This window comes from Nicotiana tabacum, chromosome 20 (genome assembly GCF_000715075.1).
Source record: "Nicotiana tabacum cultivar K326 chromosome 20, ASM71507v2, whole genome shotgun sequence".
Classification (NCBI taxonomy): Eukaryota; Viridiplantae; Streptophyta; class Magnoliopsida; order Solanales; family Solanaceae; genus Nicotiana; species Nicotiana tabacum.
The window spans coordinates 22079934-22152022 of NC_134099.1; the positions used below are offsets into that span (position 1 = coordinate 22079934).

The 72089-nt window shown below is 35.9% G+C and overlaps 3 protein-coding genes and 1 long non-coding RNA gene across 6 annotated transcripts; 2 read left to right on the top strand and 2 right to left on the bottom strand.

Moving 5' to 3' along the window:
• Positions 1-6001: 6001 nt before the first annotated feature.
• LOC107800407 (uncharacterized) lies at positions 6002-7423 on the top strand. The gene is made up of 2 exons (XR_001651419.2): positions 6002-6478; positions 7256-7423. It is a non-coding gene; the product is annotated as an uncharacterized LOC107800407 (long non-coding RNA).
• A 10527-nt stretch (positions 7424-17950) lies between these two features.
• LOC107806312 (expansin-A1-like) lies at positions 17951-20566 on the bottom strand. Its single transcript, XM_016630449.2, has 4 exons — positions 20427-20566; positions 20185-20318; positions 19759-20071; positions 17951-18814 (listed from the first exon to the last, which is right to left on the bottom strand). Exons 2-4 carry the CDS (start codon positions 20312-20314, stop codon positions 18508-18510), a joined length of 750 nt encoding a protein of 249 aa, XP_016485935.1. The 5' UTR covers positions 20315-20318; positions 20427-20566; the 3' UTR covers positions 17951-18507.
• Positions 20567-30858: 10292 nt separating this feature from the next.
• On the top strand, positions 30859-31371 carry LOC142174285 (uncharacterized). Its single transcript, XM_075240072.1, has one exon. The coding sequence runs from the start codon at positions 30859-30861 to the stop codon at positions 31369-31371; it is 513 nt and encodes a 170-aa protein (XP_075096173.1).
• Positions 31372-63597: 32226 nt separating this feature from the next.
• Positions 63598-71296, bottom strand: LOC107807535 (uncharacterized). 3 transcript variants are annotated; one of them, XM_075240497.1, is made up of 6 exons: positions 71110-71296; positions 70043-70096; positions 69274-69924; positions 66526-66983; positions 64841-64881; positions 63598-64752 (listed from the first exon to the last, which is right to left on the bottom strand). In XM_075240497.1, exons 4-6 carry the CDS (start codon positions 66542-66544, stop codon positions 63898-63900), a joined length of 915 nt encoding a protein of 304 aa, XP_075096598.1. In that variant the 5' UTR covers positions 66545-66983; positions 69274-69924; positions 70043-70096; positions 71110-71296; the 3' UTR covers positions 63598-63897. The 3 variants fall into 3 exon arrangements, with proteins under 3 accessions (XP_075096598.1, XP_016487462.1, XP_075096597.1); XM_016631976.2 differs by lacking the exon at positions 66526-66983; XM_075240496.1 differs by lacking the exons at positions 66526-66983; positions 71110-71296 and adding an exon at positions 70834-70961.
• Between the last annotated feature and the right edge of the window lie 793 nt (positions 71297-72089).

The window sequence follows — 72089 nt, forward strand, 5'->3', positions numbered from 1 at the left end:
ATCTGGAAATGGCCTGGCATATGGCAGTGCAACTGGGGCTGGAGCAGCGGACGTAACGCCAATATTGCCGATATCAGGAGTATTTTCAGCATCGGTGTTATTTGCCATAGTTTCTTAGATTGTAGTAATTGAGAGCAAAAATTTCAATAACATTGTTTCAATATTCTTTGTAAGCAGATACACGAATTAGCTTGAGTCGTGCTGGGCACTGTCCTAAGAAACTATTTCAGCAGTGTGAAATATTTTTCCAGGATTAAACAAGCTTACCTCTATTTTATTTAGAGGATACAGGTGTTACGACCCTAAACCCGAACCCGGTCGTGATGACGCCTCTCGTGAAGACAAGGTCAGTCGACACTTCCCATTTCAGTTTAAGCATTCGAACAATACAAATTTAAGTCTAAAATATGATAAATAATCCGACATTTAAGTAGTCAACAGTATGAATATGCGGAAGAACAACCCAACACAGCCGATACCGGGGTGTCACTAGTCATGAGCATCTAAAAATCCGGAATACTCAGAAAAAATCTACAGAGTTTAATACAAAACTAAAACAAGGAGAAATAAGATAGGGAAAAAGCTCTGGGACGTTGCGAATGCCGGCAACTACCTAGAGAATCTTCGGATCCGCCTGAGCTGGAAAGATCAACACTCGGGAGCGGGACCAGATATGCCTGAATCTGCACACAGGGTGCAAGGAGTAAAGTGAGTACTCCAACTCAGTGATTAATAATTATAAATAAATACTGAAAGCATGAAATCACGTAAGGCACATTATAGGCTATAATGAAGCAGTAAAACAGGTAAGAACAGTGGTCCAGTAAAAATATGTAAAATCGTATAAGTTCAGTTTAAACTTCAAGAAATGCCTATTCAATAATTAAACAGGTAAATGACAGACAAATAAGACAGATAAGCACATAAAGGATTGCCCCTCGGACACAATGTCAACAATACTAGCCTCTTGGGCTATATCTCACATCACAATGGGTACCCGCGCTCATTAGGGGTGTGCAGACTCCTGGAGGGGCCCCTTTCGGTCCGAGCACAATATCAAGCCATCTCGTGGCATCATCACTAGGCCCTCGGTCTCATATCAACAAGCCACCTCGTGGCATACATATCTCAGTCCCTCGGCCTCATAATTATAATCAGTGTTTCCTTACAACTAGGCCCTCAACCTTACTCAGTCAGAATCTCACATCCACTCAGGCAACAGTAAAATATAGTGCTCAGCCCAAAATATCATTTAAAATGTCATTTAAGTGTTAAAGCAGAGTAAACATGGCTGAGTTATGAAAAACATTAGGATATAACATGACTGAGTTCAAGTATAAAGTCAAAACAGTGAGGAAATATCAATAAAAATTTCATAAGGGTTCAAATAGTTGGCATTCAGCCCAAAACAAGATGATAGCAAATAAATTTCAGTCAAATACGCGGTAAAATAGTCATTCGGGATGGACTAAGTCACAATCCCCAACAGTGCACAACCCCACACTCGTCATCTAGCGTGTGTGTCACCTCAATATAGCACAGTGATGTGCAATCTGGGATTTTATTCCCTCAGAACATCATTTACAATTATTACTCACCTCAAACCGGTCAAATATCTAGCCCGCGATGCATTTGCCCCTCGAATCAGCTCCACTCGCGTCGAATCTATCCAAAATCAGAATTACAGTGTCAAAATATGCTAAGGGAATGAAACCCAAGCGAAAATAATCAATTTACAACATAAATCCCGAAATTACCAAATCCCGACCCCCGGGCCCACATCTCGGAATTCGATAATTTTTACATTAATAGATTCCTTATCTCCCCACGAGTTCATACATATTAAAAGTACCAAAATCCGACCACAAATGGTCCTTCAAATCCTCAATCAAAGGTCTAAGATTCCAAGCCCTAGTTTTCCCCAAACTTTGATCCTTAAATTTCATTAGTTACAAGCCTAATCCGTGAAATAATACAATAGAACCGAGTTTTAGGTCCAAAATCCTTACCCCAGTGAAGTTCCCTTGAAATCCTTTTTCAAAATCGTCCAAAAAGCTCCAAAGCCGACTTAGAAGTGGTGAAATAGCTCAAGAATCGCGAAGGACACATTTTATACCTTCTGGCCCAAGCATTTTCGCATCTGAGGCCATATGCCCGCTTCTGTGGTACCGCATTTGTGGCCAAATAACTGCTTCTGTGGTTTTCACTTATTCTACCCCGTTCCGCATCTGCGATGCACCAGCCGCACCTGCGCCATCGCAGGTGCGGTCCACTAACAGCTTCTGCGGTTTCCTGCCTCCCTAGCTCTATTCCGCTTCTGCGGCTCTCTTCCACGCATCTGCGAGAACGCATCTGCGGTCCCCAATCCGCAGGTGCGAAAATTTCAGAAGTAGCAAAAATTTGCAGCTCACCAAATTTCAAACTTCTCTATCAACCATCCGAAATCACCCCGAGGCCCTCGGGACCTCAACCAAAAGCACCAACATATTCCAAAACCTTATTCAAACTTGTAACAATATTCAAAACTCCTCAAACAACATCGAATCAACCAAAACACATCGGATTCAAGCCTAAGTTTCCAAAATCTTCTGAATTACGCTTTTGATCAAAAACCCAACCAAACTACGTCCGAATGACCTAAAATTTTGCACACATATCTCAAATGACACAACGAACTACTGCAACTCTTGGAATTCTATTCCGACCCTTATATCAAAGTCTCACATATCAACCGGAATATGCCAAAAGTCCAATTTCGCCAATTCAAGCCTAAATCTACTCTGGACCTCCAAAACACCTTCCGATCACGCTCCTAAGTCCCAAATCACCTCACGAAGCTATCCGAACCATCGGAACTCACATCCGAGCTCTCTAACACATAAGTTAACATCCGGTTGACTTTTCCAACTTAAGCCTCCTCAAAAGAGACTAAGTGTCTCAAACCTTCTCAAACCTTTCCAAACCCGAGCCAACCAACCCGATCACCCATAGAACCGATAGACAAAGCAATAAGAAGCAGAAATGGGGGAAACGGAGTGATAACTCATGAGACGACTGGTCGGGTCGTCACAACAGGAATCGGCAAAATTAAATATTACAAACCCAACTAGCAAGTAGGAAAAGTAAATAAGAAAGAAAACAACTAATGTTTAATATTGGACAATAAAAGAAGGGAGGTGTGAAAGGAAAGGAGAGGAATGATGTTTTTGTTGATGGTCATTTCCTTGTCAAGTGAGAGCCTATTTATAGTTATAATTGCATGAAACTTGGCAAAAACGTGACTGAACATTTGCCACTTTTTAGATTTCTTTTGCCACTAATCATAACCTTCTAGAAGGACTAAAACACTTGTCCAAAGGGCATTAAAATATTGCCACATACCCATGGGACCAAATAAGCCCTTTATATGAGGTCATGTAAAATAAGAATATACTTAGAGCAAGTATTGGACAACATAGGCATGCTTGTCGCAAAGTAATAACAACGGACAAATCTACTCAATTTTGCATAGTTCAAAGGTATATTTAGACCTTTTTTGTTGTTTTTAGTTTTTGGAATACACATAAATTGTCCCATAAACTTATTTGAAAAGGTTAATTACAAACGTTAATTTTGCAGGTGACCTCTTACCCTTCTTGTCCCTCACCGCAATCATTTTGCCAATCTCATAACCACCAAATCACACCTTCTCGGCTTCTCCTTTATCCACCATATTCAGACACGCACGGAATTACTAGATTCTCCTGAATTTAGAATAATAGTAGCTAAGTTAAGAATCTAGAAGTTTTTTGTTCAAAGAAATGGTCTATCACGTTAGAGGTTTCACCATCGAGATTGATTTGGTGTATAGAGTATATTATATGCAGTGGACATGTTATTGTCCGACTAGAGATGAACTTAAACTCCTAGTTTTCGCTGAATCTAATAACTAAAGTTATGAAAATTTAGAGACCAAAAGTTGTGATAACTTTTGACAAACTTAAAAGGATTAAACTGGTCAAGGTTATATTAAAAGGACTATTTTAAACCTACCATAACATAAGGGATCATTTTTGTCATATCCTCATCAAATTATCATTTTATGTCTATTGCAAAGTTTGACAATCAAATTGTTCATTCTTTACTCTTTCGCAAAGAGCTCAATTCGAAGTTACAACAGTTTGAAGTTGGGACCAGCTTTGGGATGAAGCTGGCCCAAATAATAAGCAGTCACATGGACCCAACAAGCCCGAGGCACCATGTAGGGCCAACATAGTCCACCAGACGGGCAAACACGAATTGACTAAAAGGATCGTTACATAAATAGTCGGTTAGATTTATTATAATTTTCTTTATCGGTATCTATGTGATTATATACATAGAATATATAAATTATATATACATTATATATTCGCATATTATTTTTAATTTAAACAATTCAATAAATAGCTATTTAGATTAATCATTCTTAAATTTAAATGGGTGACATCATGAGAATTGTGTGTAAAAATAGCACGGTATAGCCAGTTTTCGAACTGGTCATTCAAAAATAGCCAGCGTTTACCAAGTCAATGAAAAATAACCATTATTTTGTTGCAACAGAGACCGGTCCAGCATAATATACTGGAGTTCGATATACCTGTGTATGAACTCCAGCATATTATGTTGGACCGGTATACTTTACTTGCTCCAGTATAATATACTGGAGACTGGAGCACCGATGCTCCAAACTCCAGTATATTATGTTGGACCGGTATACTTGCTGGAACTCCAGTATATTATGCTAGAGTTCTAGTGTATTTATGCTGGAACTCCATCATATTATGCTGGAGTTCCAGCATACTTATCCTAGAACTCCAGTATAATATGTTGGATTTCAAGTATACTTATGCTGGAACTCCAACATAATATACTGGCGTATTTTTCGAGTTTTAAACAGTGTTTTCGATCAGATTTATCTTTACATGAAAAGCTGGTAAATTTCAATTACTTTTGAAACTGGACTATTTTTGAACGACCAGTTGTAAATTTAGCTATTTTTTAATTTCTTCCGAATTGTGTATATTGCATTTAGCCCATGGATTACCTCCTATGGGCTTCAGTAGTCCAGAAGGCTAGTCCTTATCCGGCCGGAGAAGAAGAGGGGTAGTGCACAGTTAGTCAGTAATAAGATATGTATTTAATTTTAAACTACTATTTAAAATATCTTTAATCTTTAGCCACTGCTTTAATAAACTTTTACCCGTCCGGACAAGAATACCCTTCTACTCATAAAGTTCAGGACCAAGCGTCCTTAACTTATGAGCTTGTTACTGTAAGTTCAGGACTAGCTGTCCTTAATTTATGAGTTTGTAAGTCTAAGTTTAGGACTACATATCCTTAACTTTTGAACTTGTAACTTTAAGTTCAGGACTACATATCCTTAATTTCGATGCTTGTAACTATAATTTAAAGACTACCCGTCCTTAATTTTATAAGTGCTTGTAGTATCCTTTTTTATCATTTCTTAATTAGAGATGGGTTCTGGTTCGACAAGTAATAAAAAGTATTATTGCTTGTTGACTACAAACTCGCTAGACCCTTTCTTGTCCAATCGTAACAATCCATCTCTACCGAATTCAGAACGTAACTGTAAATGCCTAATTTTTGCCTTGTATATATATATATATCTATATATATATATATATATATATATATATATATATATATATATATGTGTGTGTGTGTGTGTGTGTGTGTATTTGTTCTTATTTGTGTATGTATAGGTTTTAAGAGTTGAGTAATTGTTTGGTAAATGGGGTAGGGATTGGGCTAGTGTATTTAATTAAATTTGTGCCAAAATTGGCCCAAAATTTGAGCCCAAAGAGCCCAAATCCGGTCCAAAATGGGGCTGCCAAGAAGAGCTTAAAACGACGTAGTTTGGTCTTGAAACTACGTCGTTTTGGTTAAGTAACAAGATTCAATCTCATCCACCCATCTTGATTTAATCCAACGGTCCTAGTTCGATCTTCATCTTAGGTATTTAAAGCCCAAAATCCCCAAAAATTTGTCTCATTTCCCCCTTATTTCCTCTCTCTTCTTTCCCTCTCCTTCTTCTCTCTTCTCTCTCTCTTCACTCTCTCTACGCCGCCCCATCTCCGCCCACCGCCGCCAGCCGGAAATCGCTGCCGCCGGCGGACCACCTCCAAATTCACACCATGTAATCTCCACAACTTCCTCTTTCCATATCTCCAAACCAAATCCTTCAAAAATCCCTGAAACTCCTTGAATCTTAGATCTTGGAAACTTTCCCGTCACTTTTTTGCCCAAATCCTTGAAGCTCCAACCACTACCACCCTACAATACTTACATCAGTGGATATAGCTCCTCAAGACCTAGCTATTGATGCCAATTTCACCCTGAAAATCCGGCGACCAAAATCCTGCCAAATTCCGGCGACCTCCCCGAACATCCTCTTTTGGCATACCACCATTTTTTCGGCCACTTGAATTGTAAAATGGTAAAAATCCTATTCTTTTTCATGGCTGATTTTTTATTTTTATTTTTAATTTTCAGATTTTATTTTGGTCTATTATTAATTATTTTAGCATTAGTTTTTGAAGTTTGAAATGTTCAATTTTCTGTTTTTGCACTTGTTGAAGTAGTAAAATAGTTTTGTATTAATAAAAGTGAGGTAGTGCAGAATACTTAAGAGTATATGGTACTTGTTTGGTTGTTTATTTACTACTTCAAGACTCTTTGAGTATAATACTCAAAAGCCAAATTGTTTGGTAAGAAAATATAGACTTTTGGACAGTGTTTGAATAAAAGTCTGTCTTTGAATAGTGGAGAACAGATTTTGTTTGAAATATTTGACAAGATTTGAACCAGAAAGTCTGGCCTTTTGAATTTAAGAGCAGATTTTGTAGAAAATCTGTCAAAAAGATTGATTTTTTATTTTTTGAAATAGCTGGTTGTTTTGATATATAAGAGGGACTCAATCACACTTCCAGGGGGAGAGAATAATTGCTTTGAACACACAAAAACATAAAAAAAAATAAAAAAAAATCAGCAGTTGAACACATGAAAAGTGAGCTGAAATGGTGAGCTTTGGGAGTGAATCTTAGAGTGCAAACTTTTAGAAAAGTATAATTCCTCTTTAGAGTTCGTTTCTGGGTTTCCTCTCTAAGTTTTCGGGTTATTTTAACACGGATTTGCTGCTGGTTTTGCTGCTGTTTTGCTGCTGTTTTTATGCTGCTTTAGTTGCTGAACTACTGTTTATTCTTTTGTTATCCAGGTAATCCTTTAAGACTCGTAACTTACGTATTTTCAGCAATGGGAACAACTTGAACATACTGCACTATTTAAATGTGTTTGATATGATGAATAATTTGACAACAAAAGAGCTTATATGTTATTGTTATGTATCAAGCATGTGATAATGTGAATATAGTCCTTCGTAATACTTGAATATTGAGTTGTAAGTTTTTTGAATGTGATATCTAAGTATGCCATGATGACTTTAGATGTATAACACATAACATGAGTTCGTTTTAGTTGCTAAAATTTCACTGCCAATATATGCTTCTAGGAATGTTATGATAATTTTTTTTAATCTGGCCATTTTTCCAGATTTGCAAAAGTGGCTATTTTTGTAAAGTATGCGTTTATACAATTGTGACTATGTAGTTAATGATCATAAATGCAAACTAAGTAAAGAACCAAGATTGTATCAACTTTGGGCTTTTTTTGAACCAAAAAATAAAAACTGGTTCATTTACCTTTAAACAACAAAATTACCCCTTTTTCTTCTATATAACATTGGACCAATTAAAATCCATTTCTTGGCCCATTTTAATAATAAATTCCAGCAACCCAAGAGCTCTTTACAAGCTGGCCCATTTTTTTTTAACAAGAAGTTGGCTCATTTCTTTTAAAATAGATTAAGTTGGTCCAACTTTTATTTGCTTAATTTTTCCCAACTATAATTCTAGAAAATAGTAATAATATCAGATTTTTCTACTATTTTTAATTAACTCATTTCCTTTTTAAACGCTAGGCAATTAGTAGGTGCGCTTTAACTCACGGAATCACTTGTGTAGCGTGAGGTTTGAATATTCAATAAATTAATTTAATAATCTCATACCATGCCCATTAATTTTAGTTAATTCTTAATTTAGTATATTTTTTTTTGTTAAGATCGCGAATTCGCTTGCGTAGCGCGATAGTTGATTTTTTATTTTATTTTCAAAACATATCTCTTCGAATGTAGTAATTTTTTCAGACGTAAATAACATGCTAACAATCGTTTGTCATGACTGCGGATTCGCTTGCGTAGCGCCGTTATGACTAAATAATAAATTTCGTCGATCATGCACTCGCTTGCGTAGTGTGGTTATGACATCTTCTTATTAAAAAATATTATTTAATTTTTCTAATAATCAAGAGATAAAAGCGGATAGGTAAAAATATGAAAAATAATATAAATCACAGTTTATCCAAATGTAGTCAATAAAGCGACCGTGCTAGAACCACGGGACTCGGAGAATGCCTTACACCTTCTCCTCGGTCAACAGAATTCCTTATCCGGACTTTGTTTTCGCAGGCCAATAATAAAAGAGTCAAACCTTCTTTTGACTAGGGATTCAAATAAAAGGTGACTTGGAACACCAACAAATCAATTCCAAGTGGCGACTCTGAATAACAAAAATAATTCCTATTTCAAAATTGTCACTTTAATTGGAAAAACTCTTTAACCCACAAATTCGTAGCATAACACGTTACATTTTGTACATATCTTTTGGAGGGGTAAAAAAGGGGTGTGACAGTAACGACGGAAGCTCTTCCTATTTTGAGCTGCATGAATATGAACTACTCTTTTGGGAAGGAAAAGAGATAGTAGAAAGGGTAACACCGTCTTTTCATATTAATTTTAATAAATTAGTGTTTACTTTTGCTCAGCACTAAAAAACTGGATAAAAAGTAAATAACACTTTAAAAAGTGGTTACCTCACGCAATTTTTACAGAAGAAGACATAAGACGAGCCCATTCTTACAAATAGTCGGTCAGATTTAATGTTATTTTTTCTAGCCAATATAGATAGATTATACATAGTTATACATATATTATATACGCCGGCTAATTTTAATTTAAAAAACTAGGTAGGCGGCTATTTGGATTAATTCTTCTAAAGTGGTGTTTTTTGGGCCTCTTTTGTGGCTTATGAGTCCGGACATAGGCTTCTTGTTGCAAAAGTTTGGTTCTGCTATGGCACAGCTGATACAAATGCGTCTTACAACTATTAAGTTCAAATTCACTTTATAATAGACTTGAATATAGTATCTCATAAATATTTACACTGGCTTTATACTCCCGTTTCATAAGTTAATGAGTTCATTTAAATACTCATGTTGTCATTATACATGAGACTTGTTTCTTTTACCAATTTTTATACTTGATGACTTGAGACTCTTTGTCTTTTCCTCTTTCTGTTGTCGACAATAGGATTACAATCTCAATATCCTATATATAAGTTTAAGGAATTAAACCTTTCGTTTTTGAAAAAAAGAAAATTTTACCAGATCATTTCTTCTCTCTTTTCACATCACTGCCTTCTAATTCAAAAAAAATGTTTCTTTAAGAAATAAAATAGAAAAAAGAAGAAGAGGAGAAATAGGACAAGTAAGAAGAGCGATAAATGCGGCGAAAAATCACATGTGAAGATGTCCAAAGAATATGACATCAATGAAGATCCCGTATCTCTCTTCTTTTGTCTGCATTTACACCTTAGACTCCCACAAAAATGGAAATCTTTTCTTACTTTATTACTTCTCACGTTCACAATAAGTTATCAATATTGCTTTGGATATCTTCATTAAAGAAATATTAAATTCTATACAAAAATAGTTAGTATGACTAAATTACCCTTAATTAAATATTGCAGCATAGTTAATGTGAGGAGTAAAAGACTTTTTTGGAAGACGTACATGAGGGTAATTTTGGAAAAATAAATTAAATTATTTCTTGGTAATATAAATGGACACTTATTTTGGACCAAAATAAAAAAAATAAAATTGATTACTTATTGTGGACAGGAAGGAGTACCTCTTTCCCTTTGGTAGTTACTATAGTTAGTTTCCCTAGCGTTTAGGGCAGTGCTCTTTATAACCTTGGAAGCAATGGGAAAATTTTATTTTGTGTTTCATACAACTGACAATACTTGTATGAGATATTTTTTTGTCTCACAGTTTTGTGAACTCCGAATTTTATGGACCCAGAGAGTCCACAAATTTGTGAGAGAACAAAGAGCTTCACACGACTAATGTAAATTGTGTGAGGCGCACAATAAAGCTTCTGGAATCAGTGTGTTTGACCCTTTGGGTCATAGACTACTCACACATTTTCATACACAAGTACTTGTTATGTCGAGGAAGAGGCAAACCCGAAAATAAAGAAGATAAAGAACACCAAATTTTAACGTGGAAAACCCTTCAAATCGAAGGTAAAAACCACGGGATCACAAAGATCCAAAAAGCTCCACTATAACAATAAGAGGGTTACAAAAGTTCTCCAAATTGGCTACACAACAAGTGCTAAACACGGAGCAACAAGAGCAACAACTAATCAATTGAAAAAAGAGTATAATCCACAAAAACGAAACTGTTGTTCGAGGCTCGAAATAAGATATTACGAGCCTCCAAATCCGATCTCCACCATTCAAATCCAAGATGTTACGAACACTTAGTCAAAATTTCAGCCCGATCCAACGGTTAACGAATCGGAAAACGTGATTTAAAGTTGGCTGGTCGGAATAAAAATTTGCAGCAAAACAAATATTTTTCTTCTCTCTTCTCTCGTGACGAAAGCTCTCTCAAAAAACCACTCTTATGTGCTTAAGTCTTTCAAAGACTTGTATCAATGAGCATTGAATAATTCTCCAAGGTTGTCCTATTTATAGATCATGAGTGGTGCTTTCTCTTAAAGCCAAAACTCACTCAAAATAGGAATAAACCGAATCCAATTCCAAATAGGAATGGAAACCAAAAGAAAATATGATTAGGTCATTGGGCCTTTGGCTGGACAACATGGGCATGTGCCCAACAAACTCCCCCTCCAGCCAATGGGGATAAATGTGTCTTCAAGTAGAGGAACTATTGACAGGCTTCATGCCTGCCAATTTTCTACAAAATTCATGTTTATTTGCAACCACCACCTTTGTCAGCATATCTAAAGAATTTTCATCAGTGTGTATCTTCTCAACCTCAAATAATTTCTCTTCCATGGCCATTCTTATCCAATGATACTTTCTATTTATATGTTTGGTCTTAGAATGAAAAGTGGAGTGCTTGATGAGACAGATAGCACTCTGATTATCACAAAATAAGATGTACATTGGCTGCTCAAAGCCAAGATCATTAATAAACTCCTTCATCCATAATAGTTCTTTGGCACCTTCTGTGACAACAATATATTCGGCTTCTGTGGTGGATAGAGTTATGCACTTCTGTTGTCTAGATTGCCAAGAAACAGCTCCCCCTGCAAAAGTGAACAAATAACCGGAAGTGGATCTTGAATTATCAAGATTGCCTCCTAAATCATAGTCTGTGTAACAAACAAGTTCAGGCTTGCCATTGCCAAAGCACAACTTTAAATCTGTAGTACCTTTCAAATACCTTAATATCCATTTTACTGCATCCCAATGTTCTTTTCCAAGATTAGAAAGGAATCTACTAACAGTACCAACGGCATGTGCAATATCTGGTCTAGTGCAAACCATAGCATACATCAAGCTACCAACGGCAGAAGAGTAAGGAATACGAGACATCTCCTTTTTCTCTTCATTAGTAGATGGACTCTGACTAATACTCAATTTGAAGTGTTTAGCAAGAGGGGTACTAACCACTTTTGCATTTGTCATATTGAACCTCTTGAGTACCTTCTCAATGTATTGCTTTTGGGACAGAAATAACTCATTTCTATCTCTGTGGATTTGAATGCCCAAGATTTTCTTTGCTGGCCCCAAGTCCTTCATCGCAAACGATTTACTCAACTGCTTCTTAAGGACTGCAATTCTGGATTTATTTTTGCCAACAATAAGCATGTCGTCCACATAAAGTAATAAAATAATAAGATCATCATCAGAGAACTTCCAGAAGAATACACAGTGGTCTGAAGAAGTTTTCTTGTACCCTTGTTCTTCTATGACAGATTCAAACTACAAATACTATTGCGTTGGAGCTTGTTTCAATCCATACAGGCTCTTTTTCAATTTGCAGACATAATTTTCTTTTCCATTAGTTACAAAGCCCTCAGGTTGCTCTATATAAATATCCTCATCTAAATCACCATGGAGAAAAGCAGTCTTGTCATCCATCTGCTCAACCTCTAAATCTAGACTTGCAGCTAAGCCTAGAACCACACGAATAGAAGACATCTTCACAACAGGGGAGAAAATTTCATCAAAGTCAACTCCCTTCTTCTGGCCAAAACCTTTAGCAACTAACCTCGCCTTGTATCTAGGCGCAGAGGTATGGTTATCTTGCTTTATTCTGAATATCCATTTGTTAGATAAAGCTCTCTTACCTTTCGGCAATTTCACTAACTCATATGTGCCATTCTCATGGAATGACTTCATCTCATCTTCCTTCGCTTCGATCCACTGATCTTTGTGAGTATTTTGCATGGCTTCATCATAATTCTCAGGTTCTCCCATGTCAGTCAAAAGTACATACTCTTCAGGAGGATAGCGCATGGATTTTTGCTTCTCCCTTGTAGATCTTCTAAGAGAGGTTTCAGGAGCATTCGAATTAGTTACCTGTGCAGGAATTGGTTGCTGATCAACCACAACTTCATCAACTGGAGCATCCATAACATCTATACCATGATGATCATTTTGATCTTGATCACTATCTCCATCATTGTCTTGGGTTCCTTCATGTGCAATAGGTGCCTTAGCAATTGAAACTAGATCAATATCAACTAAGATCTCATTACTCTGAGAATCTATCTTCTTGACTTTGTCAATATCTTCAATAGTTTGGTATTCAAAGAATATTGCATCACAACTTCTAATAATTTTATTGTCAACTGGATCATAAAAATGATACCCAAACTCATCTTGACCATAACCAATAAAGATGCACTGCTTAGTTTTGACATCCAGTTTCGATCTCTCATCTTTAGAAACATGCACACAAGCTTTACACCCAAAAACTCTCAGGTGATTATAAGAAACATCTTTGGCAAATCAAACTCTGTCTGGGACATCACAATCCAAAGCAACTGCAGGAGACAAATTGATAACATAGGCAACAGTGTTAAGTGTTTCCGCCCAAAATGAATTTGGAAGTTTAGCCTCTGAAAGTAAGCATCTAACTCTCTCAACTAGAGTTCTATTCATCCTCTCTGCCAAACCATTCAATTGAGGTGTCTTGGGCGGAGTTTTCTGATGACGAATTCATTTTTCCTTGCAATAGTTGTCAAAGGGACCACTATATTCACCACCATTATCTGTACGAATACATTTTAATTTCTTCCCTGTCTGTCTCTCAGCTAAGGCCTGAAATTCCTTAAACACGCTAAGTTCTTGATCTTTAGATTTCAAAGAATACACCAAGAGCTTACGAGAATGATCATCAATGAAGGTCACAAAGTAAAGTGCACCACCTTTTGACTTTACTTTAAAGGGACCACACAAATCAGAATGTACTAGCTCCAATAAATCGGGCTTTCTTGAGGAAGGATGGCTATGAAAGGAAACCCTTTTCTGTTTGCCAGCTAAACAATGGATACACCTTTTCAGCTTTGCTTGTTTCACTCCAGAAAGCAAACTTTTCTTAGCCAAACACGTAATCCCCCTCTCGCTCATATGACTCAGTCTTCGGTGCCACAATTCTGATAAAGTATCACCTTCCACCAGATTTATGGAGTCATTAAGAATAGAGCCTTGTGTCACATATAATTGACCATACTTTACTCCTCGAGCTACTACTAACGAGCCCTTGGTGAGCTTCCATTGGCCATTAAAGAGGGCATTATGGTAACCCTCATCGTCTAATCTTCCTGCGGAGATCAAATTGAAAGGGAAGTCTGGAGCATGCTTGACATCTTGAAGAACTAACGTTGAACCATTATTAGTTTTCAAACAAACTGTGCCAACACCAAATACCTTAACTTCACTGGCATTGCCCATCTTTAACACTCCAGAATCAACATGAGTATAAGATGAGAAAAAATCTTTTCTTGGTGTGACATGTGAGGTAGCTCCAGAATCTACTATCTAGCTCGTCTCATGGGATACCAAATTGATGACGTTTTCATCATAAGCAAAAAGAAGGTCATCTCGAACAATAGCATCAACATTGTTCTCGTTATTTTCAACTTTCTTTCCTTCTCTAATGTCTTGCATTAACTTGCGGCAAAACCTTTTGATGTGTCCTTTCTTGCCACAGTGGTTGCGTGTAATATTATAGTATTTGGACCTTGACTTCCTTCTACTTTTACCTCTATTCCTTGAGCCTCTTGTTCTATCTCTCCCCCGGTCTTCTGTAACCAAGTTATCTGCTTGTGAGGACGAACCCTGAGATTTTCTCCTTACTTCCTCGTTCAACACACCACTCTTGGCATATTCCATGGTCACCTTACCTCCAGGAGCTGAATTTGACAATGAAACACGAAGAGTTTCCCAAGAGTCTGACAGAGTATTAAGAAGCCAAAGTCCTTGTATCTCATCATCAAAATTAACTCTCATTCCAGATAGCTGATCAAGGACGCCCTGAAAATCATTTATGTGATCAAGGATAGGGTTGTCTTCCTTGTATTTAAAGGTCATCAATTGCTTTAGCAGAAATAATTTGTTGTTCCCGATTTTTGAAGCATAAAGAATTTCTAGCTTTTCCCACAATGATCTCGCATGTATCTCGTTCACAATATGGTTGAGAACATTATCTTCAACCCATTGTCGTATATATCTACATAATTGTTGGTGCTCGGAATTCCAATCTTCATCGGATATACTCACGGGCATGTGCCCAACAGTACTCCTATATTAATTAGTAGTATTTTTTTTCTTTTTCACCCAGTGATTAGTCTTGGACTCTTGGCATTCCGATTTATGACGACACACTTTCTTTCAGAATATTTCTTTTTCAAAATTCGAACTCAGGATATTGATTCATTTTAGTATTATGGATAGTATCCTAAATAACTTAGTTGTTACTTATAAAACGACACTATGTTATACTCCTCTAATTTAAAATCAAATCATTAAAAGAATTCTGATGCTACAGAATTGACAATTCAAAGTATAAAACATGTTGGAACGTGTGAGATGGACATTACAAGACATAAAGCTTAAGCCTCTCGTACTTTATCCTCCGATAATCGGTGTGAAGCTTAGGACCCGTTTGGACATAAACTCTGACAATTTTTTTCCGTAAAAAAAAGTTAAAAATATTATTTATTTATCAAATATGATCAGTTTTTGAAAATATTTTGAAAAAACAAATTCACGTTCCTAAAACCAGTTTATGATAGTTTTTTGGTGAAAATTTTTCTTCCACTCACAAAATTTTAATTTTTTTCAAATAAAATGCATAGCTAAACACAATTTCAGCTTGTAAAAACTTTTTTTCACCACAATTTTAAAAACTTAATTTTGAAGTTTGGACCACATCTATGTCAAAATATACCTTAAAGGATTCTATGTTGTTTCTAGACGAGTCACAATTTTTATCTTTTTAAAAATGTTTAACATTTGAATTTAGTCCTTAAGAAGGAAAGAAAAGGCTAAACTTGCCTTTAAAAGAGAAAAAGAAAAGAAAAAGTGACAAATGAAGGAAGAGCGCATTAATGTGGTGTTGAGTCACGAGGCGCAAAGCACGAGAAGAGAAAAGAAGAAGAATAAGGCCCAAGGGGCGGGAAGCAAGGGGTTTGACTAGTCGCTGTCAGGCTTTTCAGGGCTTCAGGCATGGGCTCTCCCGCCCTGGTCTCTTTGAATACACAAATTCCTCTGATTTTCTACTTTCAATTTTTACTGCAATGAATTTTCTACTGAAAAAACTTATCCCAACAATCCTAGGGTGAACAACTCTCACCTTAAAAGGTGCAGCGTATTCAAGCAAAATATGAGGAAGAGTCGTACTTTAAAGATGTGATACATGCGGATAGTTTACCCTAATACAAGTATTAGTGAATGCTTGGATCCGTAAACTATAGGTTACACATAGTAACTCTAATTTGATTACTCCCCTGCTTTTGAGCTGCTGGGAAGTCGTATGTTGCCGGAAGAATAAGGACCTTATGTCTCGATTCAGTTAAGAATGTTAAATGTGTAACCTTAAGAAAGCAAAATATGGACCTTATGTTTAGATTGATAAACAAGAAGAGCTATGGAATTTCCCTTTATTGTTTCCTTGTGTGATTAATACAGCAGCAATTCTTTCAGCATTCTCTCATCAGAATAGGAAGAATTCACAGGAGTGAAATTTCCTGGAAAGTACCAACAATCCAGAAACTTTTAAGGCCCGTTTGGCCATGGGTATTTCAAATTTTACTTGAAGTTGAATTTCAAAAAACTCTAAAAAGTTACATACTAACTTTAATTTTCAAATGTCATTTTCAACTTCAAAATGAAGATTCACTTTTTCCGAAATTTCACAGTTTTTATGTCCAAACACCCACTAATTTCCATGTCCTCTACTTAAGAGTTATGGTACTAGGTGAGACTTTATATAAAACTCAATACTTGACCCCAAAATGAAAAATCTGTTAAAAAATAAGAGAGGCTATAAACAGTACTCTAAATCAGGTAAATAACGCTCAACTGATCTTTTTATTTGTGGAAGGATAATGTCCTCCAGAAGCATAGAATCTTCATTACAAAACCATTGACTCAGACAAGAATCTCATCCACAAAAGTTGAAACATTTTGAGCAAAAGTATCCACCTTTTCTTTGTGTAATTTTCAGTGCTTTGTTTCCCCTTTTTCTTTTGCAAAACAGATCAATTGGGTTAGATTCAAAGATGTCATTAGTGGGATTGATCATTTAAGTGCAAGGCGAAAAAATTTAGGGGTCGTTTGGTAGAAGAATAGTGCGGAATAAGGTGTATTAGTAATGTAAGTATTAGTTATGCAGATATTATTTCTTATCTATTATTTGGTGTGGTGTATTAAAATTATTATGCATTGCATAATTTTTAAGAAAAATAGTTGTTTACAAAAATGCCCTCCATATTCTCTAGTTTTAAGGGACTTGGACAATTGTGTCTTTAACCATACTAATGCATGCATTAATAGCCTTAGTATTACAAATGTCATGGTTTTCTATGCATTACTTATACATAGGATAATACCAAGTATGATGTATAACTAGTACAAGTATTAATTATACACAAGTTAAAAAAATATACCAAACAAAATATTAGTAACGCATAGAGCTAATGCTTGCATTATGTTTTCAAATACTTCCTACCAAACGACCCCTTAAACTACTTGGGAAAAAAGCACACTTAGCTCCCGTTTGGTAAAAAAATTTAGAAACTATTTCAAATATCTGTTTATTTATAAATTTTTGGTCATTTCTAAAGTAGTTTTTAAAGTTTTTCACCCACAAAATTTTAAATTTTTTTCAAATGAAATGCATGTCCAAATACGATTTCAACATTAAAAAATTATTTTTATCTTATCATTAAAAACTCTTCTTTTTTTTTTTTTTTTTTTTTAAGTTTGAACCAATTTTATATTCAAACGCAAACTTAAACAGTTAGGCTGACGGCAGTTAAAAATATCACAAAAGATAGTTTATCATAATCATTCAGAAAGTTAGGCTGATGGCAGTTGCTTTTAGTTTGGCTGCTACTTCAGTATATATACTTTATTAGCCTATGTAGTTTGTGGCCTATATCAAATAAACATCAACATCTTAAAAGAATATAGCACAAAAGTTAAGGAAAATAAAAGGATAAAATACACAAAGAAAAGAGACAAAGGAATAAAAGTTCAATACATAAGCATCATCTTCTTGAATCATTACTAGTAGTTAAATGTGTTTTTACACTTTAGTCTCACACAAACCATTTCAATCTCCAGCTATAGGCTGAAGCAAGAACAAAAAAAGTTGCCAAATTTGTCCAACTTTACTAAAAAGATAACCCTAAACCAACTGCGGGTGATAAAACTCCACCACTGCTTTCCTCTTCTGCCCTCACAGAAGGAAAAATTACAAAATAAACCCCAAAACAAAAGAACCCCTAAAAAGAGTGGCCTCAAGAATTAGGGTCCCAAAAGTAGGGGTTAAAAATGAAAAAAAGGACAATTTTAAAATATGCCCTTTTCATTTTTTACCCTAGAGGCCACACTAAAACCTCCCAAATAGACAGTCCTCCTATATACTCTATTTGAGTACACCCATTCTATACTAAAACAGTCACAATACTAATACTAGTGACCAAATTAGTATACATAATATTAATACTAGTATACTACTAATTATCCAAACTTAAAACCCCATTTAGCTAAAATATTAAATTCTTGAGCAGCCAAATTTTTTTCAGTGGAATTGAGCTCCAGTATAAGTCTGTCCAAAAGACCAATGAGCAGGTGCAACATTGTAGGAAATCAAACTGCGGCCATCACCTGTAGTAACCTTAAATGAGAGCGTTTGGCCATTAAGATAATTGTTGTTTTGCCAGTTTTGTCCCCAGTTTCTTGACATTGGTTGCCAACCAGTTCTTGATCCTTTTACAGCAACAGCATGAACATCACCACCACCACCAACATTTGTTACAAGTACAAGGTTGAAGTATGAGTGTCCATTGATTGTGAACCTTATACCTCCCCTTCTTCTGCAGGGTACCCTGTATTTTTAGAGAAAAAATGTGTCATATTGTGAGTCCATGTGATAAAAAAGCCACAGCTTCAAGCCGTGAAAATAGTCTCTTATAAAAATGTAGTGTAAGACTATGTAAGATAGACTATTGTGATCCGACCCTTACCCAAACCCCGCGCATAACTGGAGCTTAGTACACTAGACTGACCTTAATGTGGGTCTATATGGTGAAGCCTTAATAGTAAGCAAGTTGGAATAGGCTATATAAATACTAGTCCCTCCGTTTCAATCTATGTGAACTCATTTGACTGCGCACGGAGTTTAATGAAAGAGAGAAGACTTTTAATCTTGTGATCTAAAATGAAGCACATATATTATGTGTGGCTATAAATCTTGTGTAAAGGTAAATTGTTTCCAAATAAGGAAAAGGATCGTTCTTTTTGGCACGGACTAAAAAGGAAATAAATTCACGTAAATTAAAACGGAGGGAGTAATTGTCCAGTGGTGACAATATTTGTATATTCTACTATTACAAGTTTACCAAACACAAGCAAGAAGTAAAGGCTAAAGTATACAATTGAAAAGAGCCAAATGGGAAACTTCCAAGTTACAATAGTAAAATTAAAACTATTGTTAAAGGGGACCACACATGTGGTTTCACCTTTTTTGCATGTAAAGTAAATTCATGTCATTTTCAAAGCACCAATGAGAAATTTTACACCTTAAGGCTAAGCAATTTAGACATGTATAAGGTTATAGAAAACAAAAAATAAACTCTTGCCTTAGCATTTTTTTTTCCTTTATTCACATTCCCTAAAGGGTAAATTGACTCATATTGTGAAAAGACAAAATTCTCCTTGACCCTCTTTAAGGAATTAAGTAACCAACCATACATTAACAAACATATAGCAAATACCATAGTATGTAATAAAGTGGGGTTCCAAGAAGACTTTAATAAAACAATAAACATACCTTCTGTAAGCAACAGGAACAATTCCAGCTTTGTATTGAGCAATGTGTTGGAAAATAGGCTGAGAGAGATCAAAATGGTGAAGGGGAGGATTACACCAACCCCCTGCATTGTTAGGCAATGCATTATTTGGTGGGCAAAAATTGGTAGCTGTGACCACAATTGAACCAGGCAAACACCCTTTCCTATCATTCACACACCTTATCTCAAAACAAGAACCACAGCTCAACCCATTGTTGAACATAGCTGTACTTAATGCTGCAGTATTTGTACCATACCCTTGGCTATACAAATTTCCATATCCACATGCCCCACCTATTTTAAAAACACATGCAACAAAAAGACAAGAATCAGCACAAATAATTAACCTCAAATTACACACAAAAAAAAAATTGAATTTTGGAATATTTAAAGAAAATGAGGCATACCCATTGTGCCAGAGGCATCACCACCACCATAAAAGGTAGCATGAGCATTAATCCAACCTCCACCACCATAACCGTAAACAGATGACACCATTGCAAGAAAACCAACAAAGCAAATCCCAAAATAAGCCATGTTCCTGCATAAAGATTACAACTTTTTTAGCATAAATTCAAGAAATGTTAACAATCTTGAAAATAGTGCTAGCATTTGGTCAAGAAAAGAGGAAAAGAAGAAAGACTATTACTTTGGAGAGTGAACCTTGACTTGAGAAACAGAGAGCTAGAGAGAATGTGAATAAAAGGTAGTTGAGTTGGGTGTAGAAAAATGGGAGAGATTTGGAGTGATATAAATAGGGGATTTTAAGAGTTGAGGGGCTTGGCCTTTAAGTTGTGCTACAGTTACACAACTGACTGACACTTTTTTAAGGCTGCTGAGGGGACCAAAAACTGCCCTAGTTAGGAACCATTAATTAATTATTTTATATTTTGAGATTTTGATGGTGGGAATTTGAAGGTAAATTTTTATGTTGGGCCTGTACAAAGTAGGTTTTAATGTTTTATGGGCTCAAACCGCGTAAGGTTTTGTAGGCTTGTGCTATTTGGTAATAAGACCAAAATTCACAAAATCCAAGTGGGGTCTTCTGGTTTTTCCTCTGTTGGTTAAAACTTATGCGAGAAATATTTAATTTTAGCCGATCCAAAAAAGTAGCCAATAAAATATATAATTTTCTAGATATATATATATGGTACATTTTTAGCTAGCGCATGCAATTAGTTTTGATCGACCGGTCAACTTCGTATTTTGTCCTATCTTTACTAGTTGCTACTTGTCTACTTAGCTCACCCTTTTTTTCCCCCTCCTTTTTCATGTATTCTATTTTTTAATGGACAGTTTCTTTTTTCTTCTTTCATATGTAGAAATTAAGCTATAAGGGGAAGGTAGAATTTTACCAATTAAGTCTGTTTTCTCACTTGCATGTTGACTAAATGAAAATGTTTTGTTTTATATTTTTAGTAGAAGTTACATTTAGACCCTATCATTTTCTTTTGAATTAACCTTTATTTTTGAGTTGAATTGTAAGTTTAATTTAACGATAATGTAAAAAAAAATTATACAATCATGTTATTTTAAAACCGGTAACAGATAATGTATATAAACTAAGATTCAAATTGAGTTTTGTTTCACTAGGAACATATGCTTAAGTGAATGAATATAATAATAAAAATAAAAGCAATAACAACAAAATGGAATAATTGCTTTTTTTTTTCTTTTCACATAAGTGCTGCATCTGCTACAAACACTGTAATTTAAATACTCACTACTGGTCAGCTGAAAATAGAATAGAGTAAATTCTGTCATTAGGGGCAGTTCTTTTCAGTGGTTCGGCCGTTTATAGTACATTAAGTAGAAGTGAGTGAATTGAATACGATATCTTTTTTGGGTAGCAGAATTTAATAGAAATGATTCACTTAAAAATATTCAAATTAATGTATTAGTTTATTGTTTCTCCTCATTAAATAGCAGTCTGTTCTATGGCTGCAAAAGTACATCTAACCTCCCTACCTACTAAATTTATATTAGGGAAGAAATACACAGCATGGGCTAAAAATCTTTTTTATTTATCAACCTTCTAAATATACAATTATCACTCGATGTTTGGTAGTCATTGGCCTATTAAAACGAAAAACATTCCTTATTGAGAGTTCTTTTATTTTTAGGTCACGAACTCGAGACATCTGATTAAGGGTTAAAGAATTATATCTATCTCACTATAATTTTTGATGGTAAGATACGACTATCAATATTGGCCTATATCGTAATAATTACTTAATTATTGTTATGAAACAATAAAAATAGAAGAACAATATTGCAGAGAAAGAGAGAGAGGAAATTTTTATTGAATTTTGGGATCAATTACAATGGAATAGAACCCTCTATTTATAGGGAGAGGTTGACTTAGCCACCAAGTAATAAACTCTAGAATCTCTCTAAATATGGACATTCACCTAAATAAAATTCTATTTATACCACTCCCCCTTGAATGTCTACTCGATAAGTAATGTGCCTCGTTAAAACTTTAACTAAAATAAAACTCAATGAGAAAAAAATTTCTAGAAAAGGAAAAAGAGTACACATCTCTAATAATATGCCTTTTGGTTGCCTCGTTAAAAATCTTTCAAGAAAAACCCAGTGGGACAAAACCTTGTAAGGGAAAAAGAGTGCAACGCGCATTAACTCCCCCTGATGAGAGCATTAATTCACATCCTTGAGTCATCGCATCCCGATCTTGTACACTAGCTTTTTGAAGGTTGACGTTGGTAGAGATTTTGTGAACAAATCAACCATATTATCACTTGAACGAATCTGTTGCACATTGATATCACCGTTCTTTTGAAGATCATGTGTGAAAAATAACTTTGGTGAAATGTGCTTTGTCCTATCTCCTTTTATGAATCCTCCCTTCAATTGGGCTATGCATGCTGCATTGTCTTCATACAAAATCGTGGGTAGTTTGTCACATTTCAAACCACATTTGTCTCGAATAAGATGTATTATAGACCTCAACCACACACACTCTCGACTTGCTTCATGAATAGCAATTATCTCAGTATGATTAGATGAAGTAGCCACAATTGATTGTTTAGTTGATCGCCAAGATATGGGAGTGCCTCCACAGGTAAACACATAACCTGTTTGAGATCGAGCCTTGTGTGAATCGAATAAATACCCAGCATCACCATAACCAACAGGATCAGAACTGCAATTATTGCCATAAAATAAGCCCATATCGGTAGTCCTTTTTAGATACCGCAATATGTGTTTGATTCCATTCCAATGTCTCCTTGTAGGAGCAGAGCTATATCTTGCTAAGACATTAACTGAAAAAGTTATGTCAGGCCTTGTAGTATTAGCAAGATACATTAGTGCACCAATTGCACTAAGATATGGTACTTCAGGACCAAGTAGCTCTGCATTCTCTTCTTGAGGTCGGAATGGATCCTTATTCACATCAAGTGATCGAGCAACCATCGGAGTACTTAATGGATGTGCTCCATCCATGTAAAACCGTTTCAATACTTTTTCTATGTAGGCAGATTGATGAACAAAAATTCCATTTGCCAAATGTTCAATTTGCAAACCAAGACATAATTTTATCTTTCCGAGATCTTTCATCTAGAATTCCTTCTTTAAATAATCAATTGTCTTTTGGAGTTCTATAGGAGTTCCAATAAGGTTTATGTCATCAAAATATACGGCAAGTACAATAAATTCCGATGTTGTTTTCTTTATAAAAACACATGGGCAAATGGCAACATTTATATAGCCTTCCTTTAATAAATACTCACTAAGACGATTATACCACATTCGTCCTGATTGCTTTAGACAATACAAAGATCTTTGCAATTTGATTGAAAACATTTCCCAAGACTTTGAATTATGTGCGTTTGGCATTTTAAATCCATCAGAAATTTTCATGTATATCTCATTATCAAGTGAGTCATAAAGGTAGGCAGTAACCATATCCATTAAATGCATGTCAAGCTTTTCATGGACAACAAAACTAATGAGATAACGGAAAGTTATACTATCCATAATGGGTGAATATGTCTCTTCATAATCGATATCAGGCCTTTGTGAAAATCCTTGTGCAACAAGGCGTGCCTTATATCTTTGTACCTCATTTTTCTCATTTCTCTTGCGTACAAAGACCCATTTATAGCCAACAAGTTTAACACCATTAGGCGTATGGACTACAGGCCCAAAAACTTCATGTTTTACAAGTGAATTCAACTCTGATTGGATTGTTTTTTGCCATTTTGGCCAATCAAGTCTTTGTCGACATTCTCCAACAGATTGAGGTTCAAGATCCTCACTTTCTTGCATAATGCTAGATGCAACATTATATGCAAAGACATAATCCACCTATATCGATCCAAATTTGTCTCAATATCGATTGGATTTATTGATAGTTCCTTATTTTCTTGAGCATCGGGCTCAGTGGATTCCTCGTTAACCTCAGAATTTATTAAATCGTGGATTTCTTCATGAGATTCTTTCGTAGTGTCATTTTGATCATTTGTTTTCCTTTTTCTAGGATTTCGATCTTTTGAACCTTATGGTCTGCCACGTTTTAGGCGTGCTTTTGACTCATTAGCTATGATACTAGAAGATTGTCCAATAGGGACATCAATACGGATTGGAACATTCTCTGCAGGGATATGTGATTTTGTTATCCTTTTCAAATCCGTAAATGCGTCTGGCATTTGATTTGCTATTCTCTGCAAATGGATAATCTTTTGCACTTCTTTTTCACAAATAGAGGCACGTGGATCAAGATGAGATAATGATGGATTTTTCCACAAAATTTCTCATTTGGTTTCACCAACTTCTCCCCCTAATTTTGGGAAAAATGTCTCATCGAATCGACAGTCTGCAAATCATGTAGTAAATAAATCCCCCGTCAATGTTTCGAGGTAGCGAATAATGGAGGGCGATTCAAACCCAACATATATTCCTAACCTTCTTTGCGGACCCATTTTGGTGCGATATGGCGGTGCTACAGGCACTGATAATAGGTGAATTTAACTATATTCAGGCCCTAAATAACTGCCTTCTTGCATAGTTTTAATAATAAAAGTGCTAACAAAATGCTCTTATTAGTGTTTTTCATGATTTGCAGGTTATATATGACTAGGAAGGCTAGGGAGCACTTTTGGAGTCAAAAAAAATGAAGAAAGAGAGGCCAACCGTGAAATGTCCCAAGTGAACCACGCAAAAACAGGCTGAAGAATCAGAAAAATGACTCTGCCACGGTTCCACCGCGACCGCGGCAGAACCGCGGTAACGGATGCTCGCGGATAGAAGGAGATTCAGAGGAGCTGTTTGGCCGCGGTTCCACCGCGACCGCGGCAGAACCGCAGCAGGAGGCGGAAATTTCAGGGACTAAAGTGCAAAACACGGGATTTTTAGCCCAAAACCCTATTTTAAACACTAGACTTCACCCAAGAGAGGCTTGTATTGATTTTTAGAGTTTCTTAGGAAGAAAAACCATTGTGAGAGATCACCCAAAAGATCTTTCTTCTTTTCTTTGATTTCTATTGCTAGTTTATGATGAATCTTATCTTAGTTTGTTTACCCATAGTTATGAGTAGCTAAATCTTTTGTCTAAGGTTTTGATGGAACCTATTGGGGGATGAACTTCTTGTTTATGTGAATACAAATTGCTAGTTTCAATCTTTATTTATTCAACTATATTCTTGTTGTAGTTAATTGATAGGATCCGCAATTAGCTGTGCCTATTTAGTGTGCATAACTCAGGAGAGAGTGCATATTTAGGTTATTGTTGAATAACATCACTCCTAAAGTATAAGAGGAATCTATAACTGCGGGTTTAAAGGCGGGATTAGGGATAACGAAGCCTTGGGTGCAATCTTAAGTGAACTGTGTTAATTAAAGCTAGCAAGTGTATCTTGGAAGAGTGCAATAGTATATTACTGTGATTACTCGGGAGAGATTTATGGTAAGACGAGCGTTCATGATTGATAGAGAAGTGTTGGTATATTTGTATGTAGCATAAACATAAGGGATTCCATCAATAGGGGAAATCTTTACCTTAGCTTTATCTCATCATTGTTTACAACCTTAGCGTTTTAGTTTACAGCCTGTTTAATTTACTTGCAATCTTAGTTACTAAAGAAACCATCAACTTGTGATTCAAATATTTGGAAAGCTGGTTTTGAGGAGTTTAGTGAGTCTAAAGATTGTGATTGATAAGCTAACTCTCTGTGGGATTCGACTCCGGACTTGTAAACCGGATTATATTTGCAACGACCGCATTGTCCTTTTTATAAGGCATAGTTGGGCGTGATCAAATTTTGGCACCGTTTCTGGGGAGTTAACGGAATTATCAATTACCATTGATAGAAATACAAAAATTCTTAGTGTAGGCAGTTTCTCTACACCCAATTTTTGATTGAAACTTTTGACGGTTGTTGACTTGGTTGCACAGGTGTATGCCTAGAAACTCTACCAGGACTGGAGAACTACTTGAAGGACTCTCAGACCCTGAGAAAATATTCAGGGCATTGAACCGTGCCAACAGAAGACTTCAACCACCTCAACAAACAGACAAATTCGAAATTGACATGGGAGACGCAATAGACCCCAACGGAAATGGTAGGCATGAGCAAGTCAACTTGAATGTCAGAGAAGCGGCACCCCTGGTGCCCGAGGGTGCACTGTATGACTGGGCACAGCCCATATCTAACAATTTGATTACTGCCATAGTTGTGCCCGCAATACAATTTGAGTCGTTCCAGATCACAAATAACATGTTGCACTTGTTGCAAAATAAGGGACTCTTCTCTAGGACACAACTTGAAGATCCTCAGCAACACCTGAAGAACTTCCTGTCAATCTGCAAGACCCAGAGGCATCCCAATGTCACTCTAGAGGCTATTAGGCTATTATTGTTCCCATTCTCGGTGACAAGAGCTGCACAGGTTTGGCTAAACTCACTCCCCATAAATTCTATAGCAACATGGGATGAGTTAGTCAAGCAGTTTCATAACAAGTTTCATCCACCCAACAAAACTGCCCAACAAATTGATGAGATCGTGAGCTTCAAGCAGAAACCGATGGAGACATTGCATGAAACATGGGGCAGGTTCAAAGGAATGTTGGTTATGTGTCCACATCATGGTATTCCAGAACAGATGTTGGGACAACGATTTTATATGGGACTGTCAGATGGGTTGAAGAATATTGTGGATGCCTCAGCTGGTGGGGCATTCCTGAGCAAGACATGGAGTGAAGGTCAGAGTTTACTAGATAAAATGGCACAGAATTCGGGATGGACATCCAGGAATGCACCCATCACTCCAGTGGTGCACTCCGTGCCTCTTGATCCTTCAAACACTATGGCTGAAAATATGGCGACTCTCCTGACACAAATGAGCATCCTCACCAAAAAGGTGGAGGAATCAGGGCAGAAGCAGCAGGTACACATAGTAGATACTACCAATGGGGGCCTGTGCACATCTTGCATTAGTCAGCCAATTGGTAATCCTTGGAATACAGAGCTTGATCATCATCATCAGCACCCTGAAGATATGAACTATGTTGCTAACTATGGGGGTCAGAGACAGGGAAATCAGAACTGGGGTCAGCAGACTCAGCAGCAGTACAGACCACCTCAGCCACAATATAACGCCGGAAACATGGGAGGTATGAGACCCCCCAACAACATGGCACCGTATCCTAGACCACAGGGGTACAACAATCAGCAGCAGGGGTACCACCCTCCTCAGCAGCAGCATGGTGGAAGACAGGACGATGGGTTTGCTAGACTGGAAGTAATGATGCAGCAGGTTATTGGGTCCACTGCAAAGATAAACGAGAGAGTAGATGCACATGACGTAGCTATCAAAAATATTGAAGTGCAAGTGGGCAAAATTTCAATGTCTTTGAACAATCGTCCTCAAGGGACGCTACCTGCAGATACCTAAATCAATCCTAAAGATCAGGGCCCGAAGCAGCTGATGGCGGTGAGTCTCCGTAACGGCAGGGATCTCGACGAAGAGCAAGAGAGAGCTCGTGACAATATACAGGTTGAGACACTCATTCAGGTACCCATTGAGCTGGATGAATACACAAGGTTGACAGATGTGACAGTCCAGCCTGCTCAAGAAGAAAAGAATACTCCGCAGAAGACCGAGAAAGTTGCTGAAGCAGTTGAAGAGCCGGTAGTGGAGATAGTAGCCGAGAAAGAAAAGTCCCAAGTGATTGGGAAGAAAAGCCTTCCTCCACAATTTCCACAGAGGTTAGCCAAGCATCAAAAGGAGGAGCAGTACAAAAAGTTCTTTGAGATGCTCAAGCAAATTCAGGTAAATATTCCATTGATTGAAGCCTTAAAGGAGATGCCTGGATACGCAAAAATGATGTAAGACTTAATGGCCCGGAAATTTGATTTCCAAGACTTGGCTACAGTGACACTTACTCAGACGTGCAGTGCAGTGGTAACTAGACCTGTTGCTGAAAAGCTCTCTGATCCAGGGAGTTTTACTATTCCATATACAATTGGAAACTTTGCTTTTGCGAAAGCACTCTGTGATTTAGGGGCCAACATTAATCTTATGCCCCTGGTCATTTACAAGAGGTTAGGCATTGGGAGAGCTAAACCCACCTCTATGTTGCTGTAGCTGGCTGACAGGACTATGAAACGTCCATTTGGGATCCTGGATGATGTACTTATTCAAGTGGGGAATTCGTGTTCCCTGCAGATTTTGTAATATTGGATTTCAAGGTGGATGAAGAAATTCCTATCATCTTAGGAAAACCTTTCTTGGCCACAGGGAGAGCTCTTATTGATTGTGAGACCGGGGAGCTTAAGATGAGGCTCAATGACGATGAGATCATATTCAATGTGCAGAAATCTATGAGGCGCCCAAGTGAGTTCGCAAATTGCTCTCTTATTGATGCCGTGGATGTAATCGTACAGTCTGATGATGAAGTGTTGACAATTGAGGATCCCCTCGCTACATGTTTGACGAATTTGAAGGAAGTGAACGGTGAGGACTTGGCAGAATGGGTGTTGGCATTGGAAGGTAGAGGGTTCTGGGATAGAGAACTAGAGTTCAAGCCCCTACACTTAGGAAAGAGAGAAACTCCTCCAGCTAAGCCATCCATTGAAGAACCACCGAAGCTGGAACTAAAGCCACTGCCAACCCACCTCAGGTATGAATTTCTGGGACCCGACTCCACTCTACCTGTTATTATCTCATCTAGTTTGTTAGATGTGCAGGTCCAACAGCTTCTACAGGTATTGAAGGAGTGCAAAACTGCCATTGGGTGGACCATGGTAAACATCAAGGGGATCAGCCCCGCTTACTGCATGCATAAGATTCTGCTGGAAGAGGGGCACAAACCTTCCAGGGAACATCAGAGGAGGCTGAACCCAAATATGAAGGAAGTGGTGAAGAAGGAGGTGATAAAGTGGTTAGATGCGGGAATCATTTTCCCAATCTCTGACAGAAGTTGGGTTAGCCCAGTTCAATGTGTGCCTAAGAATGGTGGCATGACGGTTGTGAAGAATGACAACAATGAACTAATCTCAACAAGAACCATCACAGGCTGGAGAATTTGCATGGATTATCGAAAGTTGAATCTAGCCACCCGGAAAGATCACTTCTCACTTCCCTTCATCGATCAGATGCTGGATAGATTGGCAGGGAGGTCACACTTTTGTTTTCTAGATGGGTACTCAGGGTACAATCAGATTTTCATTGCACCTGAGGACCGAGAGAAGATCTCTTTCACATGCCCTTATGGCATTTATGACTTTAGGAGGATGCCCTTTGGCCTATGCAATGCACCCGCCACATTCCAACGGTGCATGATGGCCATATTCACTTACATGGTTGGGGATATAATAGAGGTGTTCATGGATGACTTCTCAGTGGTGGGGAGTTCATTTGATGAGTGCCTGGTGAATTTGACGCGTGTGCTGAAACGGTGCATCGAGACTAATCTGGTGCTGAACTGGGAGAAGTGCCATTTCATGGTACAAGAAGGCATAGTCTTGGGGTACCGTATGTCAAGAAAGGGAATAGAAGTAGATCGAGCAAAGGTTGATGTAATAGCAAAGCTGCCTCCACCAACTTCGGTCAAAGCAATCAGAAGTTTTCTTGGACATGCCGGTTTCTACCGGCGGTTCATAAAAGACTTCTCCAAAATCACCAAACCTCTCTGTAAGTTATTAGAGAAAGATCACCCGTTTGTATTTTCTGATGATTGCAGGGTAGCGTTTGAGGAGTTGAAGCAGAGGCTGGTCACAACACCCATCATTGTTGCCCCCAACTGGGAGCAACCATTCGAACTAATGTGTGACGCTAGTGACTACGCAGTGGGGGCAGTGCTGGGCCAGCGGAAGGACAAATTGATGCACCCTATCTACTATGCCAGCAGAATGCTGATTGGAGCCCAGTTGAACTATACGGTGACTGAAAAGGAGATGCTAGCTGTGGTGTTCGCATTCGATAAGTTCCGATCCTACCTGATAGGATCAAAGGTAATCGTCTACACTGACCATGCCGCTCTTAGATACTTAATAGAAAAGAAAGACTCTAAGCCACACCTGATTCATTGGGTGTTGCTGCTGCAAGAGTTCGATCTTGAAATACGTGACCGCAAAGGCACTGAGAATCAAGTCGTTGATCACCTATCATGACTTGAGGGAGCTGAAAATGCGATTGAAGTTGAGGAAATTCTGCAAACTTTTCCGGACGAGCAACTGCTCGCCACCACTCATCAGGAAGCGTCATGGTATGCAGACTTGGCCAATTACCTGGCCAGTGGTATAGTTCCTCACGACCTTTCATCGGTCCAGAGGAAACAATTTTTTTCGTGAAAGCCGCTTGTACTATTGGGATGAGCCCTATCTCTTTCAAATATGCCTGGATAACATGATCCGGAGATGCGTCTCCGAGATAGAACAATCTTCTATTTTGCAGGCTTGTCATGCATCGGCTTATGGTGGACACTTTGGAGGGATCAAGACAGCAGCAAAGGTGCTAGAGGCCGGATTTTTCTGGCCGACTGTGTTTAAAGATGCCCACTCATGGGTGAAGGGTTGTAATAAATGTCAACGCACCGGGAACATTTCCCGGCGCCACGAGATGCCCATGAACCCAATTCAGGAGATAGAAGTGTTCGACGTCTGGCGGATTGATTTCATGGGTCCCTTCATCGGCTCTTATGGTAATAAATACATCCTTGTTGCTGTAGACTATGTGTCCAAGTGGGTGGAAGTTGTAGCATTGCGCACCAATGATGCAAAAGTGGTGGAGGGGTTTCTAAAGAAGAACATATTCACCCGCTTCGGGACACCACGAGCGATTATCAGCGACAGAGGCACTCACTTCTGCAATAGAGCCTTCGAGAAGTTGCTTATAAAATACGATGTACGCCACAAGGTGGCTACTCCATACCACCCGCAAACTAGTGGACAGGTTGAGGTATCCAACATGGAAATCAAGAGTGTGTTAACGAAAACTGTGAACGCCACAAGAACTAATTGGGCAAGGAAGCTAGATGATGCACTCTGGTCCTACAGAACAACTTTCAAGACACCAATTGGTATGTCACCATACAAGTTAGTGTTTGGGAAGGCCTATCACTTACTTGTATAACTCGAGCATAAAGCGTGGTGGGCAATCAAACAACTAAACTTAGACATGGAAGCTGCGGGCACGTCAAGAGTCACAGAATTGCATGAGCTCGAGGAGTTCCGGTATCTTGCTTTTGAGAGCACAAGGCTGTACAAAGAGAGAATGAAGAGGCTACACGATCAGAACATTGTTGAGCGAAATTTCAAACCTGGGGACATGGTACTGCTATACAACTCAAGACTGAGGTTGTTCCTGGGTAAGCTGAAGTCACGATGGTCTGGACCATTTCGAGTAGTTGAAGTTTTCCAGTCAGGAGCAGTTGACGTCGCCACTGAGAATGACTCTCGTACATTTAGAGTCAATGGTCAGAGATTGAAGTTGTATGTGGGTATGAGCGAGCCCAAGGAAGGGACTCAACTGCAGTTGACTGAACCGGGGAGGTCGAGCGAGCTTTAATTGCACTCATCTGGGTCGTGTCGAGACATTAAATCAGGCGCTGCATAGGAGACAACCCATGAAACTGTTGTAAGTGTAACTGTGAGCACGTGATTTTTGCCTTACGAAAAACTACTCCAAAATAAATCAAAAGATAAAATAAATTTCTTTTACTGTGTAATTTTTGAATTTGCGTGGTGTTAAATACTTGTGTTATGTCCGTAAGTGTTTACATTGTCATAATAAAATGAAAAAATAAAATAAAATACATATTGCATGCATATAGGATTTAATTATGCATTTAAAAGATAATTTAAATAAAATCACAAAAAAAATATGCAATCGTTCTATTTTAAATATTCCACTGTGTGATTGATGTTTTGTCTATGTGTTAAATAATTGTTATAGAGTAATTAATATATTTTTGTGAAGTTAAAATTATTTTATAGTTAATATTAAAAATTTAAATTAGAAAAAATGAAAAAATATATATATATACAAAATCGGACCTGGATTAAAATCCAGGCCCAAAACATTTTAACCCCCACAGCCCAATCCTTTAGCCCAGGTCCGGTCCAAACCAGACGAACCAAAACGACAGCGTTTGGTCGTGGCTTCTCAGAAGCCGTTGGATCAAATCCAACCAATGGTCAAGATCTCACCCCCTTTACCCGTAACCCGTAACCCGATCCAGTGACCCAACTCAGCCGACCCTGGCATTAAACCAAACGACATCGTTTGGTTTAATGAATTGATCCTGGCCCTTCATCTTACTTGATCGGACGGACAATATCAATCCACCCCATCCCTATATAAGTCCCAAGCCCTTACCCCGGCCCCTAACTGAACACCCCCCCCTCCTACACTGTTCATCATCGTCCCCCAAACCCCCACTCCTAACCCTAGCCGCCCTAGGATCCCACCGCCTGAAACCCGGCGGCATCAACGCCGCCGGTCACCAAAATAACACCATAGAATCCCCTGAACATCCTCTACACAAATCTAACATTGGTTTCCTTCGAATCAGGTCCCAACTCTTCGAATCTTAAATCGAAGGTTGGCCTGAAAACCTTACCTTCTCCGATGGCTTCCAAAATAACACCACAACTTCCCCTAAATACCCTTATCACAGATCTGTTAGTTGCATGGTTCGAATCATACTGGAACTACTCGAATCTTCATTTGAAGATTCGAGTACAACCTGACCTTATCCCAACCTACTTCAAACTAACACCAAATGACCCCTAGGCCTCCCTCACCCTTGTGTCATCTTTGGTTCCCTTCGAATCTGCCCAAAAATGTTCGGATTTAAGATCCAGGAATTTGAAACCCTAAAAATTTTCCAATCTTGGAATTTTCCGATTCGAGTGAAGGACTGAGGTCTAAGAGACTTTAATCGAGGTATTCTCAACTGAGAATACTTCGAGTAAAGTCTGTTCAGCCTAAAAAATGTCCGAATCCAAGTTGAGTTGAGTCCGGATGAATTGAAGGTTCAGAGGTAATTTTCTGTTGCTTATGTGTATTCTACGTGTATTCTATGTTCGTTCATTAGTTTGTTTGATTTTCTATATAATTTTCTAGTCAATTTTGTTACACTGTCCCCTACTCGTCTACTTAATTCCAAATGTGAATTATTTCTGTTGGTTGTGATTGTTTACAATGTGTGTAAGCGACTCGTTTAAGTTCGTCGATTAGTTATATTACGAATTTTCATTTCTGAAAATGCTGACTGAAACAGTCTGCTTCTATTGTTTTAGACTGATTATGGACAAATGTTGTAAATAGTCAACTGATTAATACTCGTCAAATAAATCATGTTTGTTTGTGAATCAGTGAATTCAAATGTATGTTGTATATGTTGTTTTCTGAACAGGGCATTGTCAGTATATTGACAATGCTCCTGTGTATGTTTGATCTTAGTTCAATTTGAAGATCAGTTTGAATTATTATGTTGAACTCAGTGTAATATTGTTGTAATGTCAAGTTTGAATTCAAGTTTACAAATGTTGATTGGATATAATTGTGTTAGGGGGTTACATTCTTAGTCAGGATTCAGTCCAAACTTTAAGATTGGTTTGTAGCTGTTGTAAATCAGATTAATAATCAGGCTTATACAGATTTTAAAATCTGTATTGTTAAGATGCTGAATTTAAGGCAGTAATACCAGTAGAAAACAGTAAATCTGGACATTTCTGGGATAAAACAATGAGGATAATATGTTAATAGCAATATGCTGAAAGTGAAAAGTTAGTGGCTATTATTTAAAGTGATAATGGGAAACAAAGAGTAATGGGGCTGCTGAAAATCAGGATAAGGGCACTTCATATAAAGAATTCAAAAGTAGTTTTAATGGAACTTTTCTGATTTTTTAAAAAAAAGAGAAAGGGTCCAGGCAGCACTAAAAGAAAGGGGGCATACCTGTATAAATACAGGGACAGATTTAAAAGGAAAGGGATCAGTTTCAGAAAAAGAGTTTTTGGAGAGATTTTGAAAGAAAAAATCTGATTTATCAGTGAGACAGAAAACAGAATTTAGGAGACTTTAAGAGTTTTCAGAGAGAGAGAGAGAGAGAGACATACAGAGAAGAAATATAAAATTTGAGAAAGGAAAATCAAGCAGAAGCAGAAATCTGAAAAAGGAAGATAGAAAGAAAGGAAAACAGAAATTTTAAACAGAATTCTACATCGGAAGTTAGTATTGAAGCTGATTCTGTGTTTTGAAATTGAAAGCTTTTTTCAGTCTACTTTGTTTTAAGTCTCAAAAATCAGAAATATTACTCTTTGTATTAAATCTGTCCGGATTTGTTTGATATCATTGTTCAGTTAAAAATCTGAAATTTCTTAAAAGTACTGTCACTGTGCATTTAGGTTCCTCGGGTCTTATTATTGCTCGAATCTGTGGGAATACTGGTATTTTGCTGTTTTGTTACTGCTGCAATTGCTGAAACTTACTTCTTCTACCTCCATTTCCAGGTACATATCCTTTTAAATTCTATGTTGGAAAGAGATTCAGTATGACGGATAAATGAAGCTTGAATTGTAATAATATCTTTATTCATTTGAGCTCTTTAATTAAAAATTCAGTTTTGTTTCTGGATCAAATAAGTAGTATATGTTGATAGGATGACTGTAAGTTAAATATCTTTTATTGAAGACTGTATAAGTGTTGTAACAAGGTTAATTTTCTAAATTTTCATTAAAGTATAGTTGTGATTGAGATGGTCAAGGTAGGAAACATGGCATAAAGTGGGCCATTATTTAAATTTTATGGTGTTGTTAGTTAAGTAAAGAGTAATGTAGAAATATCAAGAAAACTACATTACTAACTCTTGTTGTTAAATACGGTTAAGATGGTATTGATGGTATATTTTTATAAAGATAATAGATGTGTGTATAAACGTTGGTGAAAGGTGATATGATATAGCTTGTTACGATGTTAAAACGTTATGAATGTTTACGGCATACAGTTAGGTTGCATGTAAGGTAATTTTATTGAATTAACTTGTATAATAACTCCTTTCCTATAAACTCGATGCCTATCTACCTTCATAAAACAAATTGACCAAATAATTAGGCCTATTAGATTAAAAGCGAGTATATGAGAATGAAATGAGATGTATAAGCACCAATGGCAACACTTTATATCAATGGTAATTAGAAATAGAATTTGTTAGTTTCATATACAATTTATTCTTTGGCAGACATATATATGTTGTATTTGCTTAAAAATCAAATTTTTATCCTTTCACTGTGAATTTGAATAGTCTTGGGATGAACATAATTAATACTCGGAAATTATAGTCAACGGGCAATATTTAAAAATTGTGAATTTCTTTTAAAAGAATTTAAAGACATCCCTTGAATATGAGTTTCTCAGTATTTTCATATAAAATGTGTAGATACAACAAACAATTTGTGGAAAAATCCCTAATATCATTACAAATATTTTGCGCAATTAGGGATACGTTCGCATACCCTGATTATATTTTTAAAAGCAAAAATTCGGATTATGCGTACGCGCAATTTCGAGTGAATATTTAATAAAAGGATTTTTTCAAAGGTGTTAAATTAATTTAATAAAAACCCGCGATGTGCGGTTCAATATTTAAGAAAAACAAATATTCTTGATTCAACACAATTTCGAAAAAAATGATTGCTTAATAAATATATTATCAAAAGTTATTGTGTACATGTACGCGTGACACAATTCCGCATTTTTAAATTTATAACACGAATATACGTACGCGTAATTCGATTCAAAGAAGGGTCCTTAATCACAATAAGTAAAAGCGGTAGAAAAATCACGTAACAAAAAGTATTTAATAAAAATCAAGATAATTAAGCCAATAATAAAAACAGTTAAGCGACCGTGCTAAAACCACGGAATTCGGAAATGCCTAACACCTTCTTCCGGATTAACAGAATTCCTTACTCAGGATTTCTGGTTCGCAGAATAATAAACAGAGTCATATTCTCCTCGATTCAGGGATTAAAATTGGTGACTTGGGACGCCTTAAAATTCCCAGGTGGAGACTCTGAAACAAATAAACAAATCTCGTTTCGACTGTCTTTCAATTGGAGAAAACTCCCCACGCGCCCCGCGGGCACGGTAAAAAGAAGGTGTGACAGTAACTCTCCCTAAAAAAAACTTCAGAATCAGAGACGCGGTCAAACCGCGATACTGACCCTTCTCTGAACCTAGACCATCGCGGTTACACCGCGATTGCGGTACAACCGCGGTCAGGGAGACCCTCTGAACTTGGTCTACCGCGGTCCTACCGCGACCGCGGCAGAACCGCGACAGACGCAGACGGAGTCCAGGTAAGTTTTTCGTTTTAATTTTTTTCTCTTTTCACCTTTTACCCAAAATACCTCCCACCTACCACTAAACCCCCCCCCCCTCCCCAATTCGCCCAGCTTCAGCAAAACACCCCCCACTCCCTTCTCTCTAATTTCTCTCCCACTTCTCTCTATCTTCTCTCTTCTCTTCTCATCTTCACATCACTCCATTATCATCCTCCCCTACTATCCACCTTCTTCATCCACTTTCCCTCAACCAAACAAGTAAGTTGCTCTTTCTCTCTCTCTATTTCATCTTCTAACTTAGTATAATTTAGCATAATTGTATTTAGTTTAACCCTGGGTAGGGTTAATATAACTTTTGTCAATTTTTGCTTTCTTTCATGGTTTTTATTGTGGTTTGGTACTGTTGTGAAATTGTTTGGTGTCATAGTGTGTGGGCCTTCATGGTGTTTATGATGTTTTAGCCTAGAAATCATTTTTTGGGGTGTAGTTGTATTATGCACCATGTGGGTTGAAATATTGGAGTTTTTGTGATATTATGGGGCGGGTTATACCCACTCCTAATTAAGAGGTGTTATACTTGGTGATTAGGGTGTTGTCACTGTTTGATAATATGTGCAGGAGTAGTGTGGGGTGGTGTAGGCCGAATGTTGTACGTAGTTCTGTTGTGAGGCCTCTGTGGAGATTGTAACTTTCCCTACCTTGCTTGTGTGGCTAGTCTGCCAGGATGAACTCAATGGGGATGGTGTTTTGGTGCCATCGGGTGGCGAAGTCTGAGTACCCATCTGACGGACACTAATTAGGATGAATTTGATGGTTATGAATTTTCCTGACTCATTGCAGGTATTATGGCTCGTAAAAAGCAAAAGAGAGGGGCGGGCACATCCCAACAGCCGACATATGACGAGTCCAGGTTTGAATCGGAACGAGCGGAGGATGATTTTAATGCCAAGACTGGTAAGAACTTCATTTAGGAGTTACAAATTGACCGGGCAGACCTCCGCGTGGAACAGGAGAAAATGTATGAAGAAATTCGAAGGCGAGAAATGGAATTCCTCTTTGATGATCCCGGCCCAACGAACCGGATGATGGTTAGGGAGTTCTACGCGAACTGCCCAGCACATATGATGCGGGAGGTGACTGTGCGAGGCACATGGGTAGATGTCTCAATTGAAACTATCCTCCAGGTATTGAGGCTACCCCGATTCATGGGCGATATTGACTACTACCACGACAGACCAGGTGTCACGTGGGAAGTTATGACTGATGTACTTTGTGCTGGTGGGCGACCAACCTGGATCAAGGACCACATTACCCTGAACTCCAACTCTTTCACGCACTTGGCTAAGTGTTGGTTGACTGTCATCTGCAGCCGGTTCATGCCCTCCAGCAACACCACAGACGTGAACTTCAACAGAGCTCTATTGACTTGGTGCTTCGTGACGAAGAAGGATTTTGATGCAGCACATGTAGTTGGTGACGAAATAGTCCTGCGGGGACCGCTGCTGTCAAAGGGATTTTACTTCCCTTCCTTGGTGACTGCACTGTGCTTATGGAGGAGGGTCCCCATTGATCCCGCTGATGGAGCATTGGCACCTGAAGCACCATTTCGAGCTTCACGCATCAGAGTGGGCAGGGGCACACGTACAACAATTGTGCTAGATGATGAGGCTGATGACCCGGTTCCTTTTGCACCATCCAAGAGATCCCTATGACAGTGCCAGACCCTCTCGGCACCCCCATACTGGGGTAGGCTTTTCCAGATCTCAGTCTACCAGGCTTATGCTGCGTTCCATAGAGGAAGAGGTCGCGGATCTCCGTACCTCAGTGGATGGCCTACACACACGGATGGATGCCATATCTCAGAGGCAGGCCCGGTCTGAGAACAGGTTCATGGCCTGGTTCCATGCTTTGGGGAGAGCTTGCCATGTAGACCCCAGCACAGTCTCCGACTCTGATTGAGTCTCAGGGAAGTCTTCTTACCCTTCTGCTCTTTACTTTCTTGATATGACATGGGGACATGCCATGATTTTAAGTGTGGGGTGGGAGACTTGATCTAGTTATATTTGTACTGTACATAGACATTGTGTGTGTTGTAGCATGAAATTAATGTTGCTGTATATAATTGACTGTAATTATATTAGGAGTCTGACTTGGCCCAACGACGGACACTTGTCGACGGATCTCTTGAGGGTCCAAGTCGGATATATATTTTAAAAAAAAAATTAAAGGTAGAGGACTCTTCCTGAGGACAGACCACTGGGACAGTACTCTTGAGCGAAGTAGTCCATGAAGATTTTTTTTATTTTATTTATTTTTCTTTTTAGGTAGTGTAGTAAGTCCCCCTTGGTTTTTCTTTTGGCCACGGTTCTTTTCCAAGGGTTTTTCTTGAACCGGGTTAGGTAGATTTTTCTTTTGTAGTTAAGACTAAGATGGGTAAAGGCTAGAATACTACCTCTGATGTACACACCTGCAACCAACTAAAATGAACCTGAGAGTGTGACGTCTAGGCTCAGTTGTGGACTTGTAAATCTATGCCTTAATTTTGCACATCTTGCTTTGCTTGAACGCTCGTATGAGTGTGTTGATAGACTGATCCCGAACGAGTTACATGCTAAGTGTGTGTGAGATTTTACTTGCATTCTGTGCGTGCGTGCGATACCTAGAACTTGCCTGTGTGTTTGCAAAGCGAAATAGAAGTTGTTGGGTTTTAGAGATGATTGAGGCATTTCTTTGTGTAAGCCTACATATAATGGTGAATCCACCTGTCTATATTGCCATAGTTAACCCCTTTGAGCCTGAAGCCTGTTCTCTGATAACCCTATAATGACATATATCCCTGTGTTTGAATAGCTGATTGTTTGAACCTATACCTCCGAAAAGCACTTGAATCACTAAAGAACATACAAAAGTCAAAGTGTAGGTAGAGAGTTAGCGGGAAAAAAATGGGGAATCAAGAATGAATTATTTGAATGGTGCACTGGTATCTTAAAAAAGAAAAAGAAAAAAAAGAAAAAAAAAAGTCAGTTGCACCTAAAGGAAAGTAGGGGTCACCTGTGAAACAAAAAAATATGGAGGAATGATTGGGCTGAGCAGGGAAATTGAGATAAAAGGAAGTGTGTATTAAAAGTGCTTAGGGAGGTTAGTCACTACATCCAAATGTATCCTACCCGTCCTTTAGCCTATATTACAACCAAATAAAGACCTCTTGATCTTTGACTAAAACAGCTCGATTAGTAGAGTACTACACTAGGGGCAAGCTTATGGTGTGTCTGTGCGGCATGTGAATGTTCTTTGCTGAGAGTGAGTGAATTCTTTCTATCTTCAGTTCCTTGTGTTTGAATTTTATGCGTGTGGAACTTCTCTTAGACTTTTTGATGTGAGGGAATGTGACTCGGGAAGGAAAAGTAAGTCTTCACCTCTGTTAGAGTAACTAGAGTGAGCGCAAGTGTGTCATGGCAGTAGAGTTTGCATCTGGGGTATGACCGGCATATTGCTTAGGTTGTTCCGTCAAAATGGTGGGTGTGACATATTTGTGGTAAATCATCAAACGGTTAGGCTTTTAAGTGTGGTTTAGCTTGCTCGAGGACGAGCAAGGGTTTAAGTGTGGGGTGTTGATAATAGGTGAATTTAACTATATTCAGGCCCTAAATAACCGCCTTCTTGCATAGTTTTAATAATAAAAGTGATAACAAAATGCTCTTATTAGTGCTTTTCATGATTTGCAGGTTATATATGACTAGGGAAGGCTAGGGAGCACTTTTGGAGTAAAATGTTCCAAGTGAACCACGCAAAAACAGGCTGAAGAATCAGAAAAATGACTCGGCCGCGGTTCCACCGCGACCGCGGCAGAACCGCGGTGACAGATGCTCGCGGACAAAAGGAGATTCAGAGGAGCTGTTTGGCCGCGGTTCCACCGCGACCGTGGCAGGAGGCGAAAATTTCAGGGACTAAAGTGCAAAACACGGGATTTTTAGCCCAAAACCCTATTTTAAACACTAGACTTCACCCAAGAGAGGCATGTATTGATTTTTAGAGTTTCTTAGGAAGAAAAACCATTGTGAGAGATCACCCAAAATATCTTTCTTCTTTTCTTTGATTTCTATTGCTAGTTTATGATGAATCTTATCTTAGTTTGTTTACCCATAGTTATGAGTAGCTAAATCTTTTGTCTAAGGTTTTGATGGAACCTATTGGGGGATGAACTTCTTGTTTATGTGAATACAAATTGCTAGTTTCAATCTTTATTTATTCAACTATGTTCTTGTTGTAGTTAATTGACAGGATCCTCAATTAGTTGTGCCTATTTAGTGTGCATAACTCGGGAGAGAGTGCATATTTAGGTTATTGTTGAATAACACCACTCCTAAAGTATAAGAGGAATCTATAACTACGGGTTTAAAGGCGAGATTAGGGATAACGAAGTCTTGGGTGCAATCTTAAGTGAGCTGTGTTAATTAAAGCTAACTAGTGTATCTCGGGAGAGTGCAATAGTATATTACTGTGATTACTCGGGAGAGATTTATGGTAAGACTAGCGTTCATGATTGATAGAGAAGTGTTGGTACATTTGTATGAAGCATAAACAGAAGGGATTCCATAAATAGGGGAAATCTTTACCTTAGCTTTATCTCATCATTTGGGAAGCTGGTTCTGAAGAGTTTAGTGAGTCTAAAGATTGTGATTGATAAGTTAACTCTCTGTAGGACTCGACTCCGGACTTGTAAACCGGATTATATTTGCAACGACCGCATTGTCCTTTTTATAAGGCATAGTTGGGCGTGATCAGGCACATATACTGCGCATTCAAAAATTCTTAAATGGGATATATTAGGTTCATGACCCAAAACTAATTGCAACAGGGAATATTTATGATAATTTGTCGATCTGAGACGAACTAGCATTGCTGCATGCAAAATGGCGTGACCCCAAACAGAAGTGGGCAGCCTCGCTTTCATGAGTAACGGTCTTGCTATCAATTATAGGCGTTTAATTAAAGACTCTGCAAGACCATTTTGAGTGTAAAAATGGGCTATAGGATGTTCCACTTTTATCCCAATTGATAAGCAATAATCATTAAATGCTTGAGATGAAAACTAAGCAGCATTATCAAGTCTAATGGACTTAATTGGATTATCGGGAAATTGTGTCCGTAATCGAATTATTTGTGCCATTAATTTTGCAAACGCAAGGTTGCGAGATGACAATAGGCACACATGGGACCATCTAGAAGATGCGTCTATTAAGAGCATAAAATATCTAAACGACTCACTAGGTGGGTAAATATGTCCACAAATGTCCCCTTGTATACGTTCGAAAAACGCAGGGGACTCAATTCCAACCTTTATTGGTGATGGTCTAATAATTAACTTGCCTTGATAACAAGAAGTATAAGAAAATTCATTATCTAAAAGAATCTTTAAATTCTTTAATGAATGCCCATTTGAGTTTTCTATAATTCGTCTTATCATAATTAATCGAGTATGTCCCAATCAATCATGCCAAATTACAAAAGTATTGGAATCAGTAACCTTTTGGTTTACGGTAGAATGTGCCTCAATTGCACTAATTCTTGTCCAATACAGGCCACAAAGATGGGAACTTCTCAATAACCCTCTTTTGGCTAGAGACATTCTTGGTAATGATGAGATATTCAAGATTATTCTCATCTATTGTCTCAATATGATATCCATTTCGACGGATATCTTTAAAACTCAACAAGTTCCTCTTGGACTTGGAGGAGAACATTGCATTCTCTATGATAAGTATTGTTCCCTTAGGCAGAGTTATAGTAGCTCTTCCAGAGCCTTCAATTAAATTACTACTACCAGAAATTGTAGTAACATCTGCCTTACACATACTTAAATGAGAGAAATATTTCTTCTCTTTGAATATTGTATGTGTCGTACATGAATCAATTAAACAAATATTTTTACAATTGAACTTTGATCCAAGTTTGTTTTGTGGGATATCCATATTTGCTTCCCATGGTTTGACATACAAAAGAAATATACGAATAAATATTAGTCTAAAAGGGAAATTCAGAAAAAATATAAAGAAGAATTATATTCAGAAACAAACTTAAAGTCTTGGAACCTCAGATGAGCCCAATCATATCGTGCTTGTGGAAGAGTGACCAATTTTAAGTTGTCATATCTTTCCTTTAAGCCATTCCACAAAACAAGTGGATCTTTGACTGTGAGATATTCTATTTTCAACCATTCATCAAGGTGATGGCGCAAGAAAATCAAGGCCTTAGCACAATCTTGGGTGGATGCTTTAGTTTTGTCTTTAATGGCGTCTCCAAGACCCATTGCATCTAAATGGATTTCAGCATCCGACACCCATGTCACATAGTTCTTGCCCGAAATTTCAAGGGCAACGAACTTTCTTTTCATAATGTCAGTCATAATTAAAAAGAGGAGAAAAGTTATACCTTAATCTTCTCAAATGCTTCTTGAGACGGTAGAGTCTCATGCTGATAACGTGTTATGAAACAATAAAAGTAGAAGAACATTATTGCAGAGAAAGAGAGAGAGGAAATTCTTATTGAATTTTGGGATCAATTACAATGAAATAGAACCCTCTATTTATAGGGAGATGCTGACTTAGTCACCAAATAATAAACCCTAAAATCGGACATTCACCGTAAATAGAATTCTATTTATAACAATTGCTGGAATTTTGAAATATTATTTTGGCTACTTTTTAAATAGGTGGTACGTTTTGGGATTTTGTAACACGTGAAGATCAAGATCTTCTAGATTTTCCAACATGTCGTGAGTCATGCCCTCTTTAATTATTTTTCAATTTTCTATGACTTTGTTTGAAATATTAAAAATGAATGAACTACTTAAAACCAAGACTTATGATCCCATTTTATTTACGTTTTTTTTTTTTTTTGCAGACATTTCTAATGCAAATAAGCTAGTTCCAACATTTTAATCTCTCGTATACAATGAAATATTGAATTGACACATATTAATTCATTATTTCATTCTTTTTAATTCCTATTTATTTTCTTTTGGATGACAAGATCACACAAATTCTAAAATATTGACAACAAATTTCACTTTTCACTGGGGGAAGATTGTGACCCCAAAAAAAGTTATAAAATAAATATATAAATAGAATTCTGAGGATAAGTTATTCTGTTTGGGACTAAAACGTAAATTCAAGATTCAAAAAAGGAAAGAAGGAAGGTGCCTTTCATGAAATCTGGTTCTCCTGCAAATTGCTGTAGTTGAAAATGACTAGTTGATAGTTGAAGCTCTGCGGCAATGGAGGAAATTGCACATGCATTCTATTTGTCTCCTTTCTCCATCTTTCCAAAATTCCATTTGGCTTTTTCCTTTTTTGATTTATTGTTTTCTTCCACATACCATGTTAAACAATTATAGTATGGAAAAAAAATAGAGGTAGGAAGGGCGATTGCTATACATTTTAAAAGCCCTTTTTATGAAATGTTAGGAAGTAACAAGCAAAATGGAGTAATATGGAGGCAAGAAAAAAATAAATAAATAAATATATATATATATATATATATATATATATATATATATATATATATATAATAAAAAAGGGGATTTCGGTGCAACAAACATTTCACGTTCACGCAAGGTCCGAGAAAGAGCCACAACTCAAGCAGAGGCGGATGCACACTTACCAAAGTCGTGTCACGCGACACTGCTTCATCGAAAATTTAACTAAATATAAGTATTAATACTATATGAAAACGGATAAGTAGGAAAAAATAACACCACTTAACTTAATTGTGTGCTTGTTTTTGCTCTAGGAGGTCAAAGTTTCAAACCTCAACTAGCATATTTTTCTTTTGCAAATATTTCAGAGAGCCTTTGTTGTTAAAAATTATGATGAAGTGTAATTGAACTCAGGACCTTTTGTAACTTACGATGGAATAGAGATAGGTTGGGTACCTGGAGCCAAATCAATACAGAAATCGATATCACGATCTGGTGGCATGCTTGGAAGGTCAGAAGGAAACACATGCGAGAACTCCCAGACCACAGACATTGAGTCAATCCGTTGCTTCATGGCTCGAGCCCGTGACCTATAGGTCACACAGAGATAACTCTCTTCCATAATAAAGGGCAGACCGGTACACAAGACATTTCATATTCACACAAGGTCCGAAGAAGACCCAAAGCTCAAGGAGTGTGATGTAGACGACTTACCCTAATGCAAACAATAGTGGTTGTTTCTACAACTCGAATGAGTAATTAAGTTTGACGAGTGTAAGGGCTAGTAAAACCTACCCACTTTAGTGAGTATTTTCACGTGACCTACAAGTCACACAGAGATAATTTTACCATTATTTCAACGCTCCTCCCATATCTCTCATCCATATATAGAAAATCTTTTATATACCAAACAGGCAAACATTACACGGAGTGTGTCTAGTACTAAGGGAAAGGAGGGTTGACTATTAGTATATAATAACAAATTTTTTTTTGTTGCGCAAAGTATAGAATTTGCTTTACCCAAGTGAAAAGGAAAAAAAAAAGAATTTATTCTATGAAATAATGACAAATATACAAAAACAGTCAAGGATTAACTTATATTTTTGCATGTTTGTAAAGTCCAAAATTTTGTAGCCAATGCAGCAGAGTTATCAGTTGGAATATTACCTTTTTTCGTTTAGGCAATTCACTACTGATAACTGCTTTTTCTACAGCATATTCTTGTCTTCATTGGGAAATTTAATTTTGGACCGTTCAATTTCAAATATATTTTGTTCTTTTAACCTGATCACAATCTAGGTATCACATATTCCTAGATCTGGATTTTCACTTTTATGTTTACTCTTACTTTTTTACTTTTCCTCTGTAAAATTGCAAGATTTTATTTCTAACATCGTGATACTCTGCAACTAAAATTCAAATGCCTAAATCATTCTTTCTTTTGACCTGAATTCTTTTATACTAATACCCTCCTTTCTGAATTTCTTGTCCTTTGCTTAAACCTATTAATCATCATTTTGTTGTGGAATTTTAAGTAGTTAAGTCATAATTAATTGCAGTGTTTGAATGATAGTGCTTTTGTCGGATTTAACCGAAAGAATCAGCGAAATCATTAAAAAAAATAATATTCTTTTACGTATTTTCTAAGTATTTCAGCCGGTTTTTATTTTTAGCTAAAGATTTAAGTTTTTGTTCCTTCTTATTTTGTTACTATACAAAAAATTTCAAGTTCCTTATTTTATTTATCTTTAAAATATATAGTACAATTTTTCTTGGCAATCATGTCATAGTTAAATTTTGCTACTTTAAAGCAAAAAAAAAAAAGGAAGAAGAAGATACATTAGAAGCTCAACAATATCAAAACTGAAAATGCAGTCGGAAAAACAAGCTGAACGATTATTATTTTTTTAAAATGTTTGGCCAAGCATTTTGGAGTCCAAAAATACCTTTTCCTCCCAAAAAAAAAAATACTTTTTTAAAAATATTCAAATTGTTTGGCCAAGACAAAAAAGTGCAGAAACAGTTTTTCAACTTTTGAGAAGAAACAGAAACTATTTTTACCTTAAATTCATATTTTCCAAATTATTCCTTACTGATTTAAACGTTTTCTTTTCTTATTTGTTTTTAATTTTTCTATCATAGATACATGAATCATGTGTAACTTTCCAAAATTCTTTCTTGACTTCATTTTTTATTTTTATTTTTGTGTAATGTCTTGTGGCTTTCTAAATTATCTTCTTCTTTTAAATTAATGCAAATTATCTATATCTTTCTTTTGATTATCAATTTTTTTTCTACAAACAATCATGTACAATAATTTTTTTTGTTATTCCTTTAAAAATGTAAGGCAAGTCTTCTACTATTGTGGAGGCGTTGTGAATTAGAGAAGAAATTGAGAAATATTATTATATGTGAGTGACTTTGCTTATTATATCATGGTTGATTATCAATATATAGTAATTTATGAAATAGACTTCTAATTCATATTGAATAATGTATTTTGATTATTCAAATCATTATGTAAACAATAAGTAATTATACTAGATAATACTATTTTTTGTTACAACTATATATGTTATATTGATTTAAATCTTTAATATGTAGGTTTACTTTATGTTTTATATTTTAATTAAATAAAACAAAAAAAAATCTTACAATAAATATTTAAATTTATTTTTCTCCTTAAAATAAATAAAAGACTTTGGTATTATCCTTTTTGATAATTTGACACTCAAAAGTACTTTTTAGAAATATTGATCAAACACAATTTGTTTATCAAATATTGCAAAAAGTATTTCTTGAATGAATTGGCCAAACATAAATTATTTTTTTCAAAAGTACTTTCAGAAAAAATACTTCTGAAAAAAGTACTTTTCAAAAAAACTATTTTTTACAGCTTGACTAAACGGGTTCCAAGTCAATGATTGATTTTATTTATTGACAAACTAAACTCGAATATAGGTTAAAATTTGCATAACCTATCGATTCTACACCACTATTTATATGTGCACCCAAATCCCTATTACACATCTCTCTACTACGGGCAACCTTTTACACATCTAACCTTTTAAAAGTGTGTGAATGACACACCACTTTGCTTAGCTGGCATGGGCGTGTTTAACACAAAAAATAAGAGCGTGAGAAAGGTAAATCTTTTGTCCAAAATCTTATTTAAGTGTCATCTGTCAAAAATTAAACCAAAATAGAAATTATTTTTTAAAAAAAAAACACAAAATTTTAAAAAAAACAAGAGGAAGAAAAGGAAAAGATCATCTGGTCTGAATTCGCCGACAACTTTATTATAAAGAAGATAAAGCTCAATCTACAAATTTACACCATAACATTCCATCAAATAAGATAATTTAGTCACCTTCTCTATCTTTTTCTTTTCCATTCAAAAATTTCGACGATTTGTGGTGGTGTCAAATTTTTGAATCGTCATTTGGGAGGAGAAAGTTTCGAACCTACATTGTTGGGGTTTCTTGAGTTTTCGGATCTATGTTTGGGCGGAGAAATCTCGCAACAATGTTAGAAATTGTTTGGACCAAATTGTTGAGCTTGTTTACTGAATTAAATTTTTGTTGCTATTCTGAAATTGATCTTAACAGTTATTAGGCTTAAATTTTTTAATCAACTGGTGGGTTTATCAAAATTCGAACCTGTGTCAAAAAATATAAATTATAATTTTAAGTTGCCAGTTAAATGGATGTGGAGGTGATATGATGAGTGGTGCCAGCTATGGTAGTGGTAGTTACCTACGATGATGTGCATGAGAGAGAGTAGAGAGCTAAGTTAGTTTTTCTAAAAGAAAAAGTTCTCCTATAGCTATAATTCGGAACCTAATGAATTTGTGGAACTGAAACCTAGTGCATTTGTAGAAAAATATGAAATTATTATACAAAGATTGCTCTCGACATAGGTAGCCGGTGTGGATTCTCCGACGAGTTGGGTGGGGAGTCCTGTTATTTCTCTTTTCTTTTTTCTTTTAAAATAAAACTTGAATGGATTCTTTTTTATTTTTCTACTTTTAAGTTAGTGACACGTGTCACAACTTTATTCATGCGTGACACATAGTGGCAGAGGTAGGATTACCGCCAAGGGGGTTCAAAAAATAAAAAAGTTAAAAAGATTGTAGTTAGTGGGAATAAAACCAATGACCTCAAAAAGGTTTTGAACCCTCTTGACCACTAAGCTATGCTTTTTGGCTGTGTCAAGGGGATTCAAAACATAATATATAGAGGTAAAAATCAGATTTTGCGTTACATATACAGTATAATTTTTCGCGAATGGGGTTCGGGTGAACACTCTTCTGCCCCCTAAATCCGTCCCTACGGACACACACATGTTTAGAAAAAATGGTCAAACACAGAAGTGGTGTATCATTGCACACTTCTAAAAGGTTAGGTGTATAAAAGGTTGTCTGTGGTAGAGATGTGTGTAAGAGGAATTTTGGTGCAATGTCAATTGGTAAAGTATGTATTTTGTCTTTTCCAATTAAAAATTGATGTAAGTAGAGTCGTTACTTCTTTATATTAGATTAATATACTTTTTAAAAAGAGGCCAACTAGAAAGCATCGGATTTGTGTCTGTTTATATTTTCCACAAAGATTAATGAAGGTTAGTTATATTGCGTGCAACTTAATCATTAATTAAAGGTACATTTAAAGTGAAAATTTACACGTAAGATGTCTGATACTTTCTGTCAAGTTTCCCCCCATATAAACACATGTTCACATAGTGCTCAAATGTTGTTTTGGTTTAATAACCAAGAGCAGCTTGCATTAAATATAATTAGGTCATATTTAATACAATGAGTACCACACACTCGCTGAATTAGCACGTCCTAGCTAGTACTACCCCATCTCATAATATGTGTCGTGCTTATTAAAAATAGTTATCTTAAATTATTTATTATTTTAGAATTTTAAGACAAAATTGATTATATTTTTCCTTTTTTACCCTTAATGATCAATTGCATTCACATTTAATAAAAATGAATAATATCATGGATAGAAATGACACATAAATTAAGAAATAATTTAATAAATGTAAAGTAGTCAAAAAATATATACGTGCACAAACCATCACGACACATATCGTGAAATAGTCAAAGAGAAAGAGAAAACAAGACAGAGCGCCATTAGTGGGATAGAAAAAGTGAGAGAAGGGCAGATGGCTGTAATCTTTCTTTAATAGATTTGCTGTCATTGATTTACTACTTTTTTGCTTAGCTTTTGAAAGGGCTCAACTCAACAACCTAAAAACCTAACTACCATATTCAAACCGTTAGATCTTTTTTCATATTCAAACACAAAACACAGCTACCAATCCTTTTTCATTTGGTGGGAAACCCCTTTAAAAATATAAACTTACTTTTGCCCCCTCCCCCCAACAACAAAGAAAAAAGAGAAAAAACCCATATAAAATATTGGTATTTACTTTTGCTTTAGATGGTCTAATTTTTTCGGATTTAACTAGTAATCAGGGGTGACATAGCCAGAAATTTCTCCAAGGGTGATAAAAGATTATAGAATACAATAAATTTTTTCGATGAATGGATGCACTAAAATTTTTAAATTAAATTAGGCTACATTTAGATAAAATATAAATACTTGTAAGAGAAGTATAGAACTATATTTTATAAATCAAAACTTACATAAGAAAGACAACAACAACAACAACAACCCAGTATAATCCCACTTAGTGGTGTCTGAGGAGGGTAGTGTGTACGCAGACCTTACCCCTACCCTAGGGTAGAGAGACTGTTTCCAAATAGACCCCCAGCATCCTTCCCTCCAAGAACTTCCCACCTTGCTCTTGGGGAGACTCGAACTCACAACCTCTCGGTTGGAAGTGGGGTTGCTTACCATCAGAGCAACCCCTCTTCTAATACTAAATGGTTAAACAATCTGCCACGTGTAGTACTAAGCATAAAACCAAAAGAAAGAGAAAGCCGAGAGGGTTTGTAGTATGTAGAGAGCTTTTATTGAACAAATTTTTGTAGAACTTGTCTTTTAAGTATAAAATTTATTTAAAAAATACGAAATTAAAATTATTGCTGAACAGTTTTGACAAAAATAAATGTATACATAGGGGCAAAACCAAATCATGCCCAACTAAGATCGATTTGATTGGGGATTTAGATAATCTTTGATTAATCATTGTAATGACTTTATTAACTGCCGGCATTCCAACTAGTAATGCATGGCTTCTATGTTACAATGTCATTTGCTTTCTATCTTGATTTCGCTGGCATTTAAAGTTGATGCTCCATCTTTAAGTTAGCGTGAAAAGAGTTATCAGAATCTCTTTAACTTTCAATAATTTGAAGTGTTCGCTAAGTGTACTTAATTTATTTATGTTGTTTAGTCATCATTTTGCTCCTACACAAGCCATGATTGTGCTTATATTAGATAGATGAAACTTGAATTAAAAGAAAAAAGAATAATTATACAATTGAATAAAGGAAATATCTAATAAATGGATTTACTATAATTATGTTCAAAATCCTATTGGTTATGTCAAAGTTTCATACACTACTAGTTACCATCTAACCAGTGTGAAAAACCAAACGTCTATTTATTATTGGTACATAAATGCCTTTTATTATTTGTAACGAGACTTAGATAGAAAAAAATAAAATAAAAATTAGAAGAATTAGTCTAAATAACCATGGGCTTTTTTCAGTTTTACCTCGCGCCAGATACTATTAATATTTGGTAGCCAAAAAAGTATATAAATTTGCATAATTTTTGTATATATATATAATATACATTTTTCTGTTATTATTTTGAGAGCGACTATACAATGTCATTTTTCAATAACGATCCACCCAACCATCTAAACTAAAAAGGAATCTTTCCATAAATAGTTGATCGATGATTCAAATATTGAGACTGTATTTATCATTCATAGCTATACTTTCAGCAAATTTACCATGCGGAGCTATATTTAAATTTTATAGCAAATTTATGAAATAAAAGATTAATTATTTTGATCTAAAATATGAGAGCAGCAGGCTCTCGTAGCTCAATCGGTTAAAAGGCGTGCTTAGTTAGTGAAGGTCTTGATTCGACTCTCAACAAGAGCATTTTATTTTTTTGTATTTATATATTTCACCTTAGTTATATTTGAACGAATATAGTTTGTATACACCCATGTGTACAATCGATAAAAGTTATATTCTTTGTATACACCTTGTATTTCATCTTGGTTATAGTTAATTAGGCAAATTATAGTTACTAGTCCCTAAACTATAGTGCTTTATGAAAATTCCTCTTTATTTTTCCTTGCGGGTAACATAAATCATACATATATCATATATCATATATCATATATCATATATCATATACCCGTCGACTATTTTTCGTTTAAACAGTTGGTTAAGAGGCTATTTGGGTTAATTCTTCAACTAAAAATTGTCGGTGATGTATAAAATATGGGTAATCCATGTGTAATATACATATAGTAGTGGATAATTAATGTATAATCAATTTATACATGCTAAAAAAAATAGTGAATCCGACTACTTATTGAAATTAAACCCCTTTTTCTAATCAAAAATTGTATATATATAGTTTCTTCATTAATTTATCTAGTAATACTGAAAATGACACCATTAGATAATATCCAAATTGATACCCGAATTAGTCTAAATAACCATGGGCTTTTTTCAGTTTTACCTCGCGCCAGATACTATTAATATTTGGTAGCCAAAAAAGTATATAAATTTGCATAATTTTTGTGTATATATATAATATACATTTTTCTGCTATTATTTTGAGAGCGACTATATAATGTCATTTTTCAATAACGATCCACCCAACCATCTAAACTAAAAAGGAATCTTTCCATAAATAGTTGATCGATGATTCAAATATTGAGACTGTATTTATCATTCATAGCTATACTTTCAACAAATTTACCATGCAAAGCTATATTTAAATTTTATAGCAAATTTATGAAATAAAAGATTAATTATTTTGATCTAAATTATGAGAGCAGCAGGCTCTCGTAGCTCAATCGGTTAAAAGACGTGCTTAGTTAGTGAAGGTCTTGATTCGACTCTCAACAAGAGCATTTTATTTTTTTGTATTTATATATTTCACCTTAGTTATATTTGAACGAATATAGTTTGTATACACCCATGTGTACAATCGATAAAAGTTATATTCTTTGTATACACCTTGTATTTCATCTTGGTTATAGTTAATTAGGCAAATTATAGTTACTAGTCCCTAAACTATAGTGCTTTATGAAAATTCCTCTTTATTTTTCCTTGCGGGTAACATAAATCATACATATATCATATATCATATATCATATATCATATATCATATACCCGTCGACTATTTTTCGTTTAAACAGTTGGTTAAGAGGCTATTTGGGTTAATTCTTCAACTAAAAATTGTCGGTGATGTATAAAATATGGGTAATCCATGTGTAATATACATATAGTAGTGGATAATTAATGTATAATCAATTTATACATGCTAAAAAAAATAGTGAATCCGACTACTTATTGAAATTAAACCCCTTTTTCTAATCAAAAATTGTATATATATAGTTTCTTCATTAATTTATCTAGTAATACTGAAAATGACACCATTAGATAATATCCAAATTGATACCCGATAAGTCGGTTCCAAGTATATTTTTTGGGTCCATTGATAAGATTAGGTCAAAGATTTATCAGAAGTATTATTCACGTTGATTATGACTCCAAACTGATAAAAGTTATTCCACTACGTAATTCTTCAAATTAAGTGTTTTCTTTTTTCCTTTATGGTCCTTCATTGAAAATTCGAAAAGATAAAATCAAATGTTGATGGCTACTGTTAGTACTTTATCAATTAAAAAAATTAAATACGAAGATAAACAGTAATTAATCAATTTAATCACAATGAAAAGAGTTAAAGAGACTTGTATGTAAGTCATGCCTGAAGAAGAAGAAAGGTAAATTATATAATTCAATTTTGTCAATTAGTTAAAGCTTTCTTTATTCTGAATAAGGTCTAAAATAGATATGAAAAAAACATACTATTATATTTGTTTATGATTTTTCGCTTTTCTGTTTTTTTCTATTTTTTTCTTTTTGAATGATGGGGCTAAATTAGTCAATTATGCATGTTGCATTGGAATTTAATGTTGATGCATTTTTTCTTCTTCAAATCCCTTTCATATAATAATATCACGATTCAGATGAAAACGAAAAGAACTAAATCCCTGATTTGACGAATACTAATTACCTTTAATTGTGGATTAATAGTAATTATCTTTGATATTTTATATCGTTTTAGGTCCACTAATCTCATTTTCCGGAACACTCTTGTCCTTCCAATCTTTAATTTTGGACAATTACCTAAAAAAAGAGAGAAAGTTCCCACCTAGTCTTTCTCCCAAAAAATTCAAAAAGGAAAAGAACATTTTTTTTTCGTTGTAGATAGGTATAATCTCAAGTTGTTGCATACTGATCATTCTTACACGTGTAGCGTATTATTTTACCAAAAATTAGTTGTTTATATATAATAAAAAATTATTCATACTCGATGTTTACGTCAAATCACTTTAAATTACAACGATCACATGTAAAATAATGTATAAAAGTAGTACCCCCATTAATTAATTAACTATAATTAAGTGATGTAAGTATACCTACATATCATACGTATATAATTAAATCGTGTAAATATCGAGTGCAATAAGTATTTTTTTAATCTCTTACACACTTGTCGCTCTAGTGTTTTTTGTGGACAATTATTCTCCCACCCTGTCCAAAACCAAATTCATCCAATCCTCTCCCATAATTTTCCAATAAAGAAGCGAATTAAGAGAGAGAACTTTGGACAAGTATAATCCAATAAAATAGATGAAGAATTTTCCATGTCTGCCATGGCATCCAGAAAAAGAAAAGAAAAAGAAGTATAATCATTAAGTTGAAAAATGAGTGATGGGGATCTACACGTGAAGTGAAGAAGCAATATAATAGCGCATGCAGTTGGGAGAAATGAAAGAGAGCTCTGGAGCAGCATTAAATTTATTTTTGTATTTATAGGTTTTAAGTTCGAACTGTGGAACTAACTATTAATATTTGTATATGCTAAGTTGCCTACATTACGCCTAGGAGTGGCAAATGGGCGTGTCGGATATGATTTGGCTCAAAACGTGTAATGAAAAAATGAATAAATTATCCGACCCTACCCATATTTAATACGGATAAAAAACGGGTTAACCGGCAGATAATATGACTAATTATATTATCTATGACTTCTTGCATATGATCACTTTTGGGAGAATTCCTAGTCTCCCTAACTTGAGGAACTCACAATTTGAGACTTTACAAATGTAAAAGTTAGACCAATTGATTATCCATTTTCTAAATGGATAATATGGTTCTTATCATATTTGACATGTTTTTAAAAAGTTCATTATCCAATCTATTTTTTAGTAAATAATATGAATAATTAATTATTTTCTTTTAACTATTTTGTCACAATTAATTACGTCCTTTGAGGTGCATGCGGTCCTTCTTTAAATTATGCGTGAACACAAAGTATTTTGTATACTGAACTATCCTTTTTATGCAGCTAGGAGGCTTGAAAAACTTTTCCCATTTGGAAAATCTTTCGAGCCACATGCACCTACACTTTTCATGCTTACATTTTGTCTACCAAAAGTTATACTATAACCAACTTTTAATTCCTTTGCATCTGCTTGCCAACCAAACAATTATCCAAAGCTTAACAACAAATAGTAACTTCATCCGTTCAAATCGTTTATAGTAAAAGAATATATGTATGTCTACGCGCAGGGCGGACGCTAGAAGGTAAGTTAAGCGTTCGGCGAAATTCATTAATTTTAGTCTAAACTCTATATTTATGTTTAAAAATTTCATTAAATATATACAAAAAATTAAATTTAGAACATAGTTACTGACACTTAATAGCACTATTCTAAACTTCAGAACCTATGACTTTTAAATTATGGCTCTGCGCCTTTACATACACGTAGGTATCAGTGGTGAAACCTGAAATTTATCCAAAGATATTCTAATTTGAAAGAAGTAAAAAAAAGATCTCGACAAAAAGTGTTCAATATGTGTTATATACCTCTAAAACATAATATTTTACCTATATACACAGTACAATTTTTCGACGAAGGGTGGTCAACTGACCACCCTTATAACCATGTGGCTTCGCCACTGATACGTATGGGTAAATATAATACATTCAAATATTTTTCGTCAAACTAACTCTATAATACATTTAAATAATTTCTTCAACAACTACCTGTTATATAATCAACAAGACAAATTAATATTTATAACTTTAAATAAATCAAATTGCATCGTATAAAATGTAACATGAAGAAAGTCCTTTTGAAGTTTCTTTTTCTTAAAAACTTTAATATTTTTTAAAAACTTTCTCGGTGGGTTAAAGACTTATTAAAGTTGTATGATGGCTAACAACTGGCTAGCCTTCACCTATTAAAGTGACAACAACCTATAGGCTCACACTGAAGAAGATATATCAACAATAGTATATGCACATGGGATGAGTGGCCCAAATTAGAACTATGCTTGGAAGCATCAATTCTCTATAATAAAATTGATTTTGGCATCACCCCTACAAAGAGGAAATATCAATAGATATCTAAGGGAAAAAAGAAAAGAATAATTAACCTGAATAGAAGCTCACGCAGCGCTTAAATTTAAAATAATCGATGAATATATAATATATGTATAATCCATAAACAATATGTATATAATCATATATAATTTATATATACCAACTAAAAAAAGTAAACATTGAATCCACTCGATTATTTGCGTAAAGATCCCAAGCAAAAACAAAGTACTATTGGTAATGGGTTAATGCATGATTCACACATTCATGAAACGAATAAGCACTAACATAAGCAATAGCCCACTTGTTTGACAAAACCTCATCAGAACTTTTCAAAGAACTGCACTAAGGTTAGAGGATACATATATGTTACATGCATATGATCATTGCTCGATTCAGAATTTAAAAGTTGGGAGAGAGAGTTCTGAAATGCATATGTATACTTCTTTTTCGCGCATTTATACATGGTTAGACTAGATTCTACTAGACCAATGAACTCATTGTTGGATTCGCTACTACATTCGGATAACGTACATCTCTATGATCTTTGACTAACTTATATTGTGAAGAATAGTCATAAAGTATCAATATCCGTGATATATTAGTGTGGCTCGTTTATATCAAGTCAAATGAAAAATTAATGTAGCATAGATAAATATTCAAACATTGCAACAGCAGAATTTAATATGATGTAGGCACCAATTCTTGCTTGAGAACAGTTTTTCACATGTAAGGGCCAGCATGTTTGAGCCCATGAAATAGTCAATTTTGAATGTTTTTTTTTTTTTTTTTTTTGCCTTTTTTGTTTGTAAAAATAATAGCACAATGGCCCCATTGTCACATGTTGCCACATGCATTATTTACACTTGCATCAGGAAAAGAGCTTTTCTCAGTGTACTTAGCTCAATATTGTCCATAATAACTTCTCCTATCTAATGTTCCAACCAACACTAACAACCCCTTTATTTTCCTTTTTCTTAAAATTCGAGTTGTTAACAGATTATGGACTCGGTCAAATTGAATTCTCTGTGAAGATATGGAGTACTAACGGCTAGACGGTAAAACCCCATGCACCTTAACTATAGCTTCGCAGTGACAAGCTTAATTGAATGTGTAGGATAAGTGGGAAGTAGTGACACATAACGACCAATCCTGAAAGATCACTCTTTCGTCTAAGAATGCCTAACCGACTCTTTCTTTTATGACGATATCTAGACTAGCTTGCACGCACTTCGTCTATTTAACCATGCACCTGCTATCGCCTACCAACACAGGTTCCGAGTAAATCTGCCCACCAAAACTTGAAAGAATGGAAAGAATCACCCTGAAATTTCTTCACCTTTTCTTATTTTGGAAAGGAAAAAAAATCGCAAATGAAGGTTGTTCAAAAAGAAGGAAATAAAGGCAAGACAAATAGTTTTTGTAATATTATACTACCAATTTGTGTACTCATTTGACATTGCAATAGTTTTAGGTAAAATTGGCCTTTAATCTTATAATACCAATTTGTGTAGTCATTTTTTGAGGTACATTGCTGCTTTGTTTTAACTTATCAGTAAAGATATTTTTTCATATACTGTACTATTTTCCTTAAAGAAGGAAAACCCAATTTTTATACCTCAACCTTTTCCTATGTCTACAATTAAAAAAAAAAAAATATAAATTTTTAAGTATGGGACGTTGTTGTGTACCGAAACTATTTGGACCACAATATGATATGGGCCATTCAAACTTCAATGGCACATTTATAACGCAGATAACAACCTTGTACTAGAATTACTTATCATATTTTTCTCTTCATTCTTTGGATTTATCTTATATTTAACCATAGTGTAAGTTCTACCGAATAAGGGTATATGTTGTAGAAAATTATTTTCCTTATTTTTAGGTCAATATTTTCATTATTTATTGGTGTTACCTTTAATTACCTTTAACTTACCTATCAATAATTGTGGTAAGATAGATAGGATTTCGTTTCCATCCTTAATTAGAAGTTTGAGATTCAAGATTTGGTATAAAAAATCTTGGTAAGGAGCATTTCCCCCATAATAGACCTTATGCTACGTGAATACGGATTAGTCGAGATTACTATGTGGATACCGAACATTACGTGAAACAAAAACCTTTAAATTGACCTAATAGTGTAAAGAAAAGTATGCTAAGCGTGCTTAGAAATTAAACCTATCTTTTTTAATTAACAAAGCAATTGGGCTCCAAACAATTGAAGAACTAAGATTTTTCTTGAGAAGTTTCGACCTTTCAACATATTACCCTTTGCTTGATTACTACGTTTTTTAAGTTACGTAGTAAGCGAAAGAACCTTTTTGAACGAAGGGAGGAATCCTATGTTACAATTGCCTCAAACGCAAGAAGACTTGAAGCGGGGCGTTTTTCTGTTTCGCGGTTTCTCACCTGGTATCAGTTACCGTATTAAAATTCTGACTAATTCAAATTCATAACCGTGTAAAGCCCATTAGATGCTTCCTACAGGATTTTTTTCCATTCAAATAAAAGACGTCTAATTAAGGGTGAAAGAATCTTATTCATCCTACCACAACCCTCAGCGATAGGTGGGGTCTTTCGGATAATACGTCTCACATTATTATGTTCCATAGCTCATCATATTTATATACATATTTGGTTCAAATGTGTTGGCAATTTGTTTAGGACCATTTCACTTAGCAAATCCTTAAATTCCTTTCACACTCCGAAATTCTTCGATGAGGCATCGAACAGCTTGTCCACTAGAAAGGAATAAGCAATATCTACTGTATATATATATATATATATATATATATATATATATATATATATATATATATATATATATATATATATATATATATATATATATATATATATATATATATATATATATATATATATATATATAAAAAAGGAGAAAAAGACCAAGTAGTTATGGTGGCATTTCCACCGTATATTTATCATCTAGATAAAGGTTTTATCTCAATGGAGCAAATTGATGGAATATGACAAGGTTTTGAACATACTAAAGAAAAGATAGAAAAGTTTGTCAAAATTTGTTAAAATGGAGCAACTTGGCAAATAGATAATGTGGATTTGAGATTGGAGAAAAAATAGACCAAAGATTAAGCACATGAAAGGATTCAGTTGGTGTCCTGTTTCTAAATACAGGTGCACTTGTCTAATTTTTTTTTTTTTTTGGACATTCGAATATCTCGGTCTGATTAATTTGAGTCTGTGTCAGATAGGCCCACTAAGGAGATAAAGCGCTTCCTATCAAGAAATCATATACTCAAAGGTCTTGAACTCGAGACATTTGATTAAGAATAAAGAATTCCAACCATTCCACCAAATCCCTCGGTACTGATACAGTTGTCTTATGTCACACGGATATAGCACATGAGAGTGGGCTATACATTAAATTGGTCCCCCTTCTTTACTCCTCCCCTCTAAATCCCCAAACCTCTCATGCAACTTTTCCAATTTGTGAAATTGAATGGCCATAAAAAATGGCCAACATGGACTTTATTGCAAGAGAGGAACTTTACTGCAAGAGGAGCTTTCTTTGGCCCAGATAATGATTGTTGTGTTGTTATTCTTGACAAAGCTCAAATCAGCATAAAAGAAGTGGGAAGATTGAATATTGGAGTTGGACTTAGCATCAAAAGTTGCAAAAGGCAGCATTTTCACTGTTGAACATGATGGTCTTTTAGTAGAAAACTTCAGAGCTAATTAAATAACACGATATTGAACACGTAAGTGGACCATGAGTTTCCCACATATAATGATGGTAAGTCATACAAGAAGAGCACACATTTATTGTTGTCGTAACAGTGGTGTCAAGCCGCGTACCTGTACTAATGAATCGTAAAAACTTGGAACATTGTCAAGCCAGCTTGTGCATACCTGTACTAATGAATCATGAAAACTTGGAACATACAGTCTCACTCTGTACCATGAGGTTCCCACAAATAATGATGGTAAGTCATACAAGAAGAGCGCATAATTATTGTTGTTGTAACAGTGGTGTCAAGCCAACTTGTACGTACCTCTACTAAAGAATCGTGCGAAGTTGGAACATACAATCTCACACTGTACCATGAGGTTCCCACAAATAATGATGGTAGGTCATACATGAAGAGTGCACATTTATTGTTGTTTTAATAGTAGTGTCAAGCCAGCTTGTACGTACCTCTACTAATGGAGTGTGAAGCGGGGACATATGATCTCACACTGAGTGTTAAACTGAAATTCAAACCTAAAATCACTATGTTATCATTTCCCTTCTATCTCACCCGAAATGTTATTAAAGCTTTCGGTCACCTTGAATCAATGCGTGTCAAATGGGGGGTTGGGCTGATTTTAGGACATGTCAAAATGGGCTGAATCAATAACTAGGTGGGTCAATAACCGGTCCAAAAGTAAGTTGGGCTAAAATTTGGGTCATAACCCAACCCACCCAACTCGTACTAAATTTTAATTAATATGTATTATTTTCTCATGAATTGTTTGATTACCAAATAAGACTTTTTTTCCTTTTGTTATTGTCATATATAAAATATCAAACAAAAAAAAAATTAAAGATATTTTAGCAAAATTATTCATAGATCAATTTGGACGAGAATCAGCCCAATTTTAGATGAGCTGAAATAAAAGAGGAATTTTCAAAAACCACTATTGTTTAGTGGTTATTAACTTATGGATACCATATTCATAATTACTTCCTATAACTATTATTCAGTTGTTACGGTAGTGTATTCGTTGTATTCGCGTTGCTGTATTCATGAATACAACAACAAAAACCGCCTAAAAATCAAAGCAGTCTAGTTGTACGCGCATGTATTCACATGTATTCGTGCCATGTATTCATGAATACATCAGCAAAAAGCAGCTAAAATCAGGGCAGTCTAGTTGTACGTGCATGTATTCACATGTATTAGCGTTGTTGTACTCATGAATACATCAGTAAAAAGCGCCTAAATCAGGGCAGTCCAACTGTACGCGCATGTATTCACATGTATTCGTGCATTGTATTCATGAATATAGTAGCAAAAAGTGCCTAAAATCAGGACAGTCCAGCTGTAAGCGCATGTATTCGCATGCATTCGCACTGTTGTATTCATCAATACAGTAGTAAAAAATGCCTAAAATTAGGGCAGTCCAGCTGTATGCGCATGTATTCACATGTATTCGCACCATGTATTCATGAATACAGTAATGACAATCACCTTAAAAATAGGTATGTCCAGCTGTCTAAGAGAAAGGAAAAACATAAATATTGTATTTTATGCCTCAATGGTAGCGTATACCATAAATACTTATTTTGATATAAAATAGAAAAGGTAGCTATAAAAAATAATATTTTACAATGATTTTGGTTTATAATAAATAGGGCGTTGAAGGGTCAAAAATGCTCCTGAACTATTGAAAAAGGTCAAAAAATACCCTTCATCCACCAATTGGGCTAAAAATAGCCCTCCATCTACCTTTTTGGTTCACTTATACCCTTTGACCATTATGTCAATGCTGGATTTTAAAAATAATTATTTAAATTCGACGTGGCAATTTTTTATTGGTCGAAATTAAAACATCTAACCTATTAGAAAGATCCACCCATATCTACCCGTTTTTCGGACTAACTGATAATAGACTAGATTTATGTAATTTGGCGATTGTTTATGCCTCAGCTTGATTATGTTTCACTGCTATAATATAGTTAAATGATGTTAAATTGGATCTAATTATGAATTTCACACGTTGCAGGAGTGCGTAGCATGTATGAGGACTTAAAACTATGATAGGAGCTAAATTGAAGCAAGAAAAGCCCCTTGGAGCTGAGTACGTGGGAAGACGAGAGAAAGAAGTGATGAAATGAAGACCTGGACTAGCGCGGCTACTAGCGCGACCGCGCTAGCCCAGATGGTCGAGGCAGAATGATAGGGCATATGCGCGGTCACTAGCGCGTCCATTAGCGCGACCGCGCTAGCCCAGTTAAGGAAAAATAAATTTCAGGGATAAAATTGGACGTTCAGGGGCAAATCCATTTAACCTATAGAAGGTCTAGCTCACCCAAGAGATTATTATCAAGGTTTTCATAGCTTAGTTCAAGAAAACGAGAGGCAAGAAGCAAGGAGGATAATTCAACATCGAGTTCTTCCTTTCTTCCTTTTGTTTTTATGATTTGTGATGAATTTGAATATTGTTATGATGAACCATAGTATGAGTAGCTAAATATTTAGTCTAAGTTTTTGATGGAACCTATTGAAGGATGAACTTCTTGTTACGTTAATATAGTTTGCCTGATTTAATCTCTATTTGTTCAACTATGTGCTTGTTGTAGTTAATTGACAGGATCCTCAATTAGCTGTGCCTATTTAGTGTGCATAACTCGGGAGAGAGTGCATATTTAGGCAATTGTTGAACAACACCACTCCCAAAGTATATGAGGGATCAATAACTGCGGGTTTAAAGGCGGGATTAGGGATAACGAAGCCTTGGGTGAAATCTAAAGTGAGATGTAATAAACAAAGCCAGCTCGCGTATCTCGGGAGAGTGCGTCTAGTAAATTATCGTGATTACTCGGGAGAGATTTACGGTAATAGGAGTGCTTATGATTGATAGATATGATTTGGTGATTCTATGTGAAGTATAACCGGAAGGGATTCCATCAATAGGGGAAATCATAACCTTAGAACCTTCTCTTAATTGTTTACAACTCAATCATAGTAAGTTTTTCAGTTGCTTAGTTACATTCATTTGTAGTTAGTAGAAATACCCTCAATTCTTATTTACAACGTTTGGGAAGTTGATTCCGTGGAATTTAGTAAGTCTAACGAGAAGTAATTGATAGGTTAATTCCTTGTGGGTTTGACTCTGGGCTAAATACTCAGATTATATTTGCAACATCCGTGTGTCCTTTTTATAAGGCATAGTTGCGCACGATCACTAACCCGCCCCAACAGTAACCTGACCCGAATAAAAAGTTCTAAATTTTTTTTAAAAAAAAAAAAGAAAGAAAAGAAAGACACCCCGCGTGGCAACATTACCAGTTTGTTCTTCCTAACGACGCGGTGCTAGTAAAGAGCTTATATGGTTCCCAAGTAGGTGCTTCCGGATATTCTGCATTTCCAAGCATTGAGGAACTGGATCTTAACCTTTTTGGAACACTTGGAGAAAAATATCAATCTTCTTGGAGCTCACTTGATGTAGCGACGAGTTGGTAGCGAAATACTTTGTAGATTTTGGATTTCTTTCTATGTCACGATTTTGGCAGATTTTGGGGCCTCTTTTTTTTTGTTGAATTTTTTGTTTGGGTCGGGCTAGTATTTGAAGCGGGTTAGTACGAAAAACTAGTAGATATGGGTGGGTCTTTCTAATGTGTTAGATGTTTTAATTTTGGCCAATAAGAACTTGCCACATGGAATTTAAATAATTATTATTTTTAATTCAACACTGACCTAACGGTCAAAGGGCACAAGTGAACCAAAGAGGTATGAAGGAGTATTTTTAGCCTAATAGGTGAATGGAAGGTATTTTTAAACCTTTTTCAATAGTACAGGGCATTTTTAAGCCTTTTCCGTAAATAGGATGTATATCTTCACTATAGGAGGTAAAATTTCCGAAATAAATTGGGTTAAAATAGACTGAGCTCAACAAATGGACAAGTCAATGACCCGCCAACCGGCCCAGTCAAAATGGATTGAATTCAACAAATAAACGAGTCAATGACCAACCCAACCTTGGGCCGATTCAGCAAGTCAAATGAGTGTGGGCCAAATTGCCACCCCCATATGCAACTATCATTAAATGCAACTTTGTATATGGAAAATAACGAGTCGATCAATCAGCCAAAAGATACCGCATAAACACAATACAGGTGGAATTCTAACACAGATTGCAAACCATGAAACACAGATTCAACTTTTCAAGTAAATCATGCACTTGATGCACAAAAGATAGGCCAATTGATGCCTACAACTAGCAAATCACAATTTTCACCACATTAGGTATACAAATTCTGATACAATGATCAAGACCAGTTTTAAACTTACAACAAAGCATGCAATTTGTTTGATGTCCTTTAAGTGCAAATAAAATTTCCTCTACATTACATTTGACAACATGATTAAGCCACTAAACAATCTGATTCAATAAACAGGATTAGCTTTAAAAGGCCGAAGGCCATGGAAATCAGCCTGCAATTATATACAAAATTCCATTGTTACTTCTTCCCGGAACTTGTTGCTTTTGAAGATCCCACCACAGCATGATCAACCGACCCAATAAATAGCTGAGACGAAAATGTATTAGTTTTTCTTAATTTCCCTGGAAATTCCTTTCCCGAATTACCCTTCAAAGAAAGATTCTTCCTAAACCGGTTCTTGTTTAGTGAGAGCATAGTGCTCCGAGATGGTGCTTGCAAGGCCCCTTCAACACAATCTCCAGAATAAGCACAGCCCCAAGGCTTGGACGGTCCATCTTCATTGAACGTTTTAAGCCTAGGAAAGAACTTGGAAAAAGGTCGCTGCTCCGGAGAACTACCATCTTCGAGCTTGGAGCAGATGGGGCACGGAGGATCACTTTTACATGATTTTGGTGTAGTTTGCTCCAAACATTCAGCATGAAATACATGGAGACATGAAAGAACCCCAGCAACTGGCATATCTCCACTTCTCACAATTCGTCGGGAACTCCAAGGCGATCTCTGCGAGAGAAACCTCTCGCATAACCCGCATCTGAAGCCATCTGAAGGGTTACAAGGTTTACTTAGGAATTCAGATTGGAAGGATTCAGAAGCCTCTGTCAGGTCAAGACTGCCACTAGCACTGCTCAAGCGGTGTTTATCTCTTTGCGGTGTTGAGGTATCAAGTTCTAAAAAACCAGGTGAGAAGCTGTCAATAGCTTCTCTTCTAGGTGTTTCAGTTGGAATTGACAGAGGATGTATGGGTTTAGACATAAAGAAACGGCGACTTGGGAAGCTACGATGAGACGAATGGGACTTGGTGATTGAATCACAATCACTATTGTCAGATCGGGATGAAGTTGAGCCTCCACCATCCCTAGCAGTTGATGTTCCCTATAAAAAATTCATTGTCATAAGAAAGCTGGATTTACACTAACAAACATCAAAAGAATGCAGATAGTGGAGAACAGCAAATGCATACCTCCATTGTGGGTGAAAATGAAAATGGCCTCAAGATCGCATCTACCAAGCGAAAAATAAGCAAAATTAGCAGTAGAAATGAAACATCCAGAATGGTGGCATTAGTAAAAGAGCATTGGCTGAAACCAATAAGCCAAATGTTTCAGAAGCAGTAACAGAATTGATTCTTTAAGCACATTAACTTGCTACCTCTGACAGTGCCCAATGTGAAATTACCATAAATTTAGACATCGGAAAAAGGAGCATGGTCAACCATAGAGTTTCAGTCCATATTATTACATTGTAATGAAAAACTAATTCCATATCATGTTAAGATAGACTGGCTTTTCTACCCTATAAGATGTTGGTAACTGTCCTTTTATAGAAATAATCAAGAACCGCAGCTTCCAGCTTTAAAACTCAGTGGATAATGAGTCCTCCTCCATCTACCTTAAAAACAAACTTAGTTACATTCCTTAGCAGAGTTCGAACTCGTAACGTTGCCTACCACACATAATGTGTTAAAATGCATTGCCCTTGAACCAAACCCCTGGGGGCATTGGTAATAGTTTTTTAGTCAGCTTTGGTGTTTAAGCGTATTATGACTTGTGAAATAGATTTAATATGTTACTTCGAGTTTTTTCTTTTTTTGAGATAAGTATATATTTTACCAAGAGTTACCACCTTATATGATCATGATGTAATGATCTGGTATCTCCCAAATTTTCCAAGATACTCATTCCTACTTTGTAGCATGTTGGTATAAAATTTCAACATTTGTGACACATAGTTAACCCATCCTAATACCTACTTCCTTGTCAACATATCTTTTTCCTCTCCAAGTTAACAAGAGCTGCCACTTTATATAGAATTGTAAGAATCACTTGATGGATAAAAGATTTGAGAGAAGAAAGTTTTGTTACACAAAACCAAGAAACGAACAAATTAATTTGTGCGAGGCAAACAAACAAGGCTGCAACACGTATGCTACATAAGACTCTTAAGGAAAGCAGGTGTATTTTGAAACCACAACGGACCTATTTCTTTTAAACTACAACCTCATTTTTTTTTTTTTGGGGGGGGGGGGGTGTTCTTTTGCCAGAAAATGGGTAGTGTTCGATTGTCCTTTTGTTTGATCCAGATAGTCCATATATCACGACCCTCTCTATCCTCACAAGTTAGGGGTAAGGTCTGCGTACACACTACCCTCCCCAGACCCCACCGTGTGGGATAATACTGGGTATGTTGTGTTGTTGTAGTCCATATATCACGATGTTAACTGATGACCTTCAGTTAGCAGAAATATTAATTTCAGACAGCATAACTATAAGCCAACAGATTAAAGTTACATTGCTTCAGTATCAAGTTGACATATGTTTTCGTGAATTAGCTATCTAACACATTTTTTAGAGGCCTAAGACTTATTTAACTAATGTTTCAAAAATATAAAAGAAATTAGCATCATAACAAATTTTAATTTTTTAATTAACATCATAAACCTGCCGAATGCGCATACTGGTAGATGGGAGCCAGAAGAAAGAAATCTGCCAAAATTTTCTAAAAACTCAGTGTTCCATTTGGGGCATTAAGGAATGTGCCAAACCTCGAACCTGTTTACAGCTAATTTTTGACAGAGACACCCACATGTCTGTATTTTATATACCAGAGTACAGGATGTTAATCAGCAAAAGAAGCGAAAAGAAGCACCTGAAGGATTTGGCACCATTCACCACATTATGTGGTGGATGAGAATGGTAACTCAGTTGTTTCCGTGCAGGAAAGAATGAAGAACACGGTTCTTTATTTGCCTAGAAGCCAACATCCAGTAGTCATCCTAACAGGAATACTATGGAGGAATTACTGGTAAGAGATTGCTCACTCAGTCAAAGTTCCAGTAACAAATAAATGCATAAATGGTTGAATCAAAATTATTACAAAAAATGAATCAGACACCTAAAGCGTATCACCTGAAGGTTTTGTATTTTGCAAAACTGCCACAAAATACTTGTTTGCAACAGTTGTGAACACTACTGCCCTAGACAACTAACGCAACCTTTTCTTTAGTGACGGTGAGAGAAAAGGGAAAAAGGAGAATCTTTCGGATGGAAGTTCGCAGACTGAACACGGAGCAAATCTACTCATTTTTACTTCATTCATCTTAAGCACTGCAAGCACAGATAAAGATGAAGGTTGCAATATGTTTATGGTCACCGTAGAACAAGTCAAATCAAGATGAATCTTCATACTATTGGATGTGCTGGAACATGAACAGGATGAGACTAATAACTCAAAATAATATAGAGGATATATAGCCGGGTATAATTGTTTAATGAGTCCAAACGCAATATCTTGCACAATATTATGCATAACAAATAATTTTCAAAAAAATAAAAAAATTAACAAAAAAATTAAAAAACATACTGTACTTACGAACATAGGAAGAGTTGATGTTCATGAAAGTTAACTGGATTGTATGTAATAAGGAACGTTAGGTAAAAATGACCAAACCAAAGGCCATTCAATAAATCCACTAAAGAATCACAATAGGGCAAACCAAAAATATTGTCATCCAACAAAGAACATCCAGGAATTCAGAAAGCAAAGTTTCAATCTTTGCTTATTCCTACAATTCTTCTAATGGCCTATGTGTATGGGCCAAACTCCTGAGCGTGCCTTCAGCAAAGAAGATCACTACTAGTGCCAATACTGCTAACCAAAAGACATAACACAAAATTGCTACCTTATTTTATCATCAATTAGACATCATTTCAACAAATTACCAAGGATGTTAAACTAAGAAAATTGGTTCATAAACTTCACCATAATTTTGCACGAGCAATCGAGCATTATGCCTTCTACCTAGGCTGCCCAGTGATGGTTGAACCCATCTTATGGGTTTTAGATAATGTGTTTACAAAATTCCAGGGTGAGCTACCAAAAGATTCTAGAGGTGGATACTACCACATCAATGAGATACTCTTATTCAAGAGCATGTCCACATGTCAATGGTAATGAAAAGAAGAAAAGGTGTTCTCTCGTTTTTCCTTTTGCAACCTGAATGGGGATCCCTCATTGATACAAGCCTTTACAACCCCTGATGTTTTGAAATTTCATGTAATACCCTATTGTTCATCTTTTAGTAATATTATTCTAAAATATTTTCCCTAGTGAAGTAACTATAAATAATCGAAAAATTATTAATGTAATCGGATAATTTAAATCCCACTCCTACTCAGGTAAGAAAATACACTTAATTCCTATATAAACAAATAGTTCCATAGCAATTGAACATAGGCTGCTTCTTGTTTTTTTTTTCTCATGGAAGGTTCAAATTATAAAACTCCAATGGATTATCAAGATTTTCTTCGTTCTTTTCAAGATTTGAACTTGGAAAAAAATTAACTTCTCCACACAACAATGCAAGTTCTTCTGAGAATCTTCCATTGGTGGAAGATGGTTTTAATATTCCAAAAGAAAGTGACAGAATTTGGGCAATTTCATCTGACATTGAAACTACTGATAGTTCTTTTTCTTGGTTGAGTTCTACAAGTAATAATGGTTCTGTTTCTTCTCTTCAAAATAACAAAGAAGAATACTTTTCTAAAAATTCAAGAATTTCACTGACTCAAAGTAGTATGCAATCATCATTAGAATGGCCATCAACAAGTTCTGCAAATATTTGGGCTTATGATAATAATAATTCCAACAATGGAAGTAAGTATAAAGTTCACAACTTTACTTTATTCATGCATGCAGACTAGTTATTTTTCTTTTAATTTTTATTTTTAATTGTTGTTACTGCTTTCTTTTTCTTTCCTTGAGCCGAGGATCTATCAGAAATCGCCTCTCTACCCTTAAAGGTAGGGGTAAGGTCTGCGTACACACTAGACCTCACTCGTGGGATTATACTGGGTTTGTTGTTGTTGTTGTTGACCCTATTGTTCATCTTTCCAAAGTTGTAAGGCTGGACAAATACCCTCTGTTCCATAGCATCTCAGGAAATACTTTCAATCCCCTTGCATTTCCCCTACCATTTTTCACCTACGAATCCTTCAGCTAATCCCTTCACCTGGGCGTAGCACTAGTCATGTACTGTTTGGTTTGCCCATGGGCTTAATCTACTTAACTCTTTTTTTTTTGGGGGGGGGGGGGGGGTGACACCAAGTCAGTCCAAAATTAGCTTGCATCACAGTGTCTCATAGAAAACCCCAATGCACAAGGAATACAGGTCACAGGATAGCACAAGCAAACAAATAAGAACTTTGTATCAAACTCCAAACAAAAACCACAAACTATCAACCAAAAAAATATACATATATAAGAGGAAAAAACATCAGCTGATAGCACAGTCAACATAAATGGAGCAAGTAATGAGAGAACAAAAGTAAAACCCAACTAAGCATTCTTAGAAGTTTAACTCATATACAAAAGAAAATGCAGAGGCAATATGCTTACCCCTCCTTGAAGTACCATAATTATCAACATTGATTTCTTGGATAGCTGGTGGAGTCCATTGTTGTGCAGGAGAGATATCCGACGGACTACTATAGTATGCACCAACACCACCATCTGATACGAGATATTGGTGATTGGCCAATTGGTTTCCCCTCACCCAACCTCTACTCTCTCTACTGTTTGACGAAGCAGAAGATCCATACAATTGAACTCCATCATTAGACCCAAAAGACAATGCTTCAGGTTGGAAGCGGAAATCCCATCTGGATGGTGCTGGCGAGAAGCTTGAATTAGTCCGCCAGTAGGGCTCGTGTGGGCCCATGGACCATTCTCCGCTAGCTGCAGTGGACCCATGTGGCCTTGCAGCCACACAACAAAGGGACCCCGTCTTAGCTATGTTTCACAAGACTCACAAGGTATTATATTGGTGCTTGCTTCTATCAATTCTCAATTTTCAAAATAAACGGGGAAGCTACACTAACTACTCCATTCAGCCCCACAACAAAAGGACCCCTGCAATTGCCAATTCTCAATTTTCAAAGTAAAAGGGGTAATTCAAGTAACTACTCCATTTTTTCCATGTCTAGCACCAAGAGAATGAGTTTTTCCTTCGCTACTTTGAACTACTCCATGTGTCCTTCTGAAACACACCTGGTAAGTGCAAAAATAAATTATATACAGCAATTCCACTAAAACGAGTACAAGCATGGCATGATTACGTCTGCAGAAAACTCAGACGAAGCTTAACTATATGGAAGCCAGAAAATACCATGCACGAAGTGTTGATAGCAGTATTATTCTCCGTTACTTGACAATCACCAATCTACATTCATGAAAAGGAAAACGTCAGGACACAATATAGAAGGTTACCATCAGGAGTCATGGTTAGAAGGCTTGACCAAAAAAAGGGAAAGCGTTAAGTGCAACTAACTTAGCAAAGTAAATTCAAATAACACCAACATGCATAAAATGAAGGTAATATATGGCATAAAAAACTCTTCTTTAAGGTGATGCAGAAAGCCGATGAAGCTTTGGCCCAATTGACAAGGCTGAGGAGCTAATTCGGTTCGATTCACAGCAGGAGGAAGGTAATCATATTTGTTATCCAAAAATGTGGACATATTCGTAATTAATATCCCCTAAATTAAGATACATCGTATTTAGCATGACCATTCACAACTCTCTCTTACCATAGTGGGTTGTACTCTCACTTCATTCAATCAATCAATAAATAACTACGCCTCAATCACAAATCAGTCGAGCTCCGCGAAATCCATCATCCATTACTTCACTCAAAAACAAATTGGAAAACCAACATTCGAGAAGGCAAGTACTAGTTTATATGGTACTTAAGTCTCTGCAGTGAGATACAAATTATCATAATGCATTTGAAACTTCCTTTTTTTTTCATTTTTGTTTCTCAGGTAACATTAAACAATAAACAACTTCATATTGAGAAACACAATAATTACAAGTCAACCACAAAAATATACAAAACAATCAAAACTATGATTTAAACAAAAAGGAAATACCAAAACTACTAGAAGCAAGAATAGTGACCTTATCAGAACATATTTATTACTTCCTTCTTTAGTACTACCAATTATTTGAGACCCAATACAAATTTAAAACCCCACATAGTAATAACAACCCCAACTTCAAAAACACTTCAAAAACTGATCTGAAACCTCAAGAACCAATAAAAAGCAAAAAAGACAACCTTTACTTAAAATGAAATTCCCAAAACCCTAATATCAAGATTATAAAAATGTATGCATGGAAGTAAAAAATTGGACATAAAATAAAGTAGGTAAAAGGGTATTGAGTGAAACTTACAATTGTTTGAATTATTGGGGTTTTGATGATTAGAATTTTTGCAGACTGAAAGTGGAATTTTGAAGGAATAAAAATGTCTGCGTGCACATGTGAATAAAAACCCTAACTTCTCGCTGATACTGCTATTATTTTATGTGTATCTTTTTGCCTTCATGTCCTTCATTTTTTGTTGCTTTATCCATGTTTGTCCCCTCTTATGTTTTGGTTTGCATTTACGCCCTTATCATATGTACTGTTACTATCACTGTTTATACTGCCACATGCATTCTATTCTCTAACTAGAATTGAGAAATATTTTATAAACTTTTTTTCCAAAATGTCCTTGTAAACTGTAATCACTTCTTCCCCAATGAATGATGAAAAGGTTATTTATCGAACATTCTTTATCTTCTTTTTATTTATTTAGCGCCTTTATAAATCCTCAATCAATTAATTATGTTTCAATCTCATGTCATTTGTTGTTGGTAAAATATGTGAGAAACCGCTTGGTTTGATCAAGATGAATTAAGACATCTCTGGTTTCCTGATGTTTAGTTATAATTACATATTTTTAGTGTGTTACTTTATATTTTGGGACTTTAATGCTAAACTATATTATATTTGTGCTTAATTGAATTTATTTTATGTGTAGGTACTTTGAACATAAAATTGAAAGCTAACTAAAAATTTTATGTATATTTTATATACTACAAGAATGGTTCGTGATTATTTAAGTATTGGACAATGATTGAAGCTTACTATTCTAAAAGAAGACAAAAGAAAAAAAAACAAATGCAAATTGAAAAAGAAAGGAAAAGAACGAGAAAGTAACGAATGCAAAGTTGAGTAGCTAAGCACAAAGGGAATCGAGCTTGGGCAAAAGTCAGGCGACGCGAGGCAAATTTCTCGCGATAGAGCTCGCGCCGCGAGGCCTACAGCGAGACGGAGCTCGTGGGAAACCTTGCGAGGCAAGGTCTACAGCGAAGGTGTTCTGGATTTAA

Bases quoted from the DNA above. Each gene is read 5' to 3' on its own strand.
- LOC107807535 (XM_016631976.2), bottom strand. From the start codon at position 69,595: ATGGGCCCACACGAGCCCTACTGGCGGACTAATTCAAGCTTCTCGCCA. The intron at 64,882-69,273 runs GTAAGCATATTG...TTCGCTTGGTAG, and splicing joins TTATGGTACTTCAAGGAGGG to ATGCGATCTTGAGGCCATTT. The intron at 64,753-64,840 runs GTATGCATTTGC...AATTTTTTATAG, and splicing joins CATTTTCACCCACAATGGAG to GGAACATCAACTGCTAGGGA.
- LOC107806312 (XM_016630449.2), bottom strand. From the start codon at position 20,314: ATGGCTTATTTTGGGATTTGCTTTGTTGGTTTTCTTGCAATGGTGTCA. The intron at 20,072-20,184 runs GTATGCCTCATT...TTTTTAAAATAG, and splicing joins TGATGCCTCTGGCACAATGG to GTGGGGCATGTGGATATGGA. The intron at 18,815-19,758 runs GTATGTTTATTG...CTAAAAATACAG, and splicing joins GTTCCTGTTGCTTACAGAAG to GGTACCCTGCAGAAGAAGGG.
- LOC142174285 (XM_075240072.1), top strand. From the start codon at position 30,859: ATGCCCATGAACCCAATTCAGGAGATAGAAGTGTTCGACGTCTGGCGG.